The 56,225-nt window shown below is 43.5% G+C and overlaps 1 protein-coding gene across 6 annotated transcripts; it reads left to right on the plus strand.

Annotated features, from left to right (window-relative positions):
- The first annotated feature begins 804 nt into the window (after positions 1-804).
- LOC110988947 (uncharacterized) lies at positions 805-37,886 on the plus strand. Of its 6 annotated transcripts, XR_002599530.2 has the most exons (15): positions 805-1,221; positions 6,533-6,639; positions 7,825-8,011; positions 11,626-11,768; positions 12,578-12,730; positions 15,853-16,861; positions 19,597-19,686; positions 20,839-20,953; positions 23,050-23,172; positions 24,068-24,225; positions 26,962-27,022; positions 29,105-31,536; positions 33,159-33,311; positions 33,777-33,837; positions 36,296-37,886. XR_002599530.2 is itself a non-coding variant. In XM_087130359.1 (14 exons), the coding sequence occupies exons 1-13, from the start codon at positions 1,066-1,068 to the stop codon at positions 33,270-33,272; spliced, it is 4,848 nt and encodes a 1,615-aa protein (XP_086986485.1). In that variant the 5' UTR covers positions 805-1,065; the 3' UTR covers positions 33,273-33,311; positions 33,777-37,886. The 6 variants fall into 6 exon arrangements, 3 of the variants coding, with proteins under 3 accessions (XP_086986485.1, XP_022108644.2, XP_022108646.2); XR_002599529.2 differs by having other exon boundaries at positions 33,159-33,837; XM_087130359.1 differs by having other exon boundaries at positions 33,777-37,886.
- The last annotated feature ends 18,339 nt before the right edge of the window (positions 37,887-56,225 follow it).

Raw genomic sequence — 56,225 nt, forward strand, 5'->3', positions numbered from 1 at the left:
CGATCGTTCTGTCAGGGGCATGGGTTTGTAGCTCCATGGTTGTGCGTTACCGGTTAGATTCTGTCTCGCCGTCAAAAGCAGGCAGCAATTCCCCTTGTCGGCGCCCCAGATATAACACCTGCCCCCACATAGTTAACAGCCCGTTGGTCGTCGGCCCCCGCGGTAGCTACAGAATACACGGGATCATACATGCATAAAAAGTAATTTATTGCATTACATGTCGCTGTGGTAAACTGTACATCAGAGAGACCAAGCGTCGCCTTGGTGACCACTTTGCAGCACACTTGCGCAGTGTGCGTCAACAAACACTCGGTCTCCCTGTTGCGCAGCACTTTTTCGCGCCGCCACTTAGTCTCAGTGACGTAAGCGTCTGCATCTTGCGGAAAGCGTCATCCGATGTACAGCGTAGGCCTAAGGAACTGTAGCAGCGTGCCATTTTCGAACTTAGAACGCTGCATCCAGGGGGAATGAACGTAGATTTTTCCGCGTTCATTCACAACTGAATCTGCTCGCCCTGAAGAAGGTATTCAATTACCGAATGCTCAGCAATTACATGTTTCAGTTCACGATAGGGGCGAGATTTTTTTTATTATTTTGGCGGTAATACGCTTCCGTAATATTTTGTCAATAATAAGTCTCCCCCCCCCGAGCTGTGACAACCTCGACTACAGGCTGCGTGCGAGCGTTCTCCACTACATTACCAAAGGCATGGTGGGAATCAACATGGCGCGGCAAGATCGTACCCATGGAAACGAGGTTAGACCTGCCCACACTATGCCGACCTCAAACGAGGGCGCTACGTCTACCTGTCTGTGGTTTCTTTGTTCAAGATCACGATCATGCATGCACTCCGTGTTAAATGTTAGCGTTTGTACATGTACATGTATGTACATGTAAGTAGTGCACAATGTACATGTAGTGATGTGCGTACATGTACAACTACAGTACAACTTAAAGTGTCCGCTTTGCCATGTTTGCAGTATTCCGGTAACACTAGCAGTAGGCCCATCCTTTTCAAGAATTGAGTTTAAGCACGGCTGTGGCGGCAAATGATCAGCTGGAAGAATGAATCAGGTCATTTCAAACATGACAGAAACAGCAAAGGGGGGACATTCGGATGTCTCTATCGAAGACATTCGATCAAGCTGGAAAGTTCCGGCTATTGCACATTTCTGTTCGTTGTTCCGAAGCACGTTTTCACTTCCTGATTTTGAGATCGAGGTAGGTAGCTCACAGAAATACAAACATGTAGGGCGGCCCAAAGATCGTATGGCGTTAGGCCTACTTCCTGATTAGCAAGGCTCTGCTCCATGCTTTTGTTTGTCCATCTGTTTGATGGTTCCATATGCTATAGTATTGCATATTCCCCCGTAATTGCCGATGACTTTGTTGATTCTTGCCCCCAATCTATTGATGTTTATAATATTAACTACATGTATAATTTATTCTGTGGTTTTGTATTGGAATCTTTTGGCATTATGGAAATAAATGTTGCTTGATTGATTGACTGCATTTTGAAAAATGTCCTGCCATCGTACAGAGAAACCTCCGTTTGCACTTTCAGAAGCAAATCTTTCCCTAAAGACCCTATAATAATAGCTATAGTGTATGTTGTAGTGTTTAACCTATTTTTATGGGCAAAAAGTGAGGTGTTTTTTCTACCATTCTCACCTCTCATCCCTTGATAATCTGCACACATATTAGTGTGGTTTCCTGACTGCAATTTTCCCTGATGTACATAATCTTAATGAGAGTAGTCGGAATTCAAAGTTACAAAAACATTTGCTACCTTAATGTGCTGTGCATGTTTTTGTCACGTGACGTACGGCCACAGAGAATGCAGATGTGTGCGGATCATTGGTAGAAAAAAAAACTCATTTTTGTAATGTACATAGTTAAATGCTACAAAGTACACTTGTGCCCGGTAGTTCCATATAAGTTAGCTATTATTATAGGGTCGTTAGGGGAATATTTGTTGGAGAAAGTGTAAATGGAGGTTTTCTGTGGTACAATTGCAGGACATTTGTCAAAAAGCCATAGTGTATGGACAAGATGGACCCTGAAAGGCCTACGGAGTAGTGCCTTCATGTTCAGGAAGTAGTACTGCGCCGCCAATATGGAGAACTTCCTGTAAATATGCCTAAAATATGATTGCATTGGCACCATTTGGGTTAGACTTTGCCTGCGCAGTGCATGTAATGCATGGGTGCAGGCGCCGCGACAGCGCCTATGCATTAACGTGCACACTTGAATGGCGTCCCGGCGATAACACCTTTTGGGCAGAGTTCTCCATCTTGCGCTGCTATAAGGTGCTGTACTATCTTTGGACAGGCCTAGATTATAGGCATACATGTCGAGTACTTTGAGAACACCAAGTCACTACTCTATCATACGCCGTGTGACTGTGAGCCTACAAAGTTTACATGCACACATTGTCATAATGCAATGGGGTTTTGGAATTGCATCTAATGAATATTGTATAGATACCTTGACAAGGAAATACCACAGTGCCTGCACTTTAGGCATGTATAGCACACATAGCTGCGAAGACAGGACCAACTTGAAGAATGCCTTCATTCTTAATAAACTCGAAGAATTTCAATCCTGGTTCTTTGGCAGAATTTCTATTACATCCACCAATGACAGATGATTTTTGCATTCTTGTAAATTATGAAGAAAGGGTTACAAACTCTCGACAGAAAAGAGATAATTCGGCATATACATATAGATCAATCCCCAGTACGAGGTTCATGCACCTGTAGCTCCATGTTTATGTATGTATGTACGTTTGTAGCGGAACTAGTCATGCCTCGGATACCAGTTTCAATGTTTTCTCCGGTGTTACATGTACATCACACAGATTTAGTTTCTCAACAGTACTGCCAGCAGTCAGATTGTGGAAATTTTTCATAAAACTCGAAGGCATCGTTCAGAAGTTTTGGCAAAATTACAAAAAATGCAGATGCAATACAGACATAATTTTTTAATGAATATGATTTTGTTTACACTAAACACAATAATAGTTATTTTGAAAATTTTTAAAACTAATGGAGCTTGTCTTTAAAACCAGTTATTTTTTACTTTTCCTTTACAATTTGAAGAATTTGCAATAGATATTTAGAATTTCTAAATATTAATTTTGAATGAAATAGTTCATGCCTAATGAAATGGTTATAACTTTTGGGGAATTACATGTTGAATTCAGAAAGCAGACATTTTTAATGATTGTTTCAGACATCTGTATAAAAAGAATGAGTCCACAAAGAAAATGAAATTGCGACACTCGCATGTTGTTATTCCTTCCGCAGACACCAATTTAAGTAATAAGATGATGTCAAAGATGTTGCTATATTTAAAATTCGGGTAAACAAGTTTCAGTGAAAAAATGAAGTCATTCCTTGTGGGATTAGCAAGTGTAAGGTGGCGCAATGCAATCGTTCCTATCTCGTTCTCAGTGCATTGAACATCTTTAAGCAGGAGACTGGCAAAAAGGAGTCAGTCACAGGTAAAATGAGACATTATCACAAAATGAACTGTTTTTGTTTCCTCTGTAAATTAAATCATTCTGTTTATCTTTATTCATAAATAAAGTGCTTTAAAGGCCATTGTAGAAACCATGTCTTGATACTGCAATGATAGAGACTCCACCTCCGCTTCCATACAGTGCACTCACCGATCTTCTGAGCTGTTGTAGAGAAAAATTTATAAATTGAACCACAAATTTTTATGATTCAAATTACCAGTAAATAGTAAGAGTTAAACAACAAGGACAGGATAATTCAGGAAAGTGAGCAAGCAATCTTTATTTCAATCAGAAAATGTGATAACTACATATAGCACGATAATAGAGTAACCCACCCTACTGTATACTATCATGTACAATGTACATGTATGTAAAAACTATCATGTTCAATGTACATGTACATGTATGTAAAAACTATCATGTACAATGTACATATACTGTACATGTACATGTATGTAAAAACTATCATGTACAATGTACATGTACATAGGCCTACATGACACTAACAATTTTCATGTACATAAATGATTGTAACACGTATCTACAATGTAAGTGAAAAGTAATACATGTATGTGCAATGTATATACATGTACATGAAACTATCACCTACGTATGTTTGTGAAACTACCGGTATCATGTCCAGCATTTTGTCCAGAACGGAAACTATTGCCAAGGATTGTATATTTCACACCCCCATTCTTTTGTCATTTTAATCTTGTAAAACTGGTCAGCCCCCCCCAAAAAAAACCCAAAGGCAATGCTCTCTTTATTGCACTGACCCTATAGATGCATGTATTTAGAAATTTCAAATTGTAAATTGTGAGAAAGTGTGATTTTCTTATTGATAATCCAGCCTGGTGGGTATCTAGGAAAAAAGGTAGCGCAAGGCCTGGAACACCCACTTCTGATTGGTTGCTCGACGGCATCCTTTGCTGCGGTATACGTGTAAGTTTAGCGTGGGTACGTGATGCATGCACTGCCAATTTTTTTCACGCGTCTGACATGTAATGTACACAGCGAAGGAGCAGTCATGGCCAAAACATGGAAAGTGAAGAGGATATTTTGCAAGAATTGTTGGCCGATAGCGACTGTGACATATGCTAGCAATGCCAGCGGTATGGACGATGGTGAAGACGATTTCTCGGCAGCAGCAAAGCCAAGAAAGCCAACCAAATGGGACATCAAGTGTATCTTCGTGAACAAATCTGAAACAGGGTACACATGCGCATGGACAGTGTACTCAGGGTACGACTCAGAGACAGACAATGTATACATACAATGTAGCTGATCATCCCACAGCAGTTCCTCGACCTGGTCAAGTTGTGTTGGAACTTGTTGATAGATTTGAAAATCAGGGACACTGCATCGTAGCTGATAATTGGTACACCGGCCCTGCTCTTGTTTATAGGTTAACCCAGTTAGGCTTTGGCTTTTGTGGAACTGTGCGATACAAGACTGAAGGAATTCCACATTTGCAAGCCCCCAAATGTTTCCTATGAAAAGTCAGGACAACTGTGTGTTGTATGGCAGGATAAAAAGCGTGTAACACTCTTGACAAAGTATGGTAACTGTAGTGTAACTAATAAACAGATTGAGTGTAAAAACTGTCCCACAGATTATCGTGACCTCAACAAACCAAATACTGTCATTGAGTACACAACAGTGAGCATATACATGTACATGAGAGGGACCAATTGTGTATCACAACAGTGTGTGTACTATGCATATGCTCACAGATCAGTGAAGTGGTGGAACCAAGTATTTTTTTGCTCTTCTATACATATGTATTCTACATGTAAATGCAAGACTAGTGTACATGTATATTGTCTTAATACCAACTGTAGACTGTCAAATCTTGACTTTCGCCTCTATCTGATCCAAGGCCTGCTGTCAGCAGGGAAGAGTGGAGGTGCCGGACATATGCACAAGAGCAGCCCTTGTATGTCAGAAGATGTACAGCATTATCCAGGCAAAACTGGGCAAAACTAGGCAAAAGCGCAACTGTATTGTTTGCAGTACCAAAGCTCGGAGAAGGCAAACCCACATGATTTGTAAGACGGGTGATAAGCCAGTGTTTGTCATTGGATGCTTTGAGAAATTTCACTCCTAAGATTAAGTAAATCTGTCAATGAGAATGTGTCAGATTTTGTTGGTTTTTATTCCAGTGGACTAGAAATCCCAATTCCTCCCCTCCCCGTTTCAATGTTGTGGTAGAAACGAGCCAGCATGGTGCAGTTTCTCCCAACATTGAAAGGGAGGGGGGAGATTCGGCATTCTGTCCAGTGATGGTAATTTTTGCTTTCAATATAGACCTCTTCTAATGTTTAAGAGTTGAACACTTAATCTCTTTTTTTCTGGCTAGATCCAACTAATAAGAATATTTTTTTTGTGAAATACAGACTAAGTGATTAGGTTGGACCCTACAAGTTTGTTGTAACTACTCCACTGTGTCAATGTTGGTTTATTACTCACGGCATAGTAAAGTCAGGTTATGCCCATACAATCTGTAGAGGGCAGTATGCACATGTACCTGTATGTATGTAAAAAATACATGTACCACAATATTTAACTATATTGCAATTAAACATTTTTATTGCAAGTTATGAAGTTACCCATTGCTATGAAAAACCACAATACCTGTCTTTACATATTTAGAAATGCGGAAATGTACCGTACATGCACGTACATGTATATGCCTGACGAGATTTGTTTAGTGTAGCATTATCGCACGGAAAATAACCACAGCTTGTACCTTGAGATCTTTTGAAGATCAAACCTGCATTTGTGTAAAGCTGTATGTATGTACATGTATGGCTTGATATGTTACTGATACCTAACTGGTCACTGATTTTACTTCACGCAATTTATGATATTGTGCCAGTGCATATTTCATACATGCTGACATAATATGGTAGCAAAGAATAAGAACAAAGAAATGAAGCACTGTTACCAAAACAAGTTAAATGTTAAAATGCATATTGATGTTTTTATATGTTTCTTTACATGTAGGAATTGGAAGAAGCCCTGTTTCTGGATGCTGGTGTTGAGGAAAGTGATTTTATCACCAATCTGGTTGTACAACTTCTTCGTGGCATACAAGGACTGAAAAGTATAATGTGAGTGAATATATATCTTAAGAATGTCAGTTCAGGTACACTGTACATGGATTTTGTCATACAGTTTCATTTCAGCTACCAGTATATTTAATGCTCCAGTCACACCCCTGTACCTTATCAGATTGTTTAGAAAAAAGAGAAAATTTGTGTTTTGAAATAATGTAAAAATTTCATCCAAACTCTATTGATTTGAAATAAAAGATTTCCTTTAATATGTATATATATGTACATGTATTTACATGTAATGTATTGATAACTGGTCTCCTGTAAACTCAACTTTTTTCAAGTTCCTCCACTTTCTTGTGGTGTACACAATTTTCTTTAGGTCAACCTTGGTTTCATTTGGTGAACTATTCTGTGGTCTCCCCCTTGCTTATTTTCCCTTGAGGATTCCAGGTTAGGGCTTGTCTCCAGGTACATGTACATATATGTACTTGTTCATACATTTCCAATGATGGTTTCTGTCCTGAGTGTATGTTGGTGTACATGTACATGCATGCGCAGTCCATTCCTGTGTCCTTGATAGTGTTAGGGTCCTGGCTTTTAATTGCTCTGCAGTGGCTTACATATACAGTACATATATTTTAGGGCTTGACTATTTACATGTATGTTCAATAGGTATAAGGAGTTCAGTATAAAAGTTAAGGCTGGTTGTGAATTTGTAATAGTTTCAACATATTTCAACTTGAGCAAAATTTTTCATGACATCATACATGTATTCAGTTGGCATTTGCCTGAAGTATGAATTTGCCTTTATGCAAACATTTTTGCTCTGATATCCCATAATCCTTCATATACAAATTATGCAGGTACATGTATGCTGTACTGTGTATTGAAGCTGCCATCAAGATTTTTCTTTTATGATTATTTTTATAACCTTGCCTCATACATGTACAAAACTTATCTTCTATACACGGAAATGTATGTCAGATTGGGAACAAGCACTATTTTAAAGCTACAGGTACACGATAGACTTATTACATGTATGTTTATCATTGCATGAATGTGGGATGATTCTTTTTGTGCTTCATTGTGTAAAGGCCCTTTTTTCTTTAGTCAGATAGTTTCAGTTTTTCTTCTTATTTTCCTTCATTTTTATTTGGGGTTTTTGCCTGTCGTGCATTTTCTTACCATTTTATGGTACATGTACATGTAACTTTTGTATATGCATGTTCTTCGTTCAAGGTCAGAGGATTACTTGGAATACCTGAGGTCCGTCATGAAAGAAAAATGGGAGCTAGGAGAGAAGCGAGTCAACCCACTGAACAGTCAAGATGTCACGTTCAAAATGCTTCCTACTCTAACTAAAGTAGAAATCCTACATGCACTTTGCGACTATCGACTTGATGCTGCTGATGTTGCTGTTCTCAAGGTAAACAAATCTACATGTACACACAGATTTGTACCTGTACATTGTGTCATATTGGGACCTTGATCTTAATGAGAATCATGGAAAGTTTTTTGATTTTGTACTTTTGTGCATTTTGTACATGTTTAGTTGTTACCCTGCAGTCACCCAACAAATATACAGGTTTCCATTGCCATGCATACATGTACATGTATATGCACCCAGACATGCCAATATATGCACATTTGTTTTAAAATTTATACAGTTCTGTTTTTGTGGGGAATAAACATGTACATGTGTAGTCAAACATGATAAACACGAGCATGCTTGAGACAAGATCGCACTTACTATGAGCATATTTCTTCAGTCCCGTTCAAAATGTACATATTTCTATGAGAAAGAAACTAACGTAACATGAGCTGTGCTAAGACGAGAACGCAGACAAGACGTAAGCACTTTTGCCTAACCTGCAGTGTCAAAAACCATTGTCCATAGCATTTTTCCGAGTACAATTTGAAAATGCTTCTTCAGAAGCTTAATCCTAGTACAGTCGACTCTCATTAGTAGGAAATCCGTGGGACCACGTAGAAACGTTAATTGTATCTGAAATTCCTTGTAGGTGGAACGCAGTGCAATTGCTTCGGTGCATTGTTGTACTATGTCATGCATGTGCACTTGTATGCATGTATGTGCATACACATGAACGTGTGATTGCTGTTATATCAAAAGATCTCTTGGTTATAATTAATATATTGTGATGTGTTGTGAATAATAAAATTCACTGTCATATGAAAACATGTTTAATGTACATGTGAGATTAAAAAAAACTAGTATATGTGAAAGCGTCGATCAAGGGATTTTTATAAGGCTTCCGATCAGCATGGATGACGACGAAGCTTAACGGCATGCACATGTAGGCCTGTGTGTACCTGCAAGAATGTGGAGACTCATCAACTGGAGCCCTCATCTATATAAATAGTCTTTCCAACACAAATTGTATCATGGAGAGACATTTTTATTTAATTTTCCATCTGTGTTATGATTTTGGACACAAGCTGCATGACATGATTTGTTGACAGTCCAATTTCACTCGCCCACTACGTGGCATGGCCGCCCACGCACAAGATGGTCGCTGAAGAAGCATGTTGTCATGAAGGAATATTGCAATTGGATAGCTGTGTCTTGCAAAATGTTTGTCATGCAAACACACTGTCTCATTGGCGGGTACACTAGATCTTTTTTGTAGCAATATGAATAATTCAGTGTTGGGCAATTAGTTGGGCTCTAGATCCAAAGAAAATAGCAGATCCAAAAGAAATCACCGCCAAAATACTTCCAGAAAGTGTAAACATAACGCAGGTCTAGTTGTGAATCATTTCTCACACGCACGCTTCAGCTTTTCACACCGTAATACTTGCAAGCACGCTACAGTGATGATCAATCTAGACACGTAAACCACACTGTGACAGCAAAATCTGACTTGCAGGAATTGGCCCAATTGTTACCGTTGGCATTTTGTTTTTCGAAATTTTATTGAAGCGCAAAAAGGTGCGTCTGACTCATAAGGGAACCCTGCCCGAGTACGCATGTGCAAGGTGTTGCATTGCGGTGCGGTATCAGAAGTAGAACCACCACAATGCGTCACACATGCACAATGCAAAAGAAAGATTTGCCACAAAGGTACATAGTTTAAATGATATTCAGTACATGTAATGTGTTATTTATCAGCCAATTGACAACAAAATTCCTCCGCAGAAACATCTTTCAACAAAAAAATGAACAAAAACTTGTGGCACCAAAGTATAAAATAACCACAATGTCATTTCAAAGTCATCGTAGGGAGGTTTACGGTAACTGTGCGTCAGCGTATAGGTACATGTTATGATACACATCATAATAATGACTTAACTTCAAAAGAAATTGGGACCTTCTTTTAACTTGTATTCCGGATAACTCAAATTTTCTGTCCATTACCCAGAGATTCAAGGTATTGAGATTTTACTGTATTGGTCTAGGGTTGTACCCTTAGAACAATTTAATAGCAATTCATGCCTGTTACAATACCTTGCAAGGAATAATTTTCAGCAAAAAATCTGCGTGGCAAATCTGCTATACAAACTAATTTTTTCGAGTAATCGCAGTGCAAATTTACAGCACACAATTACAGCATAAACGTATACTTGTGGGGGGGACATCGGATTGGTCATTATTGTGAAAGTCGACACTGATTCGCAGCTGAAGGCCCGTTCATGTAAGTATTCTTTCCTTGCACAAACTGTGCTATGGAGAAACATGACTTTCCTTTGAATTTATTCGTTCATCTTTTTGGGGTTGATACCTCTTGGAAAATGGCAAAATTAATCGTAAGCACCCAGCGGAGTGTTACCCTCTCGCTCATAAACATCGTGAGGACTTCTTTCAACCAATATATGAATATACCTCACCCCAACATATTCATACAAGTATCTTAACCTTTCAACGATTTTGCCTCGTGTAATATAATGCAAAAGTACACACACTTGTACCAGGTAAAATTCGCTCATATTTAGTTTACAAAAACGTCATTGAGCTGCGCTTTCTGGCTGTCAAAGCTCTGCTGCACCGCATGTGCAGTAACCAATGGGCTTGGTACCCAGACACAAGGGTATTTTACAGTTCGTATACGCATTTTCCCTTGTGTGAAAGGTGCCCTGCTAAATATACAGTGGCTTTATACACGTAAGTTTGTACAAAAAACTGTAACATACATGTACCTGTACATGTACTCTACATGTTTGTGACAATGGAAAAAGTCATTGTACGCCACATACATGTACTGTACATGTAGCTGTTAACTTTTTACCACTTTTTGTAAGCTTTTGTGAACGGGACAACAACATATCAAAGGTAAAATTGCTGACTGCTATTCTTGGCCACGAAAACGGAAACTTTTATTTTCATGTTTCTGCTTGCATCACTGCCTTGAAAATGAAATGAATAAATATCGATAATATTGGTATAATAAAAACTGATATATCAATATCAGCCAAAATACGATATTGATGGTGTTTAATAAGGTACCACATTTGAAAGGTGTTTTTTTTGAGGGACAGTAAGGACAGCAATCCATATTTGAAAGTTGGAAATATTTAGCAAAGGACATTACTCTCAGACAATTTGAGCTGCAGAGGTACATACATGTATCATCACGACTCTGTAAATCAGTACCAAGTTTTCTTTTCAGTCTTGACTTGTTTTTACAGAGTTAAATATTACATGTACTTCTTTTATCCTTAGCCATGTACTATCCCTTGAAACAACCCATCCAACCTCACTGCATGCACCCCCAAAATAGAGTTGCTTGTATTGAGATACTGTACTTGAAGTAATTTTTTTTCCACATATTTTTACTGTTTTTTTTTGCCCTATCTATCCCTTCCCATCCCACATTAGTCCCCTTGCCTTTTGCGTACTTGGCCAAGTCCTTTCTTCAGTGATACACATGTAAATATTAGTTGCATGGCAATTCTTCTTTCAGAGAGCTTTCACAGGTCAAGATGCAATTCAAGGTTCTCATGGTGCATGTATGCATTGTCATGAAAAGAATTGTTGCTTCTTGTTTTGTCTCATGCAGCTTGTGGTATTTTGTGTGTGTACAGGACTATGATGGAGATAATCTTCGTGTGGAGCCACTAGGTACAGACCGTACAGGTGCTACGTATTGGTACTTCTATGGCACTCGTCTTTACAAAGAGGATAGACAACTAACTGAAGAAGAAAGAAAGGCCAAGCACAAACAAAAGTAATCGTACCATCTCATTGATTCCTACAGTTAAAAGAAGGTAGAAACATGCCACAGGAATGCATTTGACAACATGGCAAGACATGACAACATGTACCTTGCCAATTGTGGCCAGTGACAGGAACGATCACAAATCTTTTGTGGATTTTTTTAAATTTTCCTCTGGACCAGCTACATTCTTTCAGTTTTCTTGTCGCATATTTTTGGAGAATTTGTGTTAGTAATTCTGTTTATTGTTCAAAGAGATGTTTTGGGGATTTGTTACGAACACGCATGCGCAGTACCCACAATCCTTTGCAAATGCAACTCCGAGCATTCCTTATAGCCTGCAAGCATTATGTAATTTGTTTTGTCCGTGCAGCACGTGCAGTGCTGGCGATGGCTTTCATTGACCCTTTTGATTTCTGTATGTGCTTACTCCATGTGTATAATAGCTCCATGATCTGAGATAGCACATCAAACCCAACAAACCTGGAATGTGACTAAATCATGGATGCTGTTTGAGGCTTTGGGGTTTACAGAGATTGTGCAGACATCATGTTGGGAGTAATAATTTTAGAAGTTCACATTCTGTCTTCAGGATGTCACCCAATCTGAAAACTGTTTATGAGTTCATAGATTCTGATACTTGTGTATGGTCAAAGGGATGTGCACAAAGTGATGAAATATTCTTGGTTCCTGTCACCCAGGCTGCTTGTGTGTACCCAATAAAAATACTTTGTGGGTAAGAGGTTGGCATTTTCTCATAAGAATTAAATTCCAAACCAATTTTGACAATATGTGGTACAAATGTCACTTTTTTCTTGCAGGCTAAAAGAAAAGCACAAGCGAAAAAAGGACCGTTTGAAAGCCATTAAAAATATGAAAGAAGCGAGGAGAAAACAGAAACAGACAGTGAAGAAAGGAAAGAGCAAGGAAGGAGTAAGAGTCAAGAAAAAGAAAAGGAAATCGTCTAAAATAAGGTAGTCAAAAGCAATGGGTCAAATCATGTTTGAGAGGTTTAATACAGCTGAGTATAGCAGCATACATGTATGTTGTATGCTGTAGTTACAGCACAGACTAGCCTCAGTCATAGATGAAGTAGCAGCAGACTGTGACTGAATGCTACTGAGTGCATGACGTTCACACGCTGTGTCTTCATTGAAGGGACAGTGCTTTGACCCATAAACTAAGCAACATGCTCTTGGTGTATGAGCAGCAAAAGTTAATTTGTATGACATGTGGAACACAGAAAGCAGTGGAGAAACCATTCCTTTTGGAAATCATATTTGTAGGAAACCATATTTGTAGGAAACCATTCCTGTGTGAAACCATTCCTTGGGAAACCATTCTTGTCTATGTGGATAACAGCAGTCCCTGTGTTTCTGCTCCATGTTTCAGTAATTAAGTATGATACACACATGTATATTTCATTGTTGTGTTTGCTCTTTTTTGAAGCTGAAATAAACCACGTATTGTAGGCTGAAGGCCGTAAAGGACAGTACAGCCATGACTGCATGTTTATGCACAAACTATATGATAGGGTGTACATTATACAATTGTTGCCTGCTACATGTACATGTATGTAGGGGTTTTGGTGTTTTGTGCATCTGAGGGGGCAAATGGCATCCAAGGTGAAGCAAGTCAGGCAAATGGACCACATCACAACAGGCAACAACTGTTGTTTTATTATACCATGGTAATAGATTTACTAATGCAAGGGAACAAAAGGAAATACAATGTATATTGTACTGCATCACAAAGCATTTCATTTTGCTGAAATTGTCTTCACCCATAAAGTCTCTACTGAATAAATTCAGCTAAATTGAATAATTAGTAGGAGTACCATCTCTTGTCTTGACATTTCTGCAGAAAGTTTCGAATCAAATTTTGTCATAGGCAATATGTAAAAGTGCATCATCCCTGTGCCTATGGCAGTGCAGAATTTGGACCTATTGTCTTCACACACACACAGAATTCTCCGTAGTTTTTCTTTGTGCTGATGCTGTCCTGCCCAATATCAAATTACTGATCTCATTTTTTGGAATGACAGAAAACTTCTCCTTAAAAAACTACCTGCTGTCATCCACCAACATTATTACAGTGAAGTTGGCCCAACACGAACAAATGTTATATAGCTAAAATTCATAGCTAAAATTGTGCCTCATTGTTCCCCACAGCTCAACCTCTTATACAAAAATAACATAGTACCAGTGCAGCTGTACAGCCGGTACAGTGTACCCAGTTTAGACCTGAATCAAGTCGGACTTACGTTGCTCTTCCCCAGTCGGCCATCCCTTCAGCCTGTACACACTACACAGTTGTTGTACTCTGCCTGGCAGCTCACATAACCCTTAAAAGGTACCCTCATTTGAGGGTCAACACGTCATACGTCAGTAAGTCTGACATAAGGAATTTAAGCCAATTGGACCCCACGTCGGTAATATGTAGATATTCCAAAATTGCATATGAAAGACATGATGTATACAGAATTTCCACCATTCAAAGTAGTCAGACTTGTAGACTCGTTCATTATAATGCAGGTTGAACAACGTAAAAACAAGTCTGGCAATGTGCTTGGCTGTTCCCACTTTTGGTAGATGAGCCCATTCGCTGTGCACAAATAGTTGGCAGATTTGTCAAGTCAAGATTTCTGAACTGAACTCATAGTAATAAGTAAACAAGAGGGCGTGAAGCAAGTAATAGTGCGCGGTCTGGACACATGTACTGTACATGTACGTATCCAAAGCATAAACCAAAACATCACAGAGATCCTGACTTGAGTGAAGTCTATACCCATTATCACACCAATCCAACATTGTGCAAACAGCACTTTCAACCATGGAAATGATCAAGTTAATAATGTACATGTATGTACTCCATGGGGTACATCACTCATGTGCCAAGGCGACCATTGGCCATGATTTCACATTTCAGTTCATGCATGTCTGTGGCATATCATGTGATCAATTCTCCGTCTATAAAATTTGCAACCTACATGTATTACTAGGGTATAGCAAGTATATTTTGCATAAATTTAGAATTCTAATTTCAAATTAATTTTTTCATTCAGCGCGTGTGTGCTGATTAAATTTATCAAATTTGGGTCGTGAGATCTAAACGTTAAGAACAGTGCAATGTCTTGCCTATACATGTAACATACATGTACATGTACCTGCCAACCATTCTGATTTAATTGGAACTATCCACATTTTAAAGTTTTTAGACCACAAATGTCGGAACGTTCCAACTTCCATAAAATAAAAAATCCAAAAGGCCCAGCAAAAAAGGGTGCTGTTTCAGAAGAAAAGGCACTTGTCTACTCCAACATCTTCTCCCCTTCAAAATCCCTTAGCATATCATTTTGGTGTGAATTTTCCGGATTGATTCCCCCCCCACAGATTTTCCAGCCTATTAGACTAGTAATTGGTGAAATGCTCTTGATAAACTTCCTTTGTTGAATAATCAGTGAAAAACAGATGACTGCTTAATCCGGTTTGGTGTGTAGGGGGTCTACCCAATGTAATCATGGGTGGGATCAAGGCCTAACAAATTCCAGGCAGCATTAGTCCTATAATCCCCTAGTATCAGTGAAAAAAATAATCCTTGGGGATTACGTTCATGGCAAAATGGTGTGTTGAGGAATTTTTAGAGGAAGACATTCATATTGTTTGCATGTCAAAAGCAGTTTTTACAGATATATAATTCTATAAATTAGGGGTCCAATTTTGTCATGTTCTGTCACATCAGACATGTGATTTTGTAAGTTCAGAACACATTCTGTAATGTCCAAGAGTGATGTATTAATGCCAGTTACCTGCCAAACAAATAGAAACAGTTTGAAACCAATTTCAGTGATATTTCCATGTAAAATTACATAAGTCAGAAGTAACAGGGACTCAAAAACACTTCGGATTCTGAATTTATAGAATGACCCGTGTGTGTACATGGACATGTAAATAGCATCTCTCGTACAGCTGCTTGTTTTGCCACGGGATTGTAATATAGATGTTTAGATTTCTGACGTTTAGTGTTGGTTTGTATGACATAAATTAATCATTGCTATCTTTAACAACAGTGGTTTTCTGTTGCCTTTTATTTGCAGTGATGATGAATGCAACAATGAACAGCTCACTGTTCCAAAGCCATCAAACAGCAACAAATATATTCCTAAAGGACGAAAAAGGACAAACACAAAGGGTCAGATGGAACCAGTAACCTCGAGTAAACTGCAGAAGGATACGAAGAGCAAAAAACAATTGGACACTAATCAGAGTAGGATGAAATCTGGAGACAAACCCAAGAAAACAAGTGGAAGAAAACAAAACCTAAAAAAAGAAACACATGAAAGGAAGCAAGAAATAATGTACAAAGAAAATGAAAGAGGTAAATTAAAGCGTGAGAGATCAGGGCTGAAGAAACAGAAAGCATCCAAAGCAGAGACTCAGCAAAATGCCAAGAATGCAAGCAACAGTCAACCCTACCTTAAAAAAGCACCCACCTCCACAAAAGGAGGGAAGAAAACCAATGAAGGAAGCTCATTACAAGTCAGTCCCTGTAAGTCAAGGAAGCGTAAAGTGATCAAGTCAAAAGCAATAATCAGTGAAAGCGATGATGACAGTGATGATGATCAGCCATTACAAAAATTGGCCAAGAATCAAGTGTCTCACATGGATGTAACCTCAAAAGTAAAACAAAAGAAGTTGAACAAAAGTCACACAGCATGTAAATACCAGGCAATACCCAAAACAAAAGAGAGAAAAGCAACTAACTCTAGATCAAGAGTCAAAAGCAAAGGAGATAATACTCAGGAAGAAGCTGACAAAAAACCAAAGAAGCTTTCCAAAGCTACCAAGAAAGTATCTGACATTCCTAGTGGGAGCAGTGAGGAGGATTTGTCATCTTGTATGAGTATTCCACAGTCAAGTGACACAGAAACTGATAGTGAAGATGATTTGGAACCACCACGCTGGCATTTAGTGTGTCATTCACAAGAGGACTGGCAAAGGCTGACAGATTTCTTCAAGAAAAGCAAAGTGAAATGTGAGAAGGAATTGTACAAGACTCTTGCCAATGACTTTCTGCCAGAAATACACAGTCTGTTTGCAGCTAAGGTAAAGAAATTTCAATAACATTTATTTATTCCCCAAAGTATGTTCCATTTCTCTCTATTAACCACTTGCCGCCAGGGTTTCCGGTATCGGACATGTATGCTTTATATGCGTGGTCTGGAACTGGGCCTTGTAACAAAAGACCGTACTCGGAACACAAGACCAGGCTACTGGGCATTACCAACATTTTTTCACTCTCAATATTGGATAATCCAGCCTTGTTTTGAAACAGTATAGTACGGTTTGGGGCATTTAGTGCGAGCGGATTACCACTGGGGACAAAAGCACTCCACCACCACAGCGATGAGCCACACAGCACCGCTGCATGCTAATCTGGCCCCTATTGAAAAGAGGTGAACAGTGCACTGTGCCAGGTTCGTGAATGAAAGAAAGTTACATAACACCGCACTATCTGCGCTGAAATACTTGGGCGTCAATAGATTTTGTCTGTGAGACTGTGAGACCGACAGTAATTCGTGTGGGTGTAAACATCCATTATTTGAAATGATGAATTTTTGAAGAATTTTGAAAACTTAAAATCTTGAAAAAGATCAAACCACCCAGCAGCAAGTGGTTAAAACAAAGTTACACTAAACCCATACAAAAAAGAACATGCTGAAACGTGTATGTGCATGTACATGTATATGCATGTAAAATATTTGAAGTAGGGGTTTTTAGCTACACTGTGAATTACTTTTATTAAGTAGGGTTGTGTGTAAAATCAGTTTTTTCTTTCACATTTTAAGTGATGAACTTTAAATAGACTCTGCTCTGTGGCAGCCTACTAAATCAAAGAAAAATGTTGTTCCAGAGGAATGGGACTGCAACAAATAATAGGACATGGACCCAGAATATTTAAGCATAGTGATTCCATCAAAATGTATCCTTTTAAGAAACCAAACTCTTTTCCATTAGCATAGCAAGTTTTCCCAATTGCCATCAACCTGTTCTGAAGCATTTAAAAATGAGAGGGGCATCTGCAACCTTGGATTTCGAGTTACATGTATATTTGTGTAATCACATAATCAGAGAAAGCTCTTTCATAATTGCTTGCGAGATCTTCCTAATGGGCACAAAGACACCGGACCATTTATCTCCTGAGCAGCAGGTTGCTAGTGTAATGCTTGCTTCAATTTTCAGAGTTAGTTTTAGTGGATTAGTCTGGGCAATTCCAACGTGGTATGAAGTGCAATTGGAAAACCATTCATATGAAATTCATAAATGGCAAATTGGGTAAACACAAAAAGAAATTGCAGTGGCAGTTGCAACCAATCCACTGAGGTAATAAGGTGTTATCACCAGTCTGAATTTCAGTACATTTGTTTGCACCAATAAAAAAATCATAGATTTTCAGCCTAAAGGTGTACTAATACATTGTACATCGAGATAAAACATTTTTTGTACTTAAGTAATGTTAAAAAGTTTGTTCAAAATGACTTCTTGAGTTTGATTCTGAGTGCTTCATAACATATATTTTTGCTTTTGTCACTCCACAAAGGAGAAATACAGGACCTTTTTACATGCAAACACATAAAACTTCCATTGGCATTTCGTAGTCGATGGTAATTCTTCGATTTCCCAACAAAAGTACTTGCACATTCCATAACTGTTTTTTAAAGGACAAGGTGATCAGGGTTACGTGATTAGAGCCAAGGTCTTGGCCATTTTCCAATACTTGACTTAGTCTCCATCTTAGGTTTCATCTTTTTTTTAACCATCTAACTTTGAAGTTGTTAACAATGTCCTTTTTACATAGCTTAGTTTCCTTCTTATTTATATATCATAAAACAAAGACTCATGTCTGCAAAGAAACAAAAGTTTTGACATACATGTTCATTTTGAATTACGTGTCGTATTCTGAAATAATTACATTACCATCAGATACCATGTTATACATGTGTTGGAAAATATAAATGTTTTGTATAAAAAAAATGCAAAAATTTGGAGCATTCGTGTTCAGTGTTGTGCTGTAGTGGAGGAAGGACACACAAGGAGTTATAAATCTGGCATTTCAAAGTACTTGATAATCATCGCTGCCTAGTCAGACGAATAATAGAAAACATTCCAAAAATGCCCGATTACTGCTTGCAGCTTAGCCAGACACGTTGGGCCAGTAGTATCCTAGCGATACTTATGGTGCGTTGCTTGCAATTAATAACAACTTATCACAGTGACGTGGAAAGAGCGAGAGAGAAAAAATTCCAAAGTCTTCTGCTTTTATCCTACCCCAAACAGTTGCTAAATATGCAAATTTCCTTCGTGCCTGATTCTATTCGCCAAAAACTTAATCAACTGTAGTGAGCCATCTAGACCCATAATGCGTAACGGAGAGGCCGCCATGTTTGTCCGTCTTTTTCTTAGCGCCATCACTAGCGGACATATTTTTTAGACAACTTCAAGTTTCGAGTTTTCTGTTTTTGCTCCACGTTCCTGTGGGACATGTACTTTGGTCAACTGTAATGTATATTAAACAATAGTTTAAAACATTCAAAATATTAATTGGGTGGGGTCTGCCATTGAATATCCATCCCAAACAGTCGGCTCCCTCTCATCCTTCCCACCTTTAGCTCTGACAAACATAGCCTTTTTTAAAGTTTTACTATTATACTGTGTTTGAGTTCTGGATCTGTTATTTCATCAGATTCTACCATAAGTTTTGATAGCGTTGTCATTCACTTGGTTTATTATGGCAGTAGGGATTATTTTCTCACTTGTAAGATTTGTTTTTCTATACTTAGGAAAAGGCACTACGTAAGAAACTTCAAGAATTAGCTCCGAGAAGAGCATCATCACGCGTTGTTATCATGCAGCTAAAACGGGAAGAGGAGGTAATGTCTGCCATTTTCAGTATTCTGGCCTAGACTAGCTTGACTTTTCTTCAGAGTACAGAAAAGGCATTGTTTTTGTTCTGTTTCAGCCAAAACAGCCATTGTTTTGTTAATTTGCAGTATAACATGTTCTGTCTCCACACCACCTTGGGCGTTTTTTCAACCCTGATATCCTGACTCCAAACCATTTAGGCTTTTTACATAAAAAGGGACATGACTTCATAATGGTGTATCAGAATTTTTTTTTAAATTCATGTACTTCTCTTTGAAACACCTTTGGTTGCCAAGGTAGATGTGTGAGCTCTTTTGAAAATTTTGTGACTTCATGATGACATCAAAATGTTCTTACTTACAAATATACAAAGGCTCCATCTGATTACTTGGAACTAAGTGGGATGATGAAATATTTCTTCCTCATGACAAATATGAAGTGATGCTATAATGAAGATATTGTTTAGTTTTTTCATTCATTAAACTATACGGAACAACCACTATAACGAATATTTTGTGAGGACCCCTGTGTTTGTTAAAGCGACACTCCAGTGTGATATAAATGTCCCCACACTGAATTTAGAGGTACGGATATCACCTCATATGGGTATTCAGTTTACAAGACACAAAGATATCGTTGCTAAAACCTCCGTACCTTTGAACATTGCAAAATAAAAAATTGTAGAAATAGCTCATTGTTTTTCTTATGACGAATACAATATTCAACTCATCACCTTCTTCTTTAGAACAAAGTTAAGACATAGATGGGTCAACAATGACATCATCACTGATGTCATCATTTGTTACATGACATGCCTTCAAAAGTCCTACACATCTCCATAACCATACAAGTATGCCCCACTGGACTGAAACTTGGAACAAACACAATCTGAGATGTGTTATATGTAAAAAAAAAAGTTGTGATGCCATTCTGATGTGGTCACATGATTTTTTTGCAAAAGTGTGTACTTTTTATTTTAACATTTCTGAACGAAACACTTTTTCTGGCAAAACCTTTTGTAGACTAATTAGATGTGTGTGTTTTTTTTTTCAATTTTGTGCATCATTTGGAGGGTAATTTCAATTTTTATTTTTGCCTGTCTTATTCTATTTGACCCTTTGTTCTGTAACAGCCTGCTTACTTTTCAACAATTCTGACAGGAACGGTTGAAAGCCATTGAAGAGGCAGAGCTGTCTAGTAGAAGACAGCAGATTGAAGAGGAGAAGAGAGAGAAGATGAAACTACGTAACAAACTACAACATCGAAATCAAGATGGTAGTTCGTTATCCTGTCTGTTTAAACAAATTCAGTTCAATTGAGTTTCAGTACTTGTTGAAAGTTCATGTGTGCAGTCCATACATTGATAAATACTTGCATAAATTTAAATTAAGTAAACCAATCAGTTTTCTCGGCAAAAACCAAACGGCCATTACAATTTCCATAATACCTCTACAAAAGTAATTCCCGTGACAATCTTAAGACTGTTTTAGCTTCACACATGAGGAAAAGACACCAAGAGTGAAACACTTTCCTGTACACATAATCTTTGCTAAAACATTAACATGAATAAAGGTATCTAAAGAGATGATAAAGATAGTACGCTGAAAAGGTCATTTATTTATTGTTTGTACATAGCTGAAATGCATTTTTTGCTCAGATGGATTTGGTTTACTCATTTACACATGCTGTTTTTATGCACAAGACAAACTTTTTCGCACTTGATGAAAGCTTAATTATGGTGTTCTTTTAGGTTTAAATGTTCAGAATTGTTATATTTGTCACAAAGCTAATGCTTTCATCAAAGTCAAAAACTCTGATGGCAGTTTGCCGAACATTAGTTTCAAAAATACAAAGAAAAAAAACTCTACTCAAAGTGACACTACTGAACATGGAATTTGGAGAAAAAGTTACATTTGGCACAGTCATAATCAAATTTGTTTTAAAAATTTGGTGTAGCCAAGTGCATGTGGTAAGATAATTGTTTCTTCGGTACAGCGTCGCACCACGTGGAATTGGAAGGCTGATCGACCAATGCAAGTCAATCCATTGCCCATGGTTTCTATTAGTGATGATATGAATTCCAAAGGATATAACAGAATAACTTCATTCCATTAATTCCAGTGATACTGATGTTTTATTGCACTTACCACATCACACTTGTATTGGTGCTCTACTTATCCCCCCTCACCACAACAATCTGTTTTCACAGCAATATTTTGTGTCTCCAACATTTAATTTATTATGTACATGTACATCGATAGTCGAATTCAACTTTACTGAGGGATCACACTTAATGTCTTTTCATTGGTTTCCTACCATGTTAATGGAACCATAAAATCTGAGTACTAGTTGCAAGAGGTCTATTCATGTATTTTTCCCAAGCAAATAATGAATAGAGAAAAAAGACTGAAGGCACAAAATTAGTGACTGATTCCTTATTATTTCAATGTCAGTTTGAAAGGACAAGCAGCACATTCCACAAAATGATGCCACATGTATCTTTGTCCTCCTTTACTGCAAACTGGAAGTCACATTGCCTCCCGAGTCCCAACCTTGTGTTAAGTCACAAATTTCAGTACATATACAAGCGAGCCCAGCCTACATATATGTCAAGAATGCTGTTGTTGATACCCACGAACAGACAAACAAGGGACTTTGGGTTCATTTTCACATCTCTTGCATTGTCCAATAGACAGCTGTGTTCAGTGTGCTGCTCAACATTCCTTTACTTGTTGTCTCTCACCACCCCTTATTTCTACCACCCATTCATCTCACACATCCAATTGCATCAATTTTTTTGGAGCACGTGTGAAGCGTCCATGCAGGAGAACACGTGGCAGCTGAACTAGACTCGGTTGGGTCCATTCCATAAGGACCTAAATTGTGGCTGTGCTTTTTTCAGCAATCAGCAATGGAAAATGGATGCTGTTTGTTAGTTTTTTATTTTGTTGTGTTTTATTTTTCTTTTGGGGGGGGCTGAGATAGATGTTCATCTTCAAAGTTCAAAATGATTTACCGTTATGAGGTACAGTTTCTACTCATTAAGAATGTTCAGTTTAGTTTCCTACTGAGTCAATGAGTAAGGAAAGAGACTGGTAATAGAATTCAAGTTGGGTTCACCTGATGAGAAAAGTAAAATTTAGGTTAGTGCAGTACTCTGGGGATCAGCACACACCTTGTGATGAACGTGAAAGTGGCAGACATGAAACAAATGAAATCACGGTGATATAAAAAACTGCAAATATTTAATTATATATCTGTTTGGAGAAAATGATACCAACAAGCATAGCTAGAATGCATGTAGATTATATAGTAGTTATAAATCTGAAATGATTTTTTATTTAATTTTTAATTACTTTTGATTCCTTTAGAGCATTCTGGTGATAAATCATTGAGAACATCACAAATCACCAGCCACCAAAAACGAACCAGCTCTAAGCAAGCAAAGAAAACCAAAAGCTTCAATGGTAATATCTATGCAAGATTGCAGCAAGGTAAGTGTATTGCAAAAAAATTGGAGCCAACCTTGTTAAATGAACTCTGTTCACAGTAAACAACAAAAATTTTGCTTTGTGGTAAAATCATTTCTTTTTTAAATTAATGGCCAGCACGTTGCCTGGACAGTGATCTGTTATTTTAAAATCTGGAGTTCTTTGCCCATGTTCTGTGCATGAGCTGCAAGTCCATAATTATTATAATGCTTAGTTATGAAATTAGATGCTAGTCTATCATTTCAGATAATGTTGCAACACAATGGCAGGGTATTTTTAAATGTACATATTAATAGTTCGGCGTTAAACTGTGCCTGACAAATTCAATGTCTGAATCCATTCTGTTAGGTGGAAATATACATTCATTTTTCACAGCTGTCAAGAAAGATAAGGTTTTTTAAGGTTTTAACTATGTGATATTGATTTCATTATCACACAAGCACAAGTGGAACACGGAATAATGTAGTGCATCTGTGTCCCGTATGCCATGAGGCCGAAGGCCAAGTGGTGTACAGGACACAGACCCACTACATTATTCCTTGATCCACAAGTGCTAGTGTGATAACGAATTTATCTTCGAGCAAACTTGATGCGCTGTAAAGAAAGTAAAGGGCCTATAATATGCGCTTTACCTTTAACATGGGTATATATCACATTGTTGCTATGGATTGACCAATCAGAACTGAGAATTCAAGTTTGCCTGAAGACAAATTGATTTATCATTGAAATAAATCATGTCCTTCAACAACTTTATACATAAATTCTATACTTTGGTTCTCACAAGTGCCTCCTATGGTTAACTGTAGGCACATGTTTTGCGCCTAACCTATATTACCTATTATACATGCACATGTAGTCTGAAACTATTTAACATGGATGCCTCGTTTAACTCTGGCAGTGTATGACGCAGTCAGCAAACATGAAGATTCCTGGCCTTTCATGGACCCTGTAGATGAAGCATATGCACCTGCATATTACCAAATTATCATCAAACCAATGTGTCTCAACATCATAGAGAAGAAGATCAAGAAAAAGGACTATAAGACAAAAGAGGAAGTAAGTGCCCTCTCTGTAGTTTCGATTGTTGAACTTGAAGTAAATGATACCACCCATTTATGCCTCAAAGTTAGTTTGTTTTTTCATTGTTTTGTGTGGGTGTGCATGGTGTGCAGGCGTTGCATACATGGTGTGGCCTCTGCACAAAAGAAGTCCACATAATGTAGGGTGCGATGGCATTGGGTATGTGTGGGTTTGTGTGGGTTTGTTTTTGCATTCCATTGGGGACCCTGAACAAAGAGTACAATAAGGTCCCAGATTCACCGAGGGTCCCTGATTGACAATTGTGTACAAAACATACAGGAGGTCTTCTAAAAAAGTATGAACAAAACAGGAACAATAGGGGATCTCCAATTGCAGGCAAACACACACTCATGGGTGTGTGTGTGGATTTTCTTCCTCAAGCCTTATACAACATTTGATGAAAAGTGTGTATAATACCGTAAAGGTAAGACACCAACTTTAGAAATTGCCCTAAAGTTTGATTTCAAGATATGTAGAAGATCTGTGCTATATTGTAACCTGACTGTGTAACTCATACATGTAGCTTTATCTCACAGTTTGTTTCATTAACCATAACCGCCTAGGCACTTTTGGCTAGGGTGTGTCCTTCAACCTTCAAAATCCTCCAACTGCCCCATGAAAAAATCAGATACAGCCTCAATTCCCCAAACTCCTCCGATATTTCTTGAATACATGTGTGTTCTTTGAAGGGTGCCCACTGCCTCAACCCTTCTGAATTCTCCAGCAATTCCTCATTATGTTGAGGCAGTATTAATGGCATCCTGGAGCAGTATGGAAGATTTCACATATAATGTTGGCGAGAATTTATGCATGGCTGAACATGAACAACACAAGGTCAAACCCATAAGACAGTGCATCCTTCGCAATCAGCTACGCAATTTTGCCATGCAGCCTTAATCCTCCAAAACCGACCAGAGGATTTTTAAGGAATGAAGCTGGTTAGGATAAGTAATCCGTTGGGATCTGTTCTACAGGGTATGTGTTTTCATTTCTGCTTCAACTTCAATCTTGCCATTTGATTTTTGTTAGATGTAGAGTTATCGTGTGTACATGGACATGCACACCTGTCTTACTTTAAACTTAGTCTCTCCCGTCTACAGTGCTAGATATACAGTCGGTTGATACAAACTCAATGGGACTATCAAAACCTCATATTATCAGCTTCGCATATTACACAAGTTGACGTTTGTTTACAGAGCACTCTGTGTCATACACAAGTGTGCATTGTTGTACATGTAGAGTGTATGTAAAAGGAAGAAATATTTATATATTTTATATGTATTAGTATTAGACTTCACCTTCATTTTCTAATTTGATAATTGTGCTGATCAGTCATAATTTCAAATAAATAAAATGAAGATGTTGATAGAATAGATAAAAACCATATAGCACAGAAACAAAGTAAACCCCCCTGACTGCACTTGACTGCAGTACATGTACATGTAGGTCCATAGTGTGGGGTGGTTAGCCTGGTACAAGCATGCATGGAGACTGGAATGTTTACTGTGCTGGTACCCACTTTGCACATACATGTAAGCCCCTCTACGTATGTTGTCCATTTTACTTGGGAACCAGTTCATACCTGTAAGAACGGGAGAGGGTATTTCCAAAAGTTCTTTCTGAATTTTTTTTAAATGATGGGACCAGGATGATAATTATAGTTATTACATTCTCAAAGGGACATGCTTTTTGTTTCATTTTACTGTTACTGAGGGACTGAGGAATTCCGTAACGGAAGAAAGGAACCTTTATTTCTATGACCGACATTTTCAGGAGATGCAGTTTATTTTCTGTGGTACTTACAGTACAGCTGGTTTTTTTTTATGTGGTAGCTCTGAAAAGAGCCGTTTGCTTTAATGTGGATGTCTGGTATCTGGAAGAAATCAGTGATCTTCTGTGAAAGTCACTCGTGCTGCCATTGTACCAAAACTCCCAAGTCAGTTGCAGGACTGAAGATGTCATCATGTGTGGCTGATGGGATCCTTTATGCAACGGTTATCTTGCATCCAACCTTGGATACAATATTTGGTCTTCAAAACCACATTTACTCATTGTTTGGTTCAAAATACATGTACATGTAAATACCCCTTTGTCAGGTCAGATTCCCCGTAATTTAAACACCCTTTACGGGCAGGACACCCATTGTCTGTCTTGTAAAACCAGCCACCCGACATGTTTGATACACATTGTACATGTACTTACCGATCAACAAGTGAATTGGTGTTACATGTACATGTACTTGATGATTTACTGAAATGTTCCTTGTGTGGTGAATGGAATAAACAAGTGCTTTTAAATTGTACTCGGAGTAAAGATGCTTTAAACAGTGCTTTTTGATGCTGCTGCATTGATGGAAATGCTTTTCTTATCTGTGTTGTCATCTTAAACACAGCTTGTGTTAAGTTTTCTCACATAAGAATGTATAAATTTAGAACAGGATCAAAGATGCATGTAAGAAATATATTGATTGTAAGCATGATACCATCTGAAGTATGCCCATGTTAATTGTGTTTGACTGAAGGTTTTAATTAGATGATTGCTTTTTTATAGCAATGGGGGTTTCATTTTTTTGTAGACTAAAAGCAGTGAAGTTCAGTAAAAAAACATGTCAGTGAAATGAAGGGTTCGTGGTTCTAGAAAACATTCCTGTTGGCCAGTTACAAGTATGTGTGTGTTTTATGCTTATTTATGTTCACATTTCCCTTTCAATAGTTTGAACAAGACATGAACCAACTGTTCACCAATTGCCTGGAGTACAATGGCCCTGGTAATGGTAAGTGCTAATTAAAAACATCGGAAAAGATATCGCTGGAAACCACCTCCAGCTTCATACATGTAATTTACTACCTCTAGACTATTGTGATGGAACGTCAAGATGTTATTAACTTAAAGACTTCAGATAGACCATGCCAGACTTTGTAGTAATCATGCAAACCCACGTCAGGAATCTCTTCACCAGAAATTTTGATCCATGATGTTGATCTTACTGATGAGGTTATAATTGCAAAGAAGCCAATGTTTTCCAGTGCCCACATAATTGACTGAATTTTCATAAAAAAGGCTTTTATATGAATATCCATTGCTAATCAAGATTATGGATGCCTTTGAGTTTTAATGCCCTTGAAATCAGGGTGTCATTTTGAATTTATCAATAATCAATTGCAGTCAATTGGAAAGAATGTCAAGTCCTAAGTATTCTGAACAAAATTACTGATCAATATCAAAATGTTCATTGTGAATTCAAGTTTTACAACTTGTTCGGTATCAAACCCATATTATCAAAGGGATTATAAACATTCCTAAATCGGTGTGTAATAACTAGTATCAAGCACAATGCCCACATCTTTAAGTTTCAAACTGGCAGTACAGTTGTGAGAATCCTTAACATGAAAGAAAATGATCAAATATTCTAGCTTGTTTCTCAAATTCTTAGAATCATATGGAAACACCCAAATTACCACAGAAACCTCAAATTTTATCATAAACCCTGAGATTTATGAAGTAATATAATCGGTGAGTTCACAGTTATCATGGAGATGATGTTTATTGTATGGAAACAAAACTATCCCAGCCAGTCTACCAGATTTGTGCTGGCAATACGTGATGCACTTCCTAAATTCTGCTGACAGTCCTTGTTAAAACTACTTCAAACGTAGACACTTGACACTGATGCTGACTCCATTGCAACCTGTTCTTGAAACGTCTTTAACTTCTCAGCATGTGTATGACGTGACGATGTAGAAACACATAATTTTCCTTATTTTTCCAGGGAGGATGTTTAAATTCCTTTAAGAATTCTTTTTTTTTCATTTCCATGGTTGACGTATTAACGCATCTTGCTTGGTTGGGTTATGATGCAGGAGACGATCTTACATGCAGATGCTGCTACCAAGTGGCTCCAGAAATGCCTTTCTTGAGTAATTAGAATTGAAATGAGGAGCTCATACCATACACAAAAGAGCTCAGGGAGTTAAAGACCCCTTTTTGTTTGGTTAAACAGATTTCCTAGGGTTACAAAACCACACTTACAAAATAAATTAGGTTACAAAAATCCAAACTAGCAACTCCTGTGTATCCAAACAATTAGCAAAAAACACATCACCATGGGTGATGCCTACATATGCTGTGGACCATTTGACGTGGTTGACGCTAGAACATGCACTTCAATTTTTATCAAGGTACTTGAAAAACAGCTGAAACAAAATAACTCCATTGGAAAAGAATGAAAACACTTGTACATGTACTGATACCTAAATTCAAGAGTTTTGCCTCCCTTCATATTTCACGGGTGCCAGAAATAAATTGTAAGGTTGAAGAAGTTACAGGGAAAAAGTTCCCCTACCAGCTTTTTTAAGAAAGAAAACCGGTTAACATAAGATACTTGTACATATGTACACTTGATTGTGATACCAGTGACTGACTATGACAATCTGTGACTAAAGGAGGAGGCTTCCCTACTCAACAGAATTAATGTGTAGCAATTGCCGTATAAAGCAAAATGCTGATACATGTTTTTTTTAAGAATGCAGAAACAGAATGTATTCTGACCACTTTGACTGACTTCACTCTCATCATGAGCTTCTCAGATTAAAGGTCCCTAGCTAAATAGTTCATTTTCTGCATTTATTTGAATTTGTTTTTGGTATGATAGAGATACCATGTTCTAAGTTATTCTATTTCAAAAATTGTAATTACATGTAAAGAAAGAAATAGGATATAAAAGTACTTGACTGGAAACCTTTAGAATTTATGAGAGCTTGAATTTATGAAAACACAACCTTTGGTACATGAAGGTTTTTTGACAAAACGTTTTGAGTCACCTTGTTGTGGTTTGTTTCTCTTTTACTTAAAACAGAATACACCTTGATGGCTGAGAATCTAAAATCTTGCTTGGAGTACAATATGGAAAAGATATTTCCAGAGGAGAAAGCTGACAAGATTGAAAAAGATAGCACCCATCATGTGGACCAATATGCTTATCAGCGACCCCCACAGCGTCAGTCAGCAAAAAATGCTAATACAAGACTGGAAAAGCTAGAAGATAAGGTGTATGCTAGGCTAAGGGGTCTCAGCAGTAGTGAATCAAGCATTTTTGAAAGTCAGGATAGTCCATGTGGTGCCAGTGATGATGATGAGGATATGGTTTTGGAGAAAATCAAGTATGAAAACACCGACAGTGATTACGAAGATCGATCTCCTCAGCTTGAAATTTTGAAAAGTGATCCCGTAGATAAAGACAAATCAAATGACTTGAAGGTCTTCCCCTGTACCAAAAATGACCCTGTGACAAGTACTAGTAGTCATATCAAGCAAGATAACACACTTAATGCATACTTGTCTGAATCATCTACCGTAGACTACTCACAGCATGAAGATCAAACAAAAGCGCAAACGTTGGATGAAATATATGAAACATCTACCAGTACTTCCTCCAGAAAAGGTGACCAAAATGATGGCAATGCTGTCACATCAAGAGGTGTTATTGCATTTGCACCATCTTCAGGATTAAGAGAGCTGTCTCTGCATACTTCCAATAAGGATGTACAAGGGCAAGACTATATGCAATCCTGCAGTGATAAAGAACAAGACTCAGAGCAATGTAAAGATAATTATCCAAATGAAATGAGTTGTAAAGAGCACTCAGGCCAAATGTCATTTACTCCTTTACAAGGCTCCCGTGCTTCAAAGGTGAACCGTGTAAAACCTATTCAAAATGTACGTCCGTATGTACCTGACTGCCATTCTGAAGACAGAGGAACATGTAGTACAAGTCAATCAGTACCATGTGATCAGCATGAAGCAACACAGCAAGCATCTCAGGGCCCACCGGCAATGATTGATTTAAATTCCAGACGTCCCAATGTTCTGAATCCTGAGACATCCTCCTCAAGTGAAAAGGACTTTCATGTACCTTGCCAAAAGGAAAATACCTTTGGCTTAAGTCAAGATTTACCTCAAGAAAATTTGTATGTACCCTCCAGCCTGAGTCAAGGTTTTCAGCATTCCAAGAAATCTACACACTCAGGGACCAAGAGTAATCCTCAGTATACACAACATGCATCCAAAGATGAAGCTGAACTTCCCGCACCATTAACTGTGCCACCAGTCCAGGAAAGTGTGGTTCAGCATGTTCCAGCTGTTCAGCCTTTGTTGCCTTCATCTAATGCCTTGGAAGTACCACACTGGAAGGAGGAACACTCACTGAATGCAAGAAGCAGTAGTTGTGAATCAACACAGAAATTATGGCATCCATTGGGTTTGGAAGATAAAACTGTATCTGTCTATAACAAGACTGATAAATCAACTTCCAGTGTTAACACAATGGCAAACCAGAATCAAGGTTATCTAGGTCGTATGAAATTACCACAAACAGGTGTCATACGAACACCACAAAACAATTCACAAAGTAGCAATATACTTGAGTCTTTACTTCATAGGCAACCTAATTCTTCAGTTGGGAATATTTCTGAGGCCCATATGTCAAGACAACTTGTTCTTGACAACTTGCCAGCTCAAAGAGAAATGGGATCGAAAACATACACATGTGTGCCCCCTGTGTGTAGCTCATCTTACCAAGGAAGTGTCCAACTGCATAATCAGAGAGCTGAATCTGTTGCCACCAACTCCAATCAGTCAGTAACAAAACAACCAGAGAAGACTGTTCAACCGAAACCATCATCTTCAGGTATATTGCATTACCCACAGTCTTCTGTGAACCAGTCAAATGTAGCTAGTCGGGTAGAACCTGGAAAGGGTAGCATGACTCAATTGCAGATGAGTCACACAGATACTGCAAGAGGCATTGATACAATGCTCCCTGTCAGAAAATCGGACAGTTTTCTTTCTATGCTGACAAGTGAATCCAGAAGCACGAATGAATACAAAGATCATTTTGATATGCAGAGATATGCAGGATCTGGGAATGTGTATAATCAAGCACTGTATAGTGACCACCTACGGTTGCATGCTAGCCAAGCTTCTGCAGTCACTCATGGATATTCAGCAGGCTCACATTTAAGTCATCTGCTGCAAGGTAGACAAAAATCAGAGGACCGGCCAAGTTCCGCTTTCACACCGCTTGATCCGTACTCTAGCCACTCAGCTTTTAGGATGCAAAGACCAAATCCTACCCTGTTTCCACAGTATATGGGTCAACAAGAAGCTGAACAGTTGGCCAGACAACAGTATCAACAGCACTTGCATCAAAGAGCTGGTGTGGGTACAAGGTTTACAGCATATCGGCCACAGGCTTCACACACACATCCAGATATGGCCTACTATTCACAGGTATTTTTTAATAGGTCCCCTCCCTAAATTTAACAGTTATATGTTTTTAGATGTCAATTGCCCTTATTCAGGTGTGTTGACAAATGTAGAGTTGACAATTGATATCTGAGTTGGGATCCAGTCAGTAACAAAGGAATCAGAAGTCAGGGAGCTAGTAAGATGGAGGAACTATGACAATAGATCTAGTAGTAATCCAGTACATGTTTTAAGTACGCACATACAGTTAACTCCAACTAAGTCGGCATCGCGTAACTCGTCATATCGTCTAAGTTGGCTTTTTGACAAAAGTCCCGATCACCTGTAATGCATTTCCATTGACAATTTCATTTCCAAGTCAGCATTTATTGGTCGTCATTTCGGCATGAATTTTCTCGGTCCCTTTTCCACAAAGCTACAAAAATTCCTTTGTGTAAGTCAGCATTAACAAAAAAACTGCTTCGGGATCAGTTTCCTTTGTCACTGTTGCCAAGAAGTTTTGAGTGACACGTCCCATACTGTTTGACTGATGTCTGTGTATTAGCAGCACTGGCTGTGGTTTATGATTGGCCAGCAGTAATACATCAATACCAGTAGCCCCTCTAAGGCTACATGCATGCGCTCTGTCCATCGGGGGGGGGGTCGCCTTATTGAATGAACTTAACCACTGCATGTGCGGATGAGTGTATGGCTGCATCCAAATCTCTTGTCTAGAGCTACATGTAGGTCTAGGTCTTCGCTCCATTGGAAATGCATGGAGATGCATAGATAATAGACCTAGACATAGCTCTGGAAGCCCATTTCGGACATGGCCTATGTTTCCTGTACCATAATTGCATCACGTACATGTACATACTGCACTGTCGAGGGCACATGATCAATTATCGAATTTGCAGCCCGTGAGGATAGTAATCGAGAACAAATTTGCTGGGATCAACCATGAGGTAGAAATAAACCAGGGTAAATCAAAGCATTTGAATTAGTGCAAGGAATCATAATGTACATAGGCAGTACGTTTGTACGTGTATGTCAGCAAAATGACGATTTACAGCTCAAGTTGACATTCTCTCAAGTTGTCATAATTTCTTGAGTCCTGAGAGTGCCAACTTAGCCGGAGTTTTCTGTATTATTCATTTAGTTTATTATAACTTAACTTACAATCTATACCTGTATGAATTGCATGTGTGCAGCTGGTCCGTTGTTGGTGCTTTATACAAGTTTTCCCTCTCTCGAGCTCTGCTGTGGTCAAGCTAGCCAAATGATGCAGTTGTGTCTAAGGCTGTATATTGCAACCAAGTACCTGACCATTGTTGTCATAAACTGGTTCCAATTTATGGAATAAATACTTAACAAATTACTTAATAACTTTCCAGACAAAGAAACAGAAAGATTTAAAGAGGTTTTGCTCGGAAAGTTTAGGATGCCTGTTTTGCTTGTTCAGTTCAGATTTAGTTTTTTCTTCTTTTTTGTAAATTTTAGGATTTGCTTTTTTGACTTGATACCAGGGAACCGGTATTTAGCCTCAGTTAGGTATTTGGTTCCTCTGCAATGCATAAATGCATAACCTATCTTCATGTCTATGTGAATGACATCATCACAGTAGTCTTTACAGTTAAGTGTGAGGTATTGTGTTTTTTTATTGACAGCATGGTATTGGCAGTCAGTTTCTAGGCAGTCAGGCCGTTGGTGGAGTTGGGGCACCCATGCCCTATGATCCTGCCTTCCTGTCACACCCACCTCACATGCAAGGTTACAAGTGATGTATTTTCGTTTGGCCGAGTGACAGCTTTAGTGTATTTGTAAGTTTTCTTTTTTTATTAAAACCCAAACTTTTTCTGAAGGATTTATCATACATGTACATGTATATTCAATTTTGATGTGTTTAACCTCAATACATGTACATGTACCTTGTCACAACTGTTGTGATATTGTGTCTTACTGTGAATTTCTTAGGAAGTTTTATTATATGTGTAAGCAGGAAGGATTATTTAGATTATTAATAAGGCCACACATATACCTCGTGAAATATACACTGAACAATGTGATTGTCTTCAAATGTATAAGATGATGGGACATACGTACAAGTATGCCCTTAACAGTGATAGAGAGAGAGGCTGGGCCATCCCCTGTGCCCCATTAGCATCCTGAGGGCTGTGCATATTTGAAAAATATCTGGGTTTATAGTCATTCAAATAATAAGTCATAGGGCATACTTCATGCCGTATTCATATTAACCAGTGTGTACATGTGTTACTCTGCCATAGGGGACAGAAATACAAAGGGAAAGGATTTTGGTCGCTCCTTTTTTCGATTCTGTCCTCTAAGGTAAGTGCCCATGCTCAGTCTATGGAAAAGTGTTAGTGTTATTGAAAATACAAGGCCATGTCCTCAGTGGTATAATAAAATGCGACTCTGAGGGCATACTATTGGTCTTTGGCAGTTTTCTACATGACACACATGTATTTGGTCATATGCAGTTCTTCCATACAGGATGGTTGATACAGAATTTATTCATGGAGTGGTCAATCAGTATTGTACTCAAGACCACTTAAAACCTTCACAAGACCAACACAAGACCTCCAGTCTGAATTCAGGTCGCAAGCTATTCAAATGAATTGCAACAAAGCATTCCTTTGTCATTGTTCACCCAGTTACCCGTGACTTGTTGTGTGCATGGTCTTGTGCATGGTCTTGTGCATGGTCTTGTGTCTGATCTTGTCATGGTCTCGGCTACAATACTGACCAGTCTTGAAAATTATACGCCCCAAGTGGCATATTATGTTTAGACTTTGTGCACAAGGTTTGTGGTGTGTACAAATAAAGTTAGGTCAGTTCCTGGTGCAATCAACTTTTTTTCTCCACAACCGACACAACGAACAATTATTTCACATGCAGAGAGCCTTGGATTTTGTTTTACACATGGGATGTACATGTGTAAGGCCTATTGTGTTCAATTTCAATTAAATGGAATTGCTCTACATTTGGTTCAAAAGATGATTCCTAAATTAATATGTCTACAGTTTATTTTGAATAAGTCTGTTTATAACTTGATGTTCTGTTTATAACTTGATGAATTGATGTGTGATGCTGGGGCCCCTTCATGGTTTCCCAGTTGGCTGAATATGTTGGTACTTACACATGATATCTGTGATACATTAAATAGTTGTTTGAACCATTTCTTTTTTCACATGAAGTCAGATGAAGCACTGTGATTAAAAACGAAAGTAAAACTGCAATGGTTAAAGGGAGGGAAATCGTAGGCTCAAGCCAAGCCTTTTTCAAGCCTTTATCTTTATATAATCCTTTTATATATGATATTGACCCTGAAGAATGCAAGGATTGGGCAAATTTATACAATAGTGTAATTTTTTATAATTTCTATTCCCATATTCACATTTTATATGATAATAACATATCCGTGTTAAGTATACCCTGTATTTGTGTGCTCTAGTTTTGAAAAAGTATGTGGTTAAAACCAAGAATTACATTTGGCAATAAATACTTCCAAGTGTCTTTCATACAGGCTAAAATGACACATTGGGTTGCATTTTCTACATGATTACAGGCATGGATGTGTATCCATAGTCAGAGCATCAGCTTTCAATGAAATAGTGCCAGCATTTTTCTGAAATGCCACATTTTAAAGGAGGTATATCTATAAAAGTTTCCAACAACTCGGCCTGTACAATGCAGAGCCTAATTTCATAGCGCCACTTAATACAGCCGATTTTTGTGCCGAACAGTCGCCCTTCACATTTTTGCTTAAAGCAGTAAGCTAGCAAAAATTAATAACGACCACATTTTTGTGTTTAAGTAAGACTTTCAATCAAAATGGCCATATTACTTCCAAACATCATGCTCGTGGTACCGTTAATGAAGAATTTATGCAATTCAAAGACAAAGATGGTGTTTCACAATTGACATGTTCCACTCAATTAATAACGACCACATTTTTGTGGTCGTTATTAATTGAGTGGAACACTCAAGCTATCCACACTTCAAATTCAAATTTGGGCATGATACAGATTTCCCCATCCATGATTACGAGACATGCTATCAGGTAAGTTAGAACACCCAACTGAGAGTGATCACACCCCACCACCCCTGCTTCAAGTCTACCTTGGGTTGTGTCACTTGTCATCAGGGACTTTGGGCACAGTTGTTACAGCCCCCAACAGCATGGCAGGCACATTGTAAACAAACAAAAAACCCATCTTGTACAAAAAATGTGCCATCATTAGTTAATATACTCATGTATTGACTTTTTCCACCAGCTTGTGTTTGTTCATCAGCTTCCCTCTTCTTAGTGCTCTTCAGTGATAGCTTATTCTTCAATTTAGCTTGTCACAAGAGCAAGATTTGTTTTCGTTGTGAATGGTATAGTTTTTCCTGTGGCCTCTTTGCTTTTATCTGCCTTTTCTTTACCTTTCACAATGCCACATTTTGCTTAAGTGGACGATATTAAAAGAGTCACATGCAGCTTTTTTTTGCTTAGCTTAGAAAACACTGGTGAAATACATTTATGCTCAAGTACAATTTCTGTGCTATATTAAGCAGAAAAGTTTGCTTATGGTTTAAGCAGCGCTGTGAAGTTGAGCCCTGGGTTTTACACACGGTGATAACACAGGTAGTTGCATCTGCTCTCTCTCCCTTTACCCAGCTTATATAGTAAACAGTAATTCTTTGAGTAACTTTTTCATTGAACATTAATATCTGTTTAAAAATTGTTTTTTTGTATTTACCCTTTTTTGTTTGGGTCTGGAATTTTGCTGCTTTTGTTCAGAAAATATAGCTGTGCCTGAAGAGTTGTAGAAATACCTACATGTCGGATAGGTGACAGGACATCCACCCCTTGAAGTGCTCTTCACTCTGAAGTGTCATAAATTAACGGCAAATGCGTGCACATGTAGAGGACATGAGGGTTTATGGGTATTCGGAGCATCCTTCACAGACCTTCACAATATACCACTTGCATCCTCTATTAAAGCAACCGAGTTCCTTGGATGTGAAAATAAGACCAGTGATATTGAAATGATCTTACAAATGCAAACATTCTGGCATAAAATGCTATACTTGATGTGTGATTTGAATTACACACCAGTAAATGTATGGTAATTTGATACAAAGTTATGCACTTTTGTGTTGTCAGTAAGCGGATAGGTTTTTGGGTTTTTGTTTTTTGCTGTTTTCCATCTCTGAATTTCATGCTTGTATTTCATTTTCGTCATGTTGTAGGTTTTCAGTCATTTTTGTGATCTTTCACAGAGGCAGAATGTTTATTGGTTTTAGCATTATCTCAGACTTTATGGAAAAGAATCTTACTGAAATTCGGGGGACGGTAACCTTTATGGTTTTACACAATTGTACACAAATAAATTTAACAAGTCCTCGTCCAAGCTGACTTCTCTCTGGATGACTGTACTTCCCTCTCTCAGTGCTGTGTGTCTTGAACATTTCTTAAACTGCAAAATCCTGATAAAAATATCAGGGGCAAACAGCATATATAAACTATCTTTTAGAAAGCCCTACAAATTTATTTGATTTCATAAGCAGATTCATCTACAGGCATTGAAGGGAAAACACAGCAGTTTTTAGAGGAGCAGAAAAAGTGAAGATTTCATTTGTCATTCTGAGGGTTGTGTTGGGTGGGCTTTTACATTCTTTTTCCATTTCATTAGATTTGAAAGGCAAATTGAAAACAAAGAAACCCGGGGGGTAGTCCCATTAACCCTCCCCATTTGTCAGTGGAGGCATTTCAGTTGGACTGTATTTTGCTATCTTGATCACCAAAGTTGGAGGAAGTTAGATCAGACTGAAGAATTTTGTGTCACGTTTGTTCATTGATAGTGTGTCACGTACTTAACAAACATGTTCAAATTGAGCATCAAATTTCAAAGAAAAACCTGGCAACCCTTTTTCTTGTTTGCTGTTTATGTTATAGTATTATTGGCCCATGAGAGACATATCACATTATTATATTGTTTGTTTAACCAAAGTCTCTCAAAACACCTGATAGAGCAATATTAGCACTGGAAAAAAGGTTAACATTGTTTATAGCTGTAGTTTTTAAACTTTTTAGTCATACAGGTGTTTCCTTACCTCCAATCCCTTCCTTTTTTAAATCTTGTTTTTAACTTCATGAATTTTTAGATTTCTTCTTGATACATGTACGTAGTTAGCAATGTTGTGTTGATTAGGCATATGAAGAATTTCATGGAATCAATGTCCTTTTGTAATTATTCTGGTTAAAACAGCAAGTGTGACTAGTTTGTTTGGGTAACATCATGTCTTTAGTTGTGCTTATAGCAACAAATAAATGTCTTTCCATTTTTTCCCAGTTGATAAAGGTTTGAGAGTTGATTGATGAAGTAAAAGCCTTTCTTAGATTGATTCTTTTTGGGGTTGGTTTTGTTTGTTTGTTTGTTTTTTTTGGTTTTTTGTAAGGGGAACTAGTATTACTTCTCATGTGTACCCATTAGACAGTGGATAACCCCAACACATGTTTTTTTACAGCTTTTTATGAGTTCTGTTAGAGGTGTACCTTTGTTCAAACTGATCATCTTTAAATGAAACAGTTCCTACTGCCTTTTATTATTTGCTAGCTTTGCACGTTACCTTCCCTAGCAGTCATCAAAACCAAACAAAGCAAACAATCAAAACCTAGTTATATCGAAAGAAAACCACACTCTTTAGAGTACCGTCTGTGCATTCATAACCAGTTGTCGGAGAGGGGTGTATGTGTTGAGTGTTTTTGCACTCAATTGGGAACCCTGAACAATAGAGGACAATAAGGTCCCCGATTCACAGAAGGTCCCCGATTGATAACTGTGTACAAAACATATGGGTGGTCTTCTCTAAAAAAGTTTAAGTACAAACAAAAGAGGAAAAACAGGGGGTCCCCAGTTGGAGGCAAATATCACTTGATTGTGTGTGTGTGGAAAGAGTCGGGACTTTGACTTGGCCATTCCAGTACATGGACACCATTGTCCTTGAACCACTGCTTTACCACCGTACCTTGGTGGTGTGCCTGGGGTTATTGTTCTGCTGGTACATCCAATCGGGTCCAAGCTGGAATTTCTCAGCAGACGCTTCCACGTTGTTATCAAGGAGCATGATATAATCCTCTTTTTTCATGATGCCCTGTATCTTTATGAGGTTCTGGGTGCCACTAGCAGAGAAGCAACCCCATAGCATTATACAGCCACTACCGTGCTTGGCGGTTGAGACTGTGTCTGGCTTGTATGCTTTTCCTTGCTTCCTCCAGACGTAGGCAATACCCATGTGGCCAAACAACCCCATCTTTGTCTCATCAGACCACAGGACTAATGACCAGAAGGCAGGATCTTTCTTCAGATGTGCTCTAGCAAATGCCAGACGTCTCCTCATGTTTCTTCCTGAGTAGTGGTGTCTTCCTTGGCCTGCGTCCGTAGAGGCCTCCTTTTGCAATACTCACTGGATGGTTGCCTGTGACACCTTCGTCCCTGCCTTGTCAGTAGTATCAATTAGGGCCTTGGTTGTAATCCGTGGGTTGTTGGCCTCCTTGCAGATTTTTGTGGCGAGTCTAGGAGAATATGTTGCACTTCCTCCATTCCGAAATTTATATCCTTGTGGAGACGTGGCTTTGTTTGGCAATTTCAATGTATGGTGCCTTGCGGAGACTTACGAGAATGGGTTGAATAGGTCTCCACAAGGAATTTCTAAAGGTGTATAGGTCTCCACAAGGATTTCATGAAACTGATAATTGGAAACCGCTCAAAAAGGAGAAATTTTTAATGCGTTAGAATCTATCACAAATTGAAGTGTTTCATATAAGGGACATTCCATCAAAATTTCAGTCCAGGAGAGTGATTCATGTTGAAATGGGAGCATTTTGAAAACATCGTTTCACACGCGACCGAATTAGTACCTGCCACGTCCATTGAGGATTTTCACTGTGTTGAATCTCTTGTACTTCCTGATGATACTCTCAACTGTTGCAACAGGGACCTTGCATTACTTGGAAATTGCCTTGTAGCCTTTGCCTTCTTTATGGCATTCATAATAAGCTGGCGTATATCCTCACTGAGTTCCTTCTTCTTGGCTATGGTGGCAAGTAACTGAGAATGATCCGAAAACTTTTCTTCTTTTTATATTCTTTGGGGAGATGGCATCTTGAAATAGCTTCATGCCAAAGATTCTTGCAGTCGTAGAAAGTGAAAATAAGCAGTATGAATGAAAGGATTTTTTTCTTGTGATTTTGTCTTGGATATGAATAAATTTGACAGAGTAAAAAAGAAACCCGGGCCTTATCGATTATTATGCAAATGAAGTTTAGCCAGCACACATGTGGGTTTGTATTTTGCAACAAATAGACAAAAGATATAGTGGAAGTACCAACTTAATAACTTTTACAAATGAAGAATTCTAAAAAGTATGTTCTTTTCCAAATGGTATGAATAATTTTGAGCAGAACTGTATGTTAAGGTTATGTGGTTTCAAACTCTACTGATTTATTGGTACCAGTACCCTATACAGAGGCAGATCCGGGTTGGGGGGGCGTTGGGGGCGCACACCTCCTCCCCCTTTTTAAAAAAGATAAATATGTAGAAAAGAAAAAAGGGAGGGTGGGGTAAAATAAAGGGCCAAATTGCATCATACAGCACCTATAAGGCAAAACGGCTCCATGTTACCTCACTGTTAGGGCTGTGTGCTGCCAAACATTTTACCATTTTACCAAATTCCACGAATCGAATCACAAAATAATTTAGCCATCAATGTATTTGGCTACTCGGAGAAAGAAGGCATTTACGCACTTTATAAAACTAAACGCGAAGAAGAGCCCATCAATTTACTGTATTTCACTAAAGGCAAAAGGAGTCATTATTGCTGGATCAAGATTTACTCACGGTTGATGGGTGACGTCAATAAACACGATGGTAAATCTTATTGGTGTTTCAAATGCCTGTCTCACTTTCAAACGCAAGAAAGACTAGACATGCACAAGGAAGACTGCCAAGAAATGGACACGGCAGCGTGCAAATTGGTACTTCCCGAAGTGGCAAAAACATTCTCAAATTTAAAAAAACTATAAAAACAAGTAAGATGCTCCTTTCATCATCTGCGCAGACTTCAAATCCACTTTAGAGCGCGTGCCGCCGAAAGAATTAAACACGGTTAAAACGCACGTTCATAAGCCGCGCGGCTATTCTTAATGCGGTTGTGAGATGCGACGGCGCGTGTAATACATATTGGATTTGCGAAAGACGCATCCGTTCAACTGAAGAATCCCAGTGCCGGTGTCAAGTCCCGGATGAGCCGAAAACAAATAACGAAAAAGCCGCCTTTAGTTCAGTCAACGAATGAGGCTTTAGAGATTGTATTTGTATGGAGTGCGAAAAGCCCTTTAATAAATTTGGCAAAGTTCGCGATCATTGACTGGCAAGTACCGAGGCCCAGCGCACGCTCAGTGTAATGCCAAGTTACGAGTCGTACCCGGTCAAACGGTCGTACCAGTGATTTTGCACAACTTGGAGAAATACGACGCGCGTTTAATTATGCAAGGCGCTCAAGCGTTTGACGGCAGTAAAATTAACGTCATCGCCGAAAATTATATCTCGTTTAGCTTTGACCAACTTAGATTTCTAGACTCGTTTCATTTCATGGCGGCCTCTTTAGATCGATTGGTTAAAAATTGTTCTGCCGAAGTTTTTAATTTGCTCCGCGACACATTCCCAGAAAACACGGATGTCCTTTTAGAAAAGGGAATTTACCCATACGAATACATAGACTCGTTTGACAAACTTAAAAAAAAAAACCTGCCTCTTGGAGCTGCTTTTTACTGCTCGTTGAGGCAGGAGTCTATTTCGGAGAATATACAAGAGCCCAAAATGTATGGAAAACTTTTAACTGCCGAAATCTAGGAGACTACCACGATTTATAGGTATATAGATATCGATAAAAACACCTATTTTTCGCGGCGACATTTCTAGCGTAGGGGCAAAGCGTTATGCCAAAGCGATTAACTACGAAATAAAAGATTATAACCCCAAAAAACGATTTCACACGTCATGTATCTAAGACGCGAATAATTTAAACGGCTTCACGAGTCAGCATTTACCATTAAAAATTTTCGATGGGTTCAAGACGTAAGCAAATTTACTCCTGAATACATTTCGAAAATTTCTCCCAAAGCGTCCAAAGGATATAGACTCGAAGTGACCTTAGTCTACCCGCAGCACTTGCACGATTTACACAACGATTTCCAACTGGCGCCAGAAAATTTATCGATTCCGAATGAGTGGTTCACAGAGTACCAAAAAGATTTAATAACAAACGGAGAAAGTGTCACTTCGATAGATAAACTCGTATCAATTTTAAAAACCAAAAACAAATATGTAGTGCACTATCGCACTTTACAAAAATATCTGGAACTCGGTTTAGAAATAAAACAAGTTCATCGCGCAATATCGTTTAAACAGGCGGCGTGGAAGAAGAGTTACATCGCCAAAGACACCGAGTTACGTAAATTGGCTAAGTCCGATTTCGAAAAGGACTTTTTCAAGTTGATGAATAACTTGGTATTTGGTAAAACCATTGAAAATGTTTGATTTCGCATGGACGGGCACTTGCTGAGGGACGTACACGACGCTGAAAGGTACAAGAAATTAACCTTTCAACCAAATTATAAAGCGACTACGCCGTTTTAAGAGTGCGATCTTTCGTTTTTCGAAATGTATCGCATAAAAACAAATTTGAATAAGCCCATCTACTGCCCTGTAAGTATTAGATTTGTCCAAACTTTATTGTACGATTTCTATTATAATACGTTAAAAGCGGATTTCGGTTCAAATGTCTGTCTTTTATAGAGGGCACGGATAATTCATTCGTTCAAACTCAAACGGGCGATTTAACTAAGTACCTGTGCAAAAGGCGGAATTATTTGACTTTAGCAATTATCCACAGGATCATAAACTATACGACCCAAAAAATAAAAAGGCCATCGGCAAGATGAAGGACGAATTTGGAGGTCAAGTGATATCGGAAGCAAAAATATGAAGTGGGCCCCGTTTTTACGCGCTTGCCGTTTACCCGTTTAAATTGTGTCGTGTGTTTTTCAACTTGATAAACGTCGACAGACCAAACGGGGTCTGTAGCCATTTTAACGATGCCTCCTTCCTGCTCTCCTGGGTAGTATAGATATCTAACCAACACATCCAAAGCGAGTTCACGCACTTCGCTTTTTACGGGCGCTGCAGGTGTGTGTTTCACCCGGTCTAATTTAACGGCGTTTGCAAGCGAAGTCAATTAATTGAATGCGAAGACATATTTTTGCGGCAGGTGTATCGTTAATCGCGTTTTCTTTTATGTTCAAAGTTTTCGCGTAGCACAATTATAAAATAGTATATTGTAGCGCCGGCGGGTCCGGCCGGTGGGGGCGCCAGTCGGACCCGCGTGGAGTTCGCTGGCTGGTATGCGAATGGCCCGCGGTTTTCCCGCCTCGCACCTGCGCAGTCCCCAGTTTGTTGTGGACGCTACAGCAATAAAACAGAGATTTCGTGACCAAAACAGCGAGTTGCGGCTGTGTGTGAATCTATACTAGCGTCCAACCCAGATCCGCAGGACACGCTACAATATATTAAGAAATATGTCACAACAGTACACCAAAAAATTAAACTCGAGTCGCTGATTAAAAGTGCCTCGTGCCATTAAAGGCGAAAGACGCAAAGTCACAATCACACATAACCGAGCACAATCGCAGCGGGTCACACGTTAAACGTGAAATTTTCGGCGTTGGGCGTAGACGACGTAGTAGTTCCTGGTACCGCGAAATTGGCTTTCAAATTGGACCTTGACGGAGCTAGCGACGACAATCGAACCGTATACAATAATTTGGCGCGTAACGTGGTTTCAGAACTCAACGTCAGTTTACAGGGCAACTAAATCGTTATCGAGACGCGGACGTATTTCACAACTGAAAAGATAATTGGTTGCCAAACTCGCAAACTAAAAACATGGTGTACTTTGGCCTCGAAAGGGAAAACGTGGCTAAGTTGTGTTTAAGCGCGGAAGATGCTAATGCGGCTTTAAACGACGGGAAAGATAAGGCCAGAGCGGGGGCAGTATGGATCGGGGGGGATTTTTTGCCCACGCACGCTAAATACATTTTCCCTTGGGTCGAGCCTCCTGGAGAGACCTACCCCCCTATAAATAGGCAAACCAGGGAGTGGGGGTTAAGGTCCAAAATGCTCTCATTGAAAAGCGTTATAAATGGGCCCAGTTGCCTCCGGCGCTCTGCACTCCTGAGGGCCCTGGGTAGCTCGCCGAAGCGATCTACGGTATGGAGTATCGCCCTCGCACGGCGGAGTCGGCCATAGGCCGGACTTCCGCCTCTCTCGGACCAGGCTTTCCGAGGAGTAAATTTCAGCGGGCGTTGCCGCCTCGACGCCCGTAATTTGCTCTCGTGGCCACATAGGCCCGCCGCTTTGCTCCGGCCAAGACACCGTTTGGCCTACTTTGTCGGGCCCTCCGGCCTCCCTGAACTCTCTTTCTCCACCTCGCCCCACCGCTCCCTCCAGGTCTCTCCACCGGCCACTGCGGATACTCGAGCCCGGTCCGATTTGCCCGTCATTTTGCCAGCTCATGTTCCCAAGCGTGGGCAGTGTGGGCCCAGCTATACGGTGCCCGTGTGGATCGGGGGGATTTTTTGCCCACGCACGCTAAATACATTTTCCCTTGGGTCGAGCCTCCTGGAGAGACCTACCCCCCTATAAATAGGCAAACCAGGGAGTGGGGGTTAAGGTCCAAAATGCTCTCATTGAAAAGCGTTATAAATGGGCCCAGTTGCCTCCGGCGCTCTGCACTCCTGAGGGCCCTGGGTAGCTCGCCGAAGCGATCTACGGTATGGAGTATCGCCCTCGCACGGCGGAGTCGGCCATAGGCCGGACTTCCGCCTCTCTCGGACCAGGCTTTCCGAGGAGTAAATTTCAGCGGGCGTTGCCGCCTCGACGCCCGTAATTTGCTCTCGTGGCCACATAGGCCCGCCGCTTTGCTCCGGCCAAGACACCGTTTGGCCTACTTTGTCGGGCCCTCCGGCCTCCCTGAACTCTCTTTCTCCACCTCGCCCCACCGCTCCCTCCAGGTCTCTCCACCGGCCACTGCGGATACTCGAGCCCGGTCCGATTTGCCCGTCATTTTGCCAGCTCATGTTCCCAAGCGTGGGCAGTGTGGGCCCAGCTATACGGTGCCCGTGTGGATCGGGGGGATTTTTTGCCCACGCACGCTAAATACATTTTCCCTTGGGTCGAGCCTCCTGGAGAGACCTACCCCCCTATAAATAGGCAAACCAGGGAGTGGGGGTTAAGGTCCAAAATGCTCTCATTGAAAAGCGTTATAAATGGGCCCAGTTGCCTCCGGCGCTCTGCACTCCTGAGGGCCCTGGGTAGCTCGCCGAAGCGATCTACGGTATGGAGTATCGCCCTCGCACGGCGGAGTCGGCCATAGGCCGGACTTCCGCCTCTCTCGGACCAGGCTTTCCGAGGAGTAAATTTCAGCGGGCGTTGCCGCCTCGACGCCCGTAATTTGCTCTCGTGGCCACATAGGCCCGCCGCTTTGCTCCGGCCAAGACACCGTTTGGCCTACTTTGTCGGGCCCTCCGGCCTCCCTGAACTCTCTTTCTCCACCTCGCCCCACCGCTCCCTCCAGGTCTCTCCACCGGCCACTGCGGATACTCGAGCCCGGTCCGATTTGCCCGTCATTTTGCCAGCTCATGTTCCCAAGCGTGGGCAGTGTGGGCCCAGCTATACGGTGCCCGTGTGGATCGGGGGGATTTTTTGCCCACGCACGCTAAATACATTTTCCCTTGGGTCGAGCCTCCTGGAGAGACCTACCCCCCTATAAATAGGCAAACCAGGGAGTGGGGGTTAAGGTCCAAAATGCTCTCATTGAAAAGCGTTATAAATGGGCCCAGTTGCCTCCGGCGCTCTGCACTCCTGAGGGCCCTGGGTAGCTCGCCGAAGTGATCTACGGTATGGAGTATCGCCCTCGCACGGCGGAGTCGGCCATAGGCCGGACTTCCGCCTCTCTCGGACCAGGCTTTCCGAGGAGTAAATTTCAGCGGGCGTTGCCGCCTCGACGCCCGTAATTTGCTCTCGTGGCCACATAGGCCCGCCGCTTTGCTCCGGCCAAGACACCGTTTGGCCTACTTTGTCGGGCCCTCCGGCCTCCCTGAACTCTCTTTCTCCACCTCGCCCCACCGCTCCCTCCAGGTCTCTCCACCGGCCACTGCGGATACCCGAGCCCGGTCCGATTTGCCCGTCATTTTGCCAGCTCATGTTCCCAAGCGTGGGCAGTGTGGGCCCAGCTATACGGTGCCCGTGTGGATCGGGGGGATTTTTTGCCCACGCACGCTAAATACATTTTCCCTTGGGTCGAGCCTCCTGGAGAGACCTACCCCCCTATAAATAGGCAAACCAGGGAGTGGGGGTTAAGGTCCAAAATGCTCTCATTGAAAAGCGTTATAAATGGGCCCAGTTGCCTCCGGCGCTCTGCACTCCTGAGGGCCCTGGGTAGCTCGCCGAAGCGATCTACGGTATGGAGTATCGCCCTCGCACGGCGGAGTCGGCCATAGGCCGGACTTCCGCCTCTCTCGGACCAGGCTTTCCGAGGAGTAAATTTCAGCGGGCGTTGCCGCCTCGACGCCCGTAATTTGCTCTCGTGGCCACATAGGCCCGCCGCTTTGCTCCGGCCAAGACACCGTTTGGCCTACTTTGTCGGGCCCTCCGGCCTCCCTGAACTCTCTTTCTCCACCTCGCCCCACCGCTCCCTCCAGGTCTCTCCACCGGCCACTGCGGATACTCGAGCCCGGTCCGATTTGCCCGTCATTTTGCCAGCTCATGTTCCCAAGCGTGGGCAGTGTGGGCCCAGCTATACGGTGCCCGTGTGGATCGGGGGGATTTTTTGCCCACGCACGCTAAATACATTTTCCCTTGGGTCGAGCCTCCTGGAGAGACCTACCCCCCTATAAATAGGCAAACCAGGGAGTGGGGGTTAAGGTCCAAAATGCTCTCATTGAAAAGCGTTATAAATGGGCCCAGTTGCCTCCGGCGCTCTGCACTCCTGAGGGCCCTGGGTAGCTCGCCGAAGCAATCTACGGTATGGAGTATCGCCCTCGCACGGCGGAGTCGGCCATAGGCAGGACTTCCGCCTCTCTCGGACCAGGCTTTCCGAGGAGTAAATTTCAGCGGGCGTTGCCGCCTCGACGCCCGTAATTTGCTCTCGTGGCCACATAGGCCCGCCGCTTTGCTCCGGCCAAGACACCGTTTGGCCTACTTTGTCGGGCCCTCCGGCCTCCCTGAACTCTCTTTCTCCACCTCGCCCCACCGCTCCCTCCAGGTCTCTCCACCGGCCACTGCGGATACTCGAGCCCGGTCCGATTGGCCCGTCATTTTGCCAGCTCATGTTCCCAAGCGTGGGCAGTGTGGGCCCAGCTATACGGTGCCCGTGTGGATCGGGGGGATTTTTTGCCCACGCACGCTAAATACATTTTCCCTTGGGTCGAGCCTCCTGGAGAGACCTACCCCCCTATAAATAGGCAAACCAGGGAGTGGGGGTTAAGGTCCAAAATGCTCTCATTGAAAAGCGTTATAAATGGGCCCAGTTGCCTCCGGCGCTCTGCACTCCTGAGGGCCCTGGGTAGCTCGCCGAAGCGATCTACGGTATGGAGTATCGCCCTCGCACGGCGGAGTCGGCCATAGGCCGGACTTCCGCCTCTCTCGGACCAGGCTTTCCGAGGAGTAAATTTCAGCGGGCGTTGCCGCCTCGACGCCCGTAATTTGCTCTCGTGGCCACATAGGCCCGCCGCTTTGCTCCGGCCAAGACACCGTTTGGCCTACTTTGTCGGGCCCTCCGGCCTCCCTGAACTCTCTTTCTCCACCTCGCCCCACCGCTCCCTCCAGGTCTCTCCACCGGCCACTGCGGATACTCGAGCCCGGTCCGATTTGCCCGTCATTTTGCCAGCTCATGTTCCCAAGCGTGGGCAGTGTGGGCCCAGCTATACGGTGCCCGTGTGGATCGGGGGGATTTTTTGCCCACGCACGCTAAATACATTTTCCCTTGGGTCGAGCCTCCTGGAGAGACCTACCCCCCTATAAATAGGCAAACCAGGGAGTGGGGGTTAAGGTCCAAAATGCTCTCATTGAAAAGCGTTATAAATGGGCCCAGTTGCCTCCGGCGCTCTGCACTCCTGAGGGCCCTGGGTAGCTCGCCGAAGCGATCTACGGTATGGAGTATCGCCCTCGCACGGCGGAGTCGGCCATAGGCCGGACTTCCGCCTCTCTCGGACCAGGCTTTCCGAGGAGTAAATTTCAGCGGGCGTTGCCGCCTCGACGCCCGTAATTTGCTCTCGTGGCCACATAGGCCCGCCGCTTTGCTCCGGCCAAGACACCGTTTGGCCTACTTTGTCGGGCCCTCCGGCCTCCCTGAACTCTCTTTCTCCACCTCGCCCCACCGCTCCCTCCAGGTCTCTCCACCGGCCACTGCGGATACTCGAGCCCGGTCCGATTTGCCCGTCATTTTGCCAGCTCATGTTCCCAAGCGTGGGCAGTGTGGGCCCAGCTATACGGTGCCCGTGTGGATCGGGGGGATTTTTTGCCCACGCACGCTAAATACATTTTCCCTTGGGTCGAGCCTCCTGGAGAGACCTACCCCCCTATAAATAGGCAAACCAGGGAGTGGGGGTTAAGGTCCAAAATGCTCTCATTGAAAAGCGTTATAAATGGGCCCAGTTGCCTCCGGCGCTCTGCACTCCTGAGGGCCCTGGGTAGCTCGCCGAAGCGATCTACGGTATGGAGTATCGCCCTCGCACGGCGGAGTCGGCCATAGGCCGGACTTCCGCCTCTCTCGGACCAGGCTTTCCGAGGAGTAAATTTCAGCGGGCGTTGCCGCCTCGACGCCCGTAATTTGCTCTCGTGGCCACATAGGCCCGCCGCTTTGCTCCGCCCAAGACACCGTTTGGCCTACTTTGTCGGGCCCTCCGGCCTCCCTGAACTCTCTTTCTCCACCTCGCCCCACCGCTCCCTCCAGGTCTCTCCACCGGCCACTGCGGATACCCGAGCCCGGTCCGATTTGCCCGTCATTTTGCCAGCTCATGTTCCCAAGCGTGGGCAGTGTGGGCCCAGCTATACGGTGCCCGTGTGGATCGGGGGGATTTTTTGCCCACGCACGCTAAATACATTTTCCCTTGGGTCGAGCCTCCTGGAGAGACCTACCCCCCTATAAATAGGCAAACCAGGGAGTGGGGGTTAAGGTCCAAAATGCTCTCATTGAAAAGCGTTATAAATGGGCCCAGTTGCCTCCGGCGCTCTGCACTCCTGAGGGCCCTGGGTAGCTCGCCGAAGCGATCTACGGTATGGAGTATCGCCCTCGCACGGCGGAGTCGGCCATAGGCCGGACTTCCGCCTCTCTCGGACCAGGCTTTCCGAGGAGTAAATTTCAGCGGGCGTTGCCGCCTCGACGCCCGTAATTTGCTCTCGTGGCCACATAGGCCCGCCGCTTTGCTCCGGCCAAGACACCGTTTGGCCTACTTTGTCGGGCCCTCCGGCCTCCCTGAACTCTCTTTCTCCACCTCGCCCCACCGCTCCCTCCAGGTCTCTCCACCGGCCACTGCGGATACTCGAGCCCGGTCCGATTTGCCCGTCATTTTGCCAGCTCATGTTCCCAAGCGTGGGCAGTGTGGGCCCAGCTATACTGTGCCCGTGTGGATCGGGGGGATTTTTGCCCACGCACGCTAAATACATTTTCCCTTGGGTCGAGCCTCCTGGAGAGACCTACCCCCCTATAAATAGGCAAACCAGGGAGTGGGGGTTAAGGTCCAAAATGCTCTCATTGAAAAGCGTTATAAATGGGCCCAGTTGCCTCCGGCGCTCTGCACTCCTGAGGGCCCTGGGTAGCTCGCCGAAGCGATCTACGGTATGGAGTATCGCCCTCGCACGGCGGAGTCGGCCATAGGCCGGACTTCCGCCTCTCTCGGACCAGGCTTTCTGAGGAGTAAATTTCAGCGGGCGTTGCCGCCTCGACGCCCGTAATTTGCTCTCGTGGCCACATAGGCCCGCCGCTTTGCTCCGGCCAAGACACCGTTTGGCCTACTTTGTCGGGCCCTCCGGCCTCCCTGAACTCTCTTTCTCCACCTCGCCCCACCGCTCCCTCCAGGTCTCTCCACCGGCCACTGCGGATACTCGAGCCCGGTCCGATTTGCCCGTCATTTTGCCAGCTCATGTTCCCAAGCGTGGGCAGTGTGGGCCCAGCTATACTGTGCCCGTGTGGATCGGGGGGATTTTTTGCCCACGCACGCTAAATACATTTTCCCTTGGGTCGAGCCTCCTGGAGAGACCTACCCCCCTATAAATAGGCAAACCAGGGAGTGGGGGTTAAGGTCCAAAATGCTCTCATTGAAAAGCGTTATAAATGGGCCCAGTTGCCTCCGGCGCTCTGCACTCCTGAGGGCCCTGGGTAGCTCGCCGAAGCGATCTACGGTATGGAGTATCGCCCTCGCACGGCGGAGTCGGCCATAGGCCGGACTTCCGCCTCTCTCGGACCAGGCTTTCCGAGGAGTAAATTTCAGCGGGCGTTGCCGCCTCGACGCCCGTAATTTGCTCTCGTGGCCACATAGGCCCGCCGCTTTGCTCCGGCCAAGACACCGTTTGGCCTACTTTGTCGGGCCCTCCGGCCTCCCTGAACTCTCTTTCTCCACCTCGCCCCACCGCTCCCTCCAGGTCTCTCCACCGGCCACTGCGGATACTCGAGCCCGGTCCGATTTGCCCGTCATTTTGCCAGCTCATGTTCCCAAGCGTGGGCAGTGTGGGCCCAGCTATACTGTGCCCGTGTGGATCGGGGGGGATTTTTTGCCCACGCACGCTAAATACATTTTCCCTTGGGTCGAGCCTCCTGGAGAGACCTACCCCCCTATAAATAGGCAAACCAGGGAGTGGGGGTTAAGGTCCAAAATGCTCTCATTGAAAAGCGTTATAAATGGGCCCAGTTGCCTCCGGCGCTCTGCACTCCTGAGGGCCCTGGGTAGCTCGCCGAAGCGATCTACGGTATGGAGTATCGCCCTCGCACGGCGGAGTCGGCCATAGGCCGGACTTCCGCCTCTCTCGGACCAGGCTTTCCGAGGAGTAAATTTCAGCGGGCGTTGCCGCCTCGACGCCCGTAATTTGCTCTCGTGGCCACATAGGCCCGCCGCTTTGCTCCGGCCAAGACACCGTTTGGCCTACTTTGTCGGGCCCTCCGGCCTCCCTGAACTCTCTTTCTCCACCTCGCCCCACCGCTCCCTCCAGGTCTCTCCACCGGCCACTGCGGATACTCGAGCCCGGTCCGATTTGCCCGTCATTTTGCCAGCTCATGTTCCCAAGCGTGGGCAGTGTGGGCCCAGCTATACTGTGCCCGTGTGGATCGGGGGGATTTTTTGCCCACGCACGCTAAATACATTTTCCCTTGGGTCGAGCCTCCTGGAGAGACCTACCCCCCTATAAATAGGCAAACCAGGGAGTGGGGGTTAAGGTCCAAAATGCTCTCATTGAAAAGCGTTATAAATGGGCCCAGTTGCCTCCGGCGCTCTGCACTCCTGAGGGCCCTGGGTAGCTCGCCGAAGCGATCTACGGTATGGAGTATCGCCCTCGCACGGCGGAGTCGGCCATAGGCCGGACTTCCGCCTCTCTCGGACCAGGCTTTCCGAGGAGTAAATTTCAGCGGGCGTTGCCGCCTCGACGCCCGTAATTTGCTCTCGTGGCCACATAGGCCCGCCGCTTTGCTCCGGCCAAGACACCGTTTGGCCTACTTTGTCGGGCCCTCCGGCCTCCCTGAACTCTCTTTCTCCACCTCGCCCCACCGCTCCCTCCAGGTCTCTCCACCGGCCACTGCGGATACTCGAGCCCGGTCCGATTTGCCCGTCATTTTGCCAGCTCATGTTCCCAAGCGTGGGCAGTGTGGGCCCAGCTATACTGTGCCCGTGTGGATCGGGGGGATTTTTTGCCCACGCACGCTAAATACATTTTCCCTTGGGTCGAGCCTCCTGGAGAGACCTACCCCCCTATAAATAGGCAAACCAGGGAGTGGGGGTTAAGGTCCAAAATGCTCTCATTGAAAAGCGTTATAAATGGGCCCAGTTGCCTCCGGCGCTCTGCACTCCTGAGGGCCCTGGGTAGCTCGCCGAAGCGATCTACGGTATGGAGTATCGCCCTCGCACGGCGGAGTCGGCCATAGGCCGGACTTCCGCCTCTCTCGGACCAGGCTTTCCGAGGAGTAAATTTCAGCGGGCGTTGCCGCCTCGACGCCCGTAATTTGCTCTCGTGGCCACATAGGCCCGCCGCTTTGCTCCGGCCAAGACACCGTTTGGCCTACTTTGTCGGGCCCTCCGGCCTCCCTGAACTCTCTTTCTCCACCTCGCCCCACCGCTCCCTCCAGGTCTCTCCACCGGCCACTGCGGATACTCGAGCCCGGTCCGATTTGCCCGTCATTTTGCCAGCTCATGTTCCCAAGCGTGGGCAGTGTGGGCCCAGCTATACTGTGCCCGTGTGGATCGGGGGGATTTTTTGCCCACGCACGCTAAATACATTTTCCCTTGGGTCGAGCCTCCTGGAGAGACCTACCCCCCTATAAATAGGCAAACCAGGGAGTGGGGGTTAAGGTCCAAAATGCTCTCATTGAAAAGCGTTATAAATGGGCCCAGTTGCCTCCGGCGCTCTGCACTCCTGAGGGCCCTGGGTAGCTCGCCGAAGCGATCTACGGTATGGAGTATCGCCCTCGCACGGCGGAGTCGGCCATAGGCCGGACTTCCGCCTCTCTCGGACCAGGCTTTCCGAGGAGTAAATTTCAGCGGGCGTTGCCGCCTCGACGCCCGTAATTTGCTCTCGTGGCCACATAGGCCCGCCGCTTTGCTCCGGCCAAGACACCGTTTGGCCTACTTTGTCGGGCCCTCCGGCCTCCCTGAACTCTCTTTCTCCACCTCGCCCCACCGCTCCCTCCAGGTCTCTCCACCGGCCACTGCGGATACTCGAGCCCGGTCCGATTTGCCCGTCATTTTGCCAGCTCATGTTCCCAAGCGTGGGCAGTGTGGGCCCAGCTATACTGTGCCCGTGTGGATCGGGGGGATTTTTTGCCCACGCACGCTAAATACATTTTCCCTTGGGTCGAGCCTCCTGGAGAGACCTACCCCCCTATAAATAGGCAAACCAGGGAGTGGGGGTTAAGGTCCAAAATGCTCTCATTGAAAAGCGTTATAAATGGGCCCAGTTGCCTCCGGCGCTCTGCACTCCTGAGGGCCCTGGGTAGCTCGCCGAAGCGATCTACGGTATGGAGTATCGCCCTCGCACGGCGGAGTCGGCCATAGGCCGGACTTCCGCCTCTCTCGGACCAGGCTTTCCGAGGAGTAAATTTCAGCGGGCGTTGCCGCCTCGACGCCCGTAATTTGCTCTCGTGGCCACATAGGCCCGCCGCTTTGCTCCGGCCAAGACACCGTTTGGCCTACTTTGTCGGGCCCTCCGGCCTCCCTGAACTCTCTTTCTCCACCTCGCCCCACCGCTCCCTCCAGGTCTCTCCACCGGCCACTGCGGATACTCGAGCCCGGTCCGATTTGCCCGTCATTTTGCCAGCTCATGTTCCCAAGCGTGGGCAGTGTGGGCCCAGCTATACTGTGCCCGTGTGGATCGGGGGGATTTTTTGCCCACGCACGCTAAATACATTTTCCCTTGGGTCGAGCCTCCTGGAGAGACCTACCCCCCTATAAATAGGCAAACCAGGGAGTGGGGGTTAAGGTCCAAAATGCTCTCATTGAAAAGCGTTATAAATGGGCCCAGTTGCCTCCGGCGCTCTGCACTCCTGAGGGCCCTGGGTAGCTCGCCGAAGCGATCTACGGTATGGAGTATCGCCCTCGCACGGCGGAGTCGGCCATAGGCCGGACTTCCGCCTCTCTCGGACCAGGCTTTCCGAGGAGTAAATTTCAGCGGGCGTTGCCGCCTCGACGCCCGTAATTTGCTCTCGTGGCCACATAGGCCCGCCGCTTTGCTCCGGCCAAGACACCGTTTGGCCTACTTTGTCGGGCCCTCCGGCCTCCCTGAACTCTCTTTCTCCACCTCGCCCCACCGCTCCCTCCAGGTCTCTCCACCGGCCACTGCGGATACTCGAGCCCGGTCCGATTTGCCCGTCATTTTGCCAGCTCATGTTCCCAAGCGTGGGCAGTGTGGGCCCAGCTATTCTGTGCCCGTGTGGATCGGGGGGATTTTTTGCCCACGCACGCTAAATACATTTTCCCTTGGGTCGAGCCTCCTGGAGAGACCTACCCCCCTATAAATAGGCAAACCAGGGAGTGGGGGTTAAGGTCCAAAATGCTCTCATTGAAAAGCGTTATAAATGGGCCCAGTTGCCTCCGGCGCTCTGCACTCCTGAGGGCCCTGGGTAGCTCGCCGAAGCGATCTACGGTATGGAGTATCGCCCTCGCACGGCGGAGTCGGCCATAGGCCGGACTTCCGCCTCTCTCGGACCAGGCTTTCCGAGGAGTAAATTTCAGCGGGCGTTGCCGCCTCGACGCCCGTAATTTGCTCTCGTGGCCACATAGGCCCGCCGCTTTGCTCCGGCCAAGACACCGTTTGGCCTACTTTGTCGGGCCCTCCGGCCTCCCTGAACTCTCTTTCTCCACCTCGCCCCACCGCTCCCTCCAGGTCTCTCCACCGGCCACTGCGGATACTCGAGCCCGGTCCGATTTGCCCGTCATTTTGCCAGCTCATGTTCCCAAGCGTGGGCAGTGTGGGCCCAGCTATACTGTGCCCGTGTGGATCGGGGGGATTTTTTGCCCACGCACGCTAAATACATTTTCCCTTGGGTCGAGCCTCCTGGAGAGACCTACCCCCCTATAAATAGGCAAACCAGGGAGTGGGGGTTAAGGTCCAAAATGCTCTCATTGAAAAGCGTTATAAATGGGCCCAGTTGCCTCCGGCGCTCTGCACTCCTGAGGGCCCTGGGTAGCTCGCCGAAGCGATCTACGGTATGGAGTATCGCCCTCGCACGGCGGAGTCGGCCATAGGCCGGACTTCCGCCTCTCTCGGACCAGGCTTTCCGAGGAGTAAATTTCAGCGGGCGTTGCCGCCTCGACGCCCGTAATTTGCTCTCGTGGCCACATAGGCCCGCCGCTTTGCTCCGGCCAAGACACCGTTTGGCCTACTTTGTCGGGCCCTCCGGCCTCCCTGAACTCTCTTTCTCCACCTCGCCCCACCGCTCCCTCCAGGTCTCTCCACCGGCCACTGCGGATACTCGAGCCCGGTCCGATTTGCCCGTCATTTTGCCAGCTCATGTTCCCAAGCGTGGGCAGTGTGGGCCCAGCTATACTGTGCCCGTGTGGATCGGGGGGATTTTTTGCCCACGCACGCTAAATACATTTTCCCTTGGGTCGAGCCTCCTGGAGAGACCTACCCCCCTATAAATAGGCAAACCAGGGAGTGGGGGGTAAGGTCCAAAATGCTCTCATTGAAAAGCGTTATAAATGGGCCCAGTTGCCTCCGGCGCTCTGCACTCCTGAGGGCCCTGGGTAGCTCGCCGAAGCGATCTACGGTATGGAGTATCGCCCTCGCACGGCGGAGTCGGCCATAGGCCGGACTTCCGCCTCTCTCGGACCAGGCTTTCCGAGGAGTAAATTTCAGCGGGCGTTGCCGCCTCGACGCCCGTAATTTGCTCTCGTGGCCACATAGGCCCGCCGCTTTGCTCCGGCCAAGACACCGTTTGGCCTACTTTGTCGGGCCCTCCGGCCTCCCTGAACTCTCTTTCTCCACCTCGCCCCACCGCTCCCTCCAGGTCTCTCCACCGGCCACTGCGGATACTCGAGCCCGGTCCGATTTGCCCGTCATTTTGCCAGCTCATGTTCCCAAGCGTGGGCAGTGTGGGCCCAGCTATACTGTGCCCGTGTGGATCGGGGGGATTTTTTGCCCACGCACGCTAAATACATTTTCCCTTGGGTCGAGCCTCCTGGAGAGACCTACCCCCCTATAAATAGGCAAACCAGGGAGTGGGGGTTAAGGTCCAAAATGCTCTCATTGAAAAGCGTTATAAATGGGCCCAGTTGCCTCCGGCGCTCTGCACTCCTGAGGGCCCTGGGTAGCTCGCCGAAGCGATCTACGGTATGGAGTATCGCCCTCGCACGGCGGAGTCGGCCATAGGCCGGACTTCCGCCTCTCTCGGACCAGGCTTTCCGAGGAGTAAATTTCAGCGGGCGTTGCCGCCTCGACGCCCGTAATTTGCTCTCGTGGCCACATAGGCCCGCCGCTTTGCTCCGGCCAAGACACCGTTTGGCCTACTTTGTCGGGCCCTCCGGCCTCCCTGAACTCTCTTTCTCCACCTCGCCCCACCGCTCCCTCCAGGTCTCTCCACCGGCCACTGCGGATACTCGAGCCCGGTCCGATTTGCCCGTCATTTTGCCAGCTCATGTTCCCAAGCGTGGGCAGTGTGGGCCCAGCTATACTGTGCCCGTGTGGATCGGGGGGATTTTTTGCCCACGCACGCTAAATACATTTTCCCTTGGGTCGAGCCTCCTGGAGAGACCTACCCCCCTATAAATAGGCAAACCAGGGAGTGGGGGTTAAGGTCCAAAATGCTCTCATTGAAAAGCGTTATAAATGGGCCCAGTTGCCTCCGGCGCTCTGCACTCCTGAGGGCCCTGGGTAGCTCGCCGAAGCGATCTACGGTATGGAGTATCG

This window comes from Acanthaster planci, linkage group LG20 (assembly GCF_054643075.1).
Source record: "Acanthaster planci isolate LZ-2023a linkage group LG20, COTS_SCS, whole genome shotgun sequence".
Taxonomy (NCBI): Eukaryota; Metazoa; Echinodermata; class Asteroidea; order Valvatida; family Acanthasteridae; genus Acanthaster; species Acanthaster planci.

Coding starts and splice junctions, on each gene's coding strand:
- LOC110988947 (XM_022252952.2), top strand. CDS start 1,066: ATGAATCAGGTCATTTCAAACATGACAGAAACAGCAAAGGGGGGACAT. Junction 11,769..12,577: donor AAGGCCAAGCACAAACAAAA/GTAATCGTACCA, acceptor TTTTTCTTGCAG/GCTAAAAGAAAAGCACAAGC. Junction 16,862..19,596: donor ACAGTCTGTTTGCAGCTAAG/GTAAAGAAATTT, acceptor TTCTATACTTAG/GAAAAGGCACTACGTAAGAA.